At 36.1% G+C, this 72,089-nt stretch overlaps 1 protein-coding gene and 1 long non-coding RNA gene across 2 annotated transcripts; one reads left to right on the top strand and one right to left on the bottom strand.

The window, feature by feature from the left end:
• Window positions 1–14,194: 14,194 nt before the first annotated feature.
• LOC114295876 (2-alkenal reductase (NADP(+)-dependent)) lies at window positions 14,195–31,839 on the bottom strand. The gene is made up of 6 exons (XM_082879397.1): window positions 30,358–31,839; window positions 30,026–30,206; window positions 29,735–29,901; window positions 17,119–17,201; window positions 15,135–15,261; window positions 14,195–14,950 (listed from the first exon to the last, which is right to left on the bottom strand). The coding sequence occupies exons 1-6, from the start codon at window positions 30,616–30,618 to the stop codon at window positions 14,690–14,692; spliced, it is 1,080 nt and encodes a 359-aa protein (XP_082735523.1). The 5' UTR covers window positions 30,619–31,839; the 3' UTR covers window positions 14,195–14,689.
• Window positions 31,840–32,763: 924 nt separating this feature from the next.
• Window positions 32,764–37,954, top strand: LOC114292751 (uncharacterized). Its single transcript, XR_014336105.1, has 2 exons — window positions 32,764–32,881; window positions 35,475–37,954. It is a non-coding gene; the product is annotated as an uncharacterized LOC114292751 (long non-coding RNA).
• The last annotated feature ends 34,135 nt before the right edge of the window (window positions 37,955–72,089 follow it).

The raw sequence follows: 72,089 nt of genomic DNA, 5'->3' as shown, positions 1-72,089 counted from the left end.
CCCGAACCGAGGCACACGGCCTGACGGCTCCGAAAACCGGGAACCGGGCCCCGAAATGGGCAAAATGGCCTACAGCCACAAAACGTAGCCTACGGCCACTGAGAGATGGTCTATGGGACCTCTCCCTCCCCTCAGGAATAGAAACAGAGAAAACCGAGTCTGGTTAGAAAATCGAGTCTGGTTCGCAAACCGAGGCAAGGCATAGAAGAGGGTTCGGAAATCCGGAGGTAGGGCTCACGGCCGCGACTCTGAGACTTCTAAACGAGCATAATATGTAGTATCACCGAGCGCTCAACTGGCGACGTCTGAGTCTTAAGGTCGGTCAAAAATGGGGTGTCTACAACTACCGGCCAACAACAAGAGGGTGCCGACCACTGGTGTGCTGTGACACCAAGCTGCAGCAGAGCACAAAATAAAAAAAATAGAGGGTCTCCCAAGGATATGTATGCACTATGCCACTCCATATCACCTCAAAACATCAAGGGAGAGGTATAATCGGATCCAAGACCATCAATCACACATCTCGATGCATGATGGCCAAAGATCCAACATGTGCAAATTCAGTGTAAAATGAATGCACAAATAAACATATAAAGCCTAAACTCTATCATGCGTCATCAAGAGCGTCGGCGACCGAGAATTGAGGCACATTTCATCACTTGAAATATGAAACGCCCCTCGTTTCTCGTGCTCGAATTAATACTTAATCCAAAAAATAATGCAACACAAGCATAGCAAACATGCAATATGACTTAAGCATGCAAACATGCAATACAACTTAAGCATGCAAACAACATGGCATACTCAATGCTATGACCTTCATGGCATGCACAATGCGATGTAATCTAAGCATACACAATGTAAAGTATAAGGCATACGCAATGCGATGAACATGGCATGCACAATGTTATGAACTTCATGGCATGCACAATGCGATGTAACCTAAGCATACACAATAGAAAGTATAAGGCATACACAATGCGATGAACATGGCATGCACAATGCACAATGGACTTAAACCAAAATGGATAGACCTTGGTCATGCCCAAAATAGAGGCCATAGTGATGAAACCAAGGCACAAAAGGCAAGGTATGCATGCACAATGCATTGGCCATCCAACTAGGCCCAAGAGAACAACCCTCAAGAAGGCTCGAAGAGTGACAAATGTGCAAGTATAGCAACACTAAGTGCACTGAAATTAAGTAAGAAATGATGCCAAATCATTCAAACAAAGCAAGTAAGGCATGCAAGAGTCCTTAAAACACAAAGCTAGCAAGGTCAACTGTACTACAGCTATACAAAGCATGAAGCATATGGCAAAGGCAACCCAAAATAGTCCTAGAACATGTCAAAATGAATCCAAAACATGCATGAAAGTAAGCCAAAACATGCTAACGTGAAAGGCATAAGACATGATGCATACAAGGCAAATAAGGTGGATTACACTACACCTACTAAGACCAAGCATGGGGTGACTTAACTAATGAAAACTAGAGTTATATCATGGCATAATAACCCCAAAAACACATTGAAATGATAGCTCGCGAGCTTAGGCATGAAGGCATACACAATGATCCATGTTAAGGCATAAAAACACAAACTATCCAAAGCATGGAATAGGTGATAAATGCAAGTGTGTGACCATGAAACATGGACTGAAATCACATTTCACATGATGCCAAATCATGAAAATGCTTCAAGTAATGCATGCTAATGGACTCAATGCACAAAGCCTACAAGCTAGATTAAACCAAGGTTATACAAAGCAAGTCATGCATGACCAAGACAACATAAATCAGACCTTAAACATGTTAAAACATGAACAAAGTCCTCTCAGAGCTAAGCCAAAAGCATGCTAGAATGACATGTTAAAGCATGAGACACACTAAGCTAATTCATAGAATTACACTACAAGTGTATGGAGCATGCAAAGGGCCATCAAACCCACCCAAAACAGAGTCATGGCATGCTAAAACAACATGAAAAACCTACTGAAATGGAGACAAAACAAGCTAGAATGACAGGTTACTTTGTGAAGCATACAAGACTAGTTTGTGTGATTTACACTACAATTGTATTATGCATGCATGGAGTGACAAAACCAAGCAAAAACAGTGGTATGCCACAGCAAAATAACCATAAATATAAGCTAAGATATGGCCAACATAAGCTTAACAAACATACTCACACATGAGGCATTCAAAGCAAGTAAACACAACACAAGGAGAGGGCCTCTCCTTATTGGAACCTCAAAACACCCTTTCCACCACTGAAATTCCTCTAAGTTTCAGTGGTGAGAAGGCCAAAACAAGGTGGTCCCAAAGGGTCACAAAGAAGGCACAAAAGTAAGGCCAAACAAGGCCTAAGAGGGGGTAAACAACCCTAAATAAAAAAATTAAAAAAAAGGGCTTAAACAAACTTTTTAAGCATGCAAAAACAGAACTTTTTTCAGTAGAAATCTAAGCTTCAAACAGCATGCAAGAAGGGCTAAAAGCTTAAGCAAAAATTAGGGATTTAAGGGTTAAAAACTCACCCTTGAAGACCACCTTCACAACTACAACTCCAGCAAGCTTTTCGAGCTCAAATCAACCCAAGAACACCAAAAACAACTTCAAGAAGCCTCAACAACACACGCAAGGTGTTTGAGTGTGTGTTTGTGTGTTAAACTAAGACAAAACTACACTTTGAAAGCACAAAACAAGAACAAAAGAGAGGTATAGATACAAAACTATATGTATAACTCAAATCTCCATTTTATGAACCTCTGGAAAGGAGGAGGTGCCTCTCCTTATATAGAAGAGAGGCAAAGCAAAGCTTGTTAAACAAGCTTGAAAAGAGGTTCATCCCTCTATACATGTATATGGAGGAGAGATGAGTGGAAACCAGCTGGCTCAAAAGATCTGGCGTGAAATCTGCTGAGACAAAGGGTTCTGCCGGCCATCAGTTGTGGCCGGCAGTGCCTCACTGATGGCCGGCAGGCATCATCAGTAGCAGGCAGGGAAGAATCCATGGCCAGCAGTGACAAAGCATGGCCGGCAGTTCACCAAGAGGAGCATGATGAAAGGACCAACATATGGTCCAAAAATGGTGCAGAAAGGATACAGGGTTTGGAAAAATCAAACTTGTGACGTTCCGCCGCGAAAGTCGAGTACCCGACAAGCAATCGAACTTGTGGCTGGATGTACCTGCAAGCACAACCAAGTCTTGAGAACGGTCAAAAATGGGGTGTCTACATTAACTATGATACTTAGTGCACTCCCCCGCTTTGTTGATGTAATTTATGTATGTTTTGTGCTTTATATCAATAAAGTTTTTTGTTGATAAAAAAAAATAAATTAATCTATCATACTCATAAATCCATCAAACCTAATCTGATAAACAAATATCAACTATATTCAATTGGATGTGGGGCAGGTAACACCAATTCGCTCCTTATCTGATTATTACAAAAATATTATTAATATTTTTCAATTTGTATTTTCATCAATGTATGATTGTATAAAATAGTCTTCACAATTTTAGTGCTAGCAAAAGATAGAATGGGTTTTTAGTGTCAACCTAGTTGGGATGATTTAGCCCATTGTGATACTTCTGCACTTCCCTTTTTCTCTATCAATGTATTTCGTTTTGTACTTTATTCTTGATTTTTACATCAATATAGTTTTTTTTTGCCAATCAAAATATATATATATATATATATATATATATATAAAATAGTCTCTACAATTTTATTATATTATATTATATGTCTTTATATAATGCACATCTTTTCTCTCCTCTTTTATTTTGGAACTCAATGCAGGGCAATTCGGATTACGTTTTTGTATTTTTAAGCCTTATAAGTTATTTGTCATCTTGGGTTGTAAAACAAATTTTTTAAGATTCAATAATAAAACTATAGGCGAATTGCACTAAAGTAGGGTAAGCGATTATTGGCTAGCACAAGGATTTCCATACGTGTCCCATTATCATTCCTATTTCGATAGATGTGTGAACCCCAGAAATATTGTATTATCTTCCTTGCTTACAAAGGTTACATGAATTTTCATTATCATTATTTATTATTATGTAATTCTACCCATGTGGAGAAGGCATATCAATATTATATAAGAGCTTTCAGGGGGGCACAAACATTGCATGAGTTAAAAAAGAGTGGTAGAGGTGTATGTCCATGCACTTCATGCACATTCACCACACCACCCCAATTTATGCCATTGAATTCTCTTCCCCACCAACCTTGTGTTCCCTTCCTAGCTCATCTACTCTCCATCTCACACTTCCAGATTCCTTGGTCATCCAATTTAGGATCTGTAAGTCTAATAACATATAATTAAATTAAATACAAAATTTGACCACAAAAGAAAACACATTTTTTTTGTAAATTGCTAGATGTATTTACAATACAGAAAATTATAATTAAAAAATTATAATCTAACATAAATAAGCCCAACAATCAACTCAACAAAGGGCTTATAATGGAGAAGAAACCACCAACCAACTAATAAACTTATGCAAGAGCCTCCTAAAGGAGAAGAAATAAACAATACAACAAACTAATAAGGGTGAATTATATTAATGGTCCCCGTAATATAGAACTTGTGTCACTTTGACCTTTAACCATTCAATTGTGATATATTTGATCCTAAATTTTGAATCTCATTTCAAATAAGGACAATTAAAGACAATGTTTTCTTTGCAAACAAAAAATACTCAATTTTAAGGACAATGTCGTCAATTTGATAAAATATAAACTAGTTTGACAAAAATAAATGTCAAAAAGTTATTTTTGAATTTTTAAAAATTATTTCTACCCACTAAAGATAAAATTATATAAAAATAATAAATCTTTTATATTTTTATTTTTTTTACCAAATAAAGTTTTAGTATACGTTTGGATGATGATCATGTAATAGATGATTTTTTTTTTTTTTGATATTTTTTTATGGTTATCATGTAATAGATACATTTTCGTTGTTAACAACTTTTTTTTTTTTTTACGATTATCATATAATAAATGTTTATTAGGCTTTTAATGTATAATTGATATATTTAATATATGAAATAATTTTAGTTTTGGATTTTTGATTTAATAGATTGGTTTAATAATGACATCAAAGTTGTAATCATGTTTGACTTTTGAAAAAATAAAAACTAATTTAAGGAAAATAAATATGAAAAAAAATTATCTTAAAAAAATTATTTTTACCCTCCCAAAAGATAGAATTATATATAAATGGTTTGTTTTTAATTTTTTTCACTAATTTAATTTTTAATTTCTTAAAAAAGATTTCTGAAAATAGATTCTAAAAATCAAACCAAACATAAGCTAAGAAAGTGCTAGCATTTTTTATTAAAAAGAAATAGTCATACATTTCAAACAATATACAAGTTAACTAGCACGAAATAGGTTATATGAAAACTTTACCCTTAAAATAGACTGTTTGCAAAGGAAACATCTTTCAAAATTTAGAATCAAATATATCACAATTAAAAAATTAGAGATCAAAATAATATAAATATTAAACTATAAAAACTATTAGTGTAATTCTCTCAGCTAATAAATTTAGCAAAGAGCCTCGTAAAGAAGAACAAATAGACAGTACAATAAAGCCTTATAATAAGGGAGAAATTATCGATCTTAGCATTTAGTAAGGATTGACTCCCTAAGGCCCCGTTTGTTTTGGGTTATAGCAAGGAAATTAGGATTACTAGTACCTTGGGATTAGTATATTGGAGTGTTTGTTTTGAGAGATAGCCTAGGGACTATTAATACCTTGGGACTAACTAATACCTTGGTATTACTAATACCTTGTTTGTTTTGAGAGATAGGAAGGGTACTACTAATACCTTGGTATTACTAATACCCTTGGGGAGGGGATTCATAGTGAGGAGGTAGAGATGGTATTAGAAAAATAGTGAGGGGATTAGAAATTTTTTTATTTTTTTTATTTTTTATATATTGGAAATTTTTTTTAAAATATAATTTTTAATTTTTTATATTTTTTTATTTGTTTTATTATTTTATATAAAAATAATTTAACAATTCCTCACTACTAATCCCCTCACTATCAATCCCCTCACTACTAATCCCCTCACTATCAATCCCCTCACTAACAATCCCCTCATTATTAATCCCCTCACTATCAATCCCCTTCATTTTATCTCTGAAAACAAACGACCCTCACTAACAATCCCCTCACTATTAATCCCCTCACTATCAATCCCTTCCATTTCATCTCTGGAAACAAACGGGGCCTAATATTCTACATAGAATGTATAGAGGTAACCAACCAAGTTAGTCCAATTGATTAAAACACATAATTTATTTGTAGGGCCCACTTTAAGGCACCGTTTGGGAAGTAATTTTTTAAGTTTTTTTGGCTATTTTAGCCACAAAAGACAAAATAGATTATTTTAGCCATAACAAACAAAACATCACATCCAACCCATAATTATTACACTATTCTCTCACAAAAAAAAGTCAAAAAGTCCTTCCCAAACTAAGTTTTTTAGCCCAAGCTAAAATAACCAAAAAAACTAAAAAGCCAAAAAAATCAACCCACTTCCCAAACCAACTCTAAGGTCATGTTTGATTCACAAGACTAATAGTGAAGTATTAATAATCCTATTAAATTAGTGTAGTATTCATTATCCAATTGGATTAATATCCATTGGATTAATAATCTCATCCCTACCCTATTATTAATAATCCTACAAATTTGTTGGATTAATTATCCATTGGATTAATAATCCTAAACCAAAATGTTAAAACAAACATAGGATAATTTGACCCATAAATTAATAATCTCAATCCCATGTTCTAATCCATCCAATCAAACATACCATTATGTGTATTCTGTCCATCCGTAAATTTTGGATTAAGTTCATTTTTATCTCTTAAAGTATCATCATTTTTTTGAATTTCATTTTTTTTTTTTTTTTTTGAATCGGCAAAAAATAAAATTTATTAATTGGAAGAAAGGTTACAAAGATAAAGCTGAGGGGTGGTGCGTCAAGGCTTGGAAGATGAATCCTAGCTAGATTGGCCAAAAAAAAAAAAGTCAAAAACATTGAAAGAAAGCTAGAAGTTAATTAAAATAAAATAAGACACTAAATCTATCAATCCCTTTCATTCTATCTCTGAAAATAAACGAGGTCTAAATCTTGAGACCTCTAGTTCCCTTCAACTATTAATTTTATCTATTAGTTTTTAAATTTTTTTATTTTTTTATTTTAGCTAGTGTGGCCTAATTGAAAACAATTGTTTAAATTAGTAATGTTAAATCCTCATTTAATTGTAAAACTTCATTTCAAAAATTTGAATAACTTAGTTAAATTATATAGTCAATCACTAATTATTTTTATTCACTGTTTTAAATGAGTGGTGGAAAAGAAGATGAATGTTTGATGTAAGGTGTAAGTTATCTAATGTAGTAGGAGTTAAGACATACCTATTTAGTTGTAAGCAAATTATTTTCAATTGGACCATAAGAATAAAAATTAAATATTATAAGAACTAAATAAATAAAATTGATAGTTTAAGAAAGAATAAATAAGAATAAGTTAGAGGTAAAAATAAATTTAATCCATATATTGTCTATCTTATGTGTTATTGATTTGGGATCATCTTGCTCCATCATCTAACTTATTCTTTCTCTCTTTATGGCCGAGTGAATTAAGGGTAAGTCACACCGTTAGTTTTTTTAGTTTGAGTGAAGTTTTATTGTTATTTTTATTTTTATAATTTTAATTTTAATAATTTTAATTTTACATTTTAATTTTGTTGTAATATAGTCTTTCTATCAGTTAGTATTAAAATTTTTAATTGAAAAACATTACATGCAAAACTGAAATAATTAAAGTAAAATTTGAAATAGACTATGAGGACTATTAGTATAATTTGAAACAATAAGAACTATTGGTGTAATAAATAAATTACACCAATAGTTCTTATAATTTTTTTTAAAGTGCACTTTGATCTCTCTACTTTTATGCATAATTCTTTTATGTTCAAAATATTAATAGCACATAATGACGGATAACAATGCAAAAAAAAAAAATTCAAAATATAGAATTCATATTGCTTAAATTAAAATTAGAAAGATTGAAGTGGCATTTCACTTAAATTATAAAGACTAATAATATAATTTACATAAAATATTATAAATTTTATATTTTTAAAAAATGTAAATAATAAAAAAGAATGTGCTAATATCCTCCTCCTGCGTCTCAGCCGTCACCCCCTCATTAACTTGCACTGTAACGCACAAGCTTTCAAATTTGTCAAACCCCTTAAAATGTGACACACAAAAACATACATATATGATGTCATATAACTTTTGATTTTTTTGTCACCTTCTTAGTTTAGTCGTATCTATTCTAAATATAGTATACAGTTTTTTTTAGCATTATTCTCAAGTTGTTTTTTTTCGCTAAAACAAAGTTGTAATGTTGACAAAAAGTGATGCCATAAATAATAGAGCATTTATTGCTCATAGAAAAAAAATAATAATAATAAATAAATAAAAAGTCATACAAATCACCGAGACAACTGCCACACTTAAGTAACTCTTTTGAATATTATTTTTTATTTTATTTATTTTCATTTTTTTAAGTAGTGAACAGAGAGGGGATGAGAGAAGGGATTCGGGGATTCGATTATGGACTGGTGAGCATTGCTTGATAGGTAATGTTTTTTTGCTCGATAACCCAAAAAAAAAATAACAAATAACATAAAATAAAATAAAATAAAAGAGGAAAGCGGTGTTTTGGAAATTTGACTTTTAGTCATTTTTTTAAGTTTGTAACAAAAGTTAAAAGTTAATTTTTTTTATGTTTAAAGACATTTGGAAAATTAGTTTTAGCCACTAGTGAATTATAATTCTATCCCTCATAGGTCAAAATGTATCGTATGTGTGAAGTTGCAAATATTTTAAATTGAATAGAAATAGTTTGGTCATTTTATTGTGATTTAACATCATAAACAAATATTAATTAAAAAAAAAACCTAAAAATAACTTTTTACTAACTTCCTAAATTATTTATTCACCCAAAAACTTCCTAAATTATTTATCTAAAAAAGTCAAAAACTTAATTAAAAATTAAAAAATCACTTTTTACTATCTGTTCAAAATAGGCCTAAAAGAGTCTTTACTAGTAGTTGAGGAGTTGGACATTAAGGCCCCGTTTGTTTGGAAAGTTAGAGGGGGGATCGAGATTGGTAATGAGGTGAGACCCACTAATATTGTGTTTGTTTTGAGAGATGGGGAGGGAATTGATAGTGGGCTTCGCATTAGGATGGGCCTCCCTAAGGGGAATAGGATGGGCCTCCCTAAGGGGATTTGGATGAGCCTCCAGGATTTAGTATTAGAAAAATAGTCTGACGGATTATAAATTTTTTTTTTATTATTTTATTTTTTATATGTCGGACCATTTTTTTAAATAGTAATGTTTAATTTTTTGTATTTTTTGTTAAGTAAAAATCATTATTTTATTTGTTTTATTTTTTTCTAGTAATTTTTTATTTTATTTTTATTTTTTTAAAATTTTTTACATGTTCGGCATTTTTTTTAAAACATTAATGTTTAATGCTTTTATATTTTTTTATTTGTTTTTTTATTTTATATATAAAAATAATTTGGCAATCCCTATATTGACAATTATCATCAAAATAAATATAATTTTATTCAATTCTCTCACTATTAATCTTCTTACTAATAATTCCCTCACTATAAATACCTTTCATCCTACCTCTTAAAATGAACGAGACTGAGGATTTAAATGAACCTACCAAACAAGTGATACCTACTGCATATAGGGATATGCACGCACTTCCTTGAAATTGTTTTGAGCCACATCTTAACCCCAATCCCACGAAAATCTTAGTGAAAAAGGTGGATAGAAATTACGTCTTATTTGGTTTAATTTTGAGAGAAAATTTATTTTAAAAAATTAAAAATTTTGTTTTATTTTGTTTAGTTTAGTGATTTTAGAAAAAAAAAAAAAAATTCAAAATCACTTTTTGTATCTCCTATAAATCAATTATTCACTTCTTTTTTTTCTCATTTCTCCTTCTCAATCACTTTTTCTCTCACATACATCTACTCAATTATAACAAAATATTAAATCATTTCAAATTCTCATAATCCAAAACTATTTTCAAAATATACAACCAAACAAATTAAAAAATTTCTAAACTTTTTTTTCAAATTTTTTTTAAAAATTTTACCTTTTAAAATCAAAGCAAACAAAGTTCACGTCTCCTCATAGAGACTCGAATCCATGGCCACTTGCTGTTGCTCATTAAATTCAATGGGAACGAGCTCCCACCCGCTTCGTAACAAAGATAAAATATAAAAATATTGTTTATTTGAGTTTCTAAAATTTATTTTTTGAAAAATTTTCAAAAAATAATTTAGTGGAAAAAAAATGATAATAATAATAAATAATAATGTTGGTCTACAATGTCACTATGTATGATTGCTCTAAAATAGAATCGTGTGGCGAGATGTCAAATATCATAAAAGATATAAATGAAACTCTTCTTATCACCAATTGATTTAATGAAAAATGGCGGGAGTTTGACAAATAAAAACATATTCAGCTTATTTGATTTCGTTTTTCTGAAAACAGTTTTCAAAAAATTCTACTTTCTTATTTTTCGTATTTTTTGTTTTTACTGATTTTTTTTAATATTTTGATGTAGGACAAAATTTTAAGAATTTTTATATTTTTAGTTTTAATATTTTTGATATATTATTTTATTAAGATTCTTGTAATTTAGTACAAATATTTTACAATTATTAGGTTTCTTAATTTTATTATTTTGGAATTAGATTTTGACTAGGATTTTAAATAGTTTAGAATTTTAGTTTCCTATTTTCTTAAGTTTCCTAATTTGTGTTGATTTAAGTTTCCTAATTTATTTTAGTTTATTATAAATAGGTATGTAAGCCCCATGGCAAATTCAACTTTTATTCAATCAATGATGTTAAGATATTTTCTCTTTCTTGTGGATTCAAGATCCTATTTTTCTAGTAGATTCGAGAGTCCATTTCGTTTACTAGAACAATATCTAGTCCCTGTATATTCCACTGCATCAAGTGAAATCAAAGCATAGATTCGCCTAGCTCGATGACACAAGACAATGGAGAACACGCAATCCCTATTGACGTTGATCATATGGTGGAAGTCATATGGGATGCGATTGAGGAACATCGACTAGATGTGCATGAACTTCGCAATGAGATTTATAATCTACTTGTCGATTTGGGACTAATCGTTAACCAGAGGCAACCAATAGTTGATAGCAATTGCATTGAAGGATTCACCCGAGGCTAACCTATTAGCTTATGCTATTTTGCAAAAAATTCATATTGTAATGGTTCAAGTAAGTTTCAAAAAGAAGATTTTCTTGATTGGTTGCTTGATCTTGAAAATTTCTTTAAATTCATGAAGATTCCTCATGAAAAGAAGATTATATTTGCATCCTACAAACTTGATAAAATTGCATTGAAGTGGTGGAATGAATTACAAGATTATCGAGTTTGCAAAGGTAAAAACAAATTTCATTCATCGCTAACAATGAAAAAGTTTTTGGCAACAAAATTTTACTTTCATGATCATGAAGATATATTGTCATATACAAATCACGATGCTTTCATGGAGTTGGTAAAAATTTGCAATGAAATTGTAGTTGCAAAAGAAAAGAATTCGCATCTAAATATTATTTGTGGTGAGATTGTTTGTAAAACTAATGAAGAAGATACAAAGCCTTGTTTGAGTGTTGATAATGCATGAACACATGATAATTTGAATATTAGGGAAAAAGTTTTACAAACAAATCATAAAACTATTAAGGAAGGAGATCTGATTGAGCCGAGTAACAAAGAGAAAATAGAAAAAGAGATAATACAACCGCTGCATACAACAAAGAATTTGGTTGATACTAAACTTGATATTCCAAAGTTGATAATTGAAGGATCAATTGAATCTGGGATGGTGCAACATCAAGAGAGCATTCAAGTTCTACATGAAGTAAATTTGGTTGATTTTCTTGGTGTAGAGCAATTTAATTTAATTTTCAATACTTGTCAAATTGATCTTGTCAACCAGTTGAAACATATAGAGAATAACTTTTAGAAAGTAAACTTCTCTGCATATAATTTTTGAAAGACGAACAAACAACTGCAATATTCCAAGTATCTTTTTATTTGGTATGGACGATGGCAGACCTCTAATATAAACTCGATGGCGAGTTCTTTCAAAGAAGATGAGTCTGATGTAGGACAAGAATTTTTATATTTTTAGTTTTAATATTTTTGATATATTATTTTATTAAGATTCTTGTAATTTAGTACAAATATTTTAGAATTATTAGGTTTCTTAATTTTATTATTTTGGAATTAGATTTTGATTAGGATTTTAAATAGTTTAGACTTTTAGTTTCCTATTCTCTTAGGTTTCTTAATTTGCGTTGATTTAAGTTTCCTAATTTATTTTAGAATTACTTTTCCTACAAGTATTAGGTTTAGTTTATTATAAATAACTATATAAGCCTCATGGCAAAGTCAACTTTTATTCAATCAATAATATTAAGATATTTTCTCTTCCTTGTGGATTCAAGATCCTATTTTTCTCGTGGATTCGAGAGCTCCTTTCATTTACTAGAACGATATGTAGTCCCCGTGTATTCCGCTACGTCATATTTTAAGCCATTTTTTTAATTTTTAGACACACTTAACATAAATACGCATAAAAAGTATAATTTTTGTGAAAAAATCTTTTAAAAATTCAATAAATACCAAAAATATAAAAAAAATACGAAAATTTAGTATATTTTTCGTATTTTATATATTTTTTAATTTTTTAAAATATTTTTTCACAAATTTTTATTTTTTAGATACATCTAAGTAAGGTGCGTCTAAAAAAGTAAAAAAAAAATGCTTAAAATTTTAAAAAATTTCACTAAAAACAAAAAACACATAAAAAAAAAAACTCAATTTTCAAAAAACTTAATCCAGAAAACTCAAACCAAACACACTAATTATGTTTTATTAGATTTTCTCTTTTCCGGTGAATATAATTTAAAAAAATCTAAATGCCTTTTAATATTTATTTTGGCAAAACTAATTTTTAATTTTAAAAAAATAAGTTTTCAAAACAACCAAATCGAGTCTTGTTATGCAATTTGGAGGCTAGTGATTTCTTTTCCTAAAACTTGTCCATAATGCATTCTCAGTTATATTACGTAATGAAAATTCTAAAATATGAAAATCTCCAAAAACCAAACGAGAATTAAATTGGGGAAAGGGAAAAGAATTCTGAAGAGGGTGGATCCGTGCCCAATTTGAAGGCCTAAGAATCAAGAAGCTTGGTCCACTAAGCCAGGCTTTGTATCATTAAACTGGGCCTAGAGATAATTAAATAAAAACAAACTCTTTATTGTTGCATATTTTAAAGGCACAGTTACGAGCTGTAGATTGAATTTATTTATCCAAAAAAAAAAAAAAAATTCTGATTTTCAGTGATAAATTTATTACTATAAAAAATATAATTAATAATAAAAAATACAATTCACTTACACTTCTCACATTATATTTCAATACAAACAAACACAAATGAACTAAAAATTAATCAAAACTTACAAACAAAAGTTGCACATCTAATTTTTATCATATCATAATCTAGAATGGTGACAGTCTGTGCTTACTATATTATCAATCTAGCTTGTCTCCACTTTTACAGTCCATTACGGGCATGTTTGTTTGGGTGGATATGAGTTTGGGATTGGACTAATAGTCCAATAAAATTATTAATCTGATATTTGGTTAAGCAATTAAAGTACGGATTAATTATTTTAAACTTGACTATTAGTTAAGATAGGATACATAATCCAATGAATTCGTAGTCCTAGGACTATTAGTCATAGGAATGCTAATCCAGTCCGTCCAAACAAACATGGCCTACTAGTCCTATTTTTATCACGAATTAGATTGTTAAAATGTGAATCCATGTAGCTTACAAAAGTTATGTTTGTTTTGAATAATTGCATTGTAAATAAGAGTCTCATATGATTATAAAACCCTCAAAGAGAGGATTAGTAATCCCATGGGGTTTGGGCTGCTAATCCAATCTCATGCGATTGAAATTAAAAAGACTTTATTACCTCTTTTACAAAAACAACAAAGGCACTTTTTATATAATGAGTGATTTTATAAATTTAATTCTAACAAACTAATATTACAACCACAATGCATAAAAAATACAATTTATCTTATATCTCCAACTTAATTACACCACACTAATAATTCTCTCACTCAAATACTAGTACATGAACTTACATTATTGTAAAGGCAAACAAAGTACCAAAACATAAAACATTAAATTGGTTAAAAAGGCCGCACCCAATTTAAGAAAAAAACACACAAGTAGGCTTCTCATTATTCCATCAAGTAAATAGAGGTTTCATAGAAGCCCATTATTACCTCAAAATCCTGAAATATAAGATTGGACACGCTTCAATTTGGTACAAATCTTTTGTTCCAAAATTCTCTTTTTCCCTCCTAATACAATCTCAGCTATAGGTTCATGTTATGAGATTCCGATATCTTTAGATTTTCACAACATGCTTCTAACATTGAGAATGTATTAAGACAAAGAAATTTGGAGACAAAAATCCGTTATCTGTCAATTTTGCGGCCTAACTTGGATGACGACTTTTCCAATATTGGAGCTAGAGAAGATGGATGCAAAACTCTCCAAGAAGCTCTCAATCCCATTGTAAATTTTGTATTTGGAATTAATCTTTCCTTCTTTAAGGTAACCTTCCATCTCCTTCATAAAGTCCCCAAATCGATCCAAGTATGAACCCACCAAAAAGCCTTCCATCCTCACTTCTTTGCCGACCATGTTGAGTAGATTCCTCACCCCTTCTCTCTCTGTCCATATCTGCATAAAAAGGACAAATTTCACAGTTAGGAAACGAGTCCCACATGCTCATTGACATAATAAATATGATCATGTACAGCATGTATTATTTGTATACATATGCATGAACAAGAACAACTGTATTCGTGTACGTAAGTTAGGAACTTTGGTGACGACAATGGTGGTGAGGTGGCGATTTACGTACCTTGTTGTATTGAGAGATCATGCCACAGAGTGGAATTCGAGCACCCTTGTTAACATGGTTGAGGACGGCCTCTAGCATCTTACCACCAACATTTTCAAAGTAAATATCGATTCCATTTGGGAAATACCTGAAACATTAATTTTATAATTAAGTAGGGTTCAACAATCATTGACATAGAGTTGCAATCCCAGTTAATGTTGTTGGTGAATTAAAATCAAGCCTAAACATGTAAAATGCCTCCCAAATAAGGTAGTAAAATTGAAAGTGGCGAGTGTTGGAATGTAAAGAATTTTGGGCTAATTGCACTTTTGGTCATTAAATAATGTATTTTGTATCATTTTAGTTTGTAAATTATGTACTTTGTGTCATTTTGGTCTTCAACATTAAAATTGTGTGAACTTTATCCTTGAAGTATTAAATGTGTGTTAAATTGGTTCCAGGGCCGGCCCTGAGGCGAGGCCACTAAGGCTGTCGCCTCAGGCCCCAATTTTGAACAAAATTTAAGGCCCCCAATTAGAGGAGTGTATCATGTCGTATTATTTCATAATTACTTTAATATTAGTTTAATTCATTTATTTTTATGTTGTTGTATAGTGTTATTTTGATTCGTATCCGATTGATATTTAATGTGAAAATTTTTATTTTTAGTTAAAAATAACTTAACAAGTGTATGAAGAGATTAAAATTTTTCCCATAAGTTGAATTTTATAAAATTTATTTCTACTAAATGAAATTATTCATAGAATGTTTGATTTTAATTCAACTGCATTTTTCTAATTAAAAAAATTGTACCTTATTACTATATACTTTTTATTAGATTGACTCTAAAATAGGTAACCAAAAAATACATATCTTAAATGAAAAAAAGAGGTTAGCCTTAATTATTATTTTACATAATTTTTTATTCAGTTAGATGGAGTTAAATAAAAGATTAAAAAAATGTCATGACATCCCTTCGTGGATATTAAAATATATAACTAATAATTCATATTATTGAGTTGTGTCATACTTAGATTCATATTGAAAAATAGTCAACCCTAATTTACTAATTTTATATATTACTTGAGTTATGTCGAAAATTCTCATCCTTACCCCCAATTAATTTTAGTTCTTATAGCATTGGTAAGCTAAAAAATAAAGATTCTATTCAACTAATTGAAGTTCAACTATTTTATATATATATATATATATATATATTTGTAATCTAAATTTTGTTAAATTGTAATGCAATAGAAATAAATTTTTATCATTTTTGTTTTATCCAAACAATTTTTTTTTTAAGATAATGATACATGAAAGGCCCAATTTAAAAAATTCGCCTTAAGCTGATAATAACTCTGGGCCGGCCCTGATTGGTTCAATGACTAACACCATAAATATTCGTAGTTAGAATTAGGGGAATTTTGAATAAAAAATTACAAGTTACCCCAAATAAATAAATAAATAAATTCAACCCTTTGAAAACTGACATATTGAAATTAAAGACCAAAATATCACAAAACACATGTTTTTTGGACCAAAAATGTAATTAAAAAATTGATAAAATTGAAATGTTTAGGTCCAAAATGTCACAAAAACCAAAAATGTAATTGTTTTTTATTTATTTACTTATGCTGAGGTATAACTTTTTTTGTTCTCAAGACACTCCTAAGCTGACGATGAATAGTAATTGTGTCAACTATGAGAAACACTTCAGATTAATTGCATTTGTTGTACTCGATTTTCATATCGAGTTTCTCTAAAATTATTTCCAATTATTTCTTAATTAACTTTCGTAGTTACAAATTATTTGAAGCTAAATAATCAATTATTTCAGTGTCACTATGGCCACTAATCACTTTAAATAGAACTATGTCTTAATTGAACTTAGAATGATGGTTTCACTTAACCACAACATCTTCTTTTTTTCTTTTTCTTTTTCTTTTTCTTTGTCTTTTTCTTTTAATTTGTAAAGAAAAACCATGCTTAAAAATAAATAAATTACTTGCTTAAAGCAGCATCAAAATCAGTCTCTTTATTATAGTTGAATGCATCATCGTATCCGAATTCCTCCTTCAACAGCTTCACCTACATAGTGGACGAAAATGAAATGCAAAAATATTTAGAAGCTGAAATTAAAAAATAAAATAAAATAATCACAGCGAAACTATTGGTTGAAAGGTGAAGGGATGACCTTAAAAACCTCAGTGAATAGAGGTCAGGGGTTAAAAAAAATCATATCAAAATTTTTATAGTTTTTCATGTTTGGTACAAAAGATGTCACAAATCTCGAAATGCTATATTACTGATGTCACCTTTTTATTGAAAAAAATATATTGGAGTATTCCTAAAATGCATTGAACCTCAGTTTCATAATGTCATTGATGCAAAACAACCAATTGTATATAAATATTTTGTATTCAAAAAATTTAATGCTTAGAATTTGAATTTGTTGTGTATGTAAGATAAATTGATAGAGAGAGAAGGAGAGAATAAATTGTATTGATGTATATTGTATATTGATATGATTTACAACACTCTCATTTATAGAGAGGAAAGGTGATACACATAGGATACTAATTAACACACACCGAAAGCAGAAACATTATCATTAGTGGGACAGTTGGACAGCTAGATATTGCACACTAATATTACACTAGATATTGCACACTAATATTACACTAACAGCCCCCCTCAAACTCAAGGAGGATAGGTACTGACCAACTTGAGTTTGGAAAGAGTAACAAAACAGGAAAATAAAATAGGATAGGAGACACTGTATGATCGTGTCGAACCGTTGGTGAAGACACTGTATGGTCGTGTCAGACCGTTGTAGGAGCTAACCAGAATCAATGTCGGGACAGTTTACGGGGTCATACCGGACCGATTGTAGAAGCTGACCGGAATCAATGTCGGGACAGTTTACGGGGTCATGCCGGACCGATGTAGAAGCTGACCGGAATCAATGTCGGGACAGTTTACGGAGTCTTGCCGAACCGATGTAAAAGATTGTTGTGGTGCACCAAGGGGGCGACTTAGGGAGTGCGCCATGTGGTGGCTTGGGTGGTTCCCATGGTGTATAACCATGCTCACCAGCTTGAGTGGTTCCCATGGTGTGTAACCATACTCACCATGATATATGTAGAACCCCCCCCCTCAAACTCAAATAGGTGTGAAGATAGAAACCTATTTGAGGTTGAAACAAAGGGATGGATAAAGTGGAGTAAATCAGCTCAACACAGAGTAGAGATGTTAAAAAAAAAAACGTAAAACAAAATGAAGGTAAGATGTTTTTTTTTTTTTTTTTTTTTGGTGTTAAGAATAATAAAAATAATAATAATAATAATAATAAAATGTATTAATGGAGAAAGCATGTGCGCTGGTGGGTGGAATAAATTAAGGCAAATGATAGATATGATTAAAGTGGGTCTGGTGGAGTGAAAAAGGGACCAGAGAGAGAAGGAGTGGGTTGATTAAAAAAGAATGTTTTCATCATAAAGTGCATCTGGGAGACCACGGGAAGTGAAAGAGAGAGAGAGAGCTTCGAAAAATGTGAGTAGTGTGGGTCTGTGTCGTGCTGTCTGTATGGGGGTGTGAATGTATGGTGTGTGGGTTGGTTCTGTGTGATAGCACCGAGAGAGAGAGGTGGCAGTGTGTGTGTGTTTTGTGTAGCAGTGAGAGAGAGATGTAGAGAGAGTGTGTAGGTATGTGTGGTGTCAAGCTTTGTGGGCGTATGAAGCTTTTGTGTATCGTGTCTAAGGTGAAGCTCAGTGGGTTGATGCCGAGAGTGAGAAAGCTGGGTTTGGTGTAATGCTCTCTCTCTAAAACCGTGTGTGTGTGAATCTCTGTCGTGTGTTGTGTGTTTGCTGGGTGTGTTAGAGTATATGTGTGTGGGTCTCTTTGTGCCGTGTGTCGCCCCAGATTTAGAGCTGCAAAGGGGTGATCTTCCATGCGAAAGAGAGAGAAGAGAGGGATGGGTTTTGTGTCTTCATGCCCATGTGTGCTGCTGTGTAATGATGTCAATGGTGATGTGTCTGTGTGTGAACTACTACTGTTTGTGAAATGTTCTTGAGAGTGTACCCAGTAAAGGGTAGTAGAGAGGGATGATTGTGAAGAGGACGCTTTCGAAGCTACCGTTGCCGACTTGGACGACGCCGATGGAGGTGGTGATGATATTATAGCGAAAGTGACTTTCGACATGAATGAAGTGCCTACAAGGGTTCCACCAGATAGCCCTTTGGCACCTCAATGGTATAGACTAGAGCATCGGAAAGGTGAGACCAAGGTGAAAGGAGAGGAGGTATGTGTTGAGGTCCGGCGGGCGGCCAAGGCGAGGCTGCTGCCCGCCGGTGAAGCAGAATGACTAGGTTGTTAACCTAGCTCTGATACCATGTAAGATAAATTGATAGAGAGAGAAGGAGAGAATAAATTGTATTGATGTATATTGTATATTGATATGATTTACAACACTCTCATTTATAGAGAGGAAAGGTGATACACATAGGATACTAATTAACACACACCGAAAGCAGAAACATTATCATTAGTGGGACAGTTGGACAGCTAAATATTGCACACTAATATTACACTAGATATTGCACACTAATATTACACTAACAGTGTAGATTTTAATTTATTGTTGTTTTAGCTACCCCTAAAATAAATTTGATCCACATATTTCTAATTTTAGATACCTTTTGTGTATTTTCTTTGAAATAATCTTTTCCTAAAATAAAAATATCATAATACCCTTATTTTCTTCAATCCAAACTCTAATTCTAAGCACTATAAACTATTCTCCATCACCCGTGCTACCTCTCTCCTCTACCATCCTCTCCTTCCTCCTCTACCTACAACAACCTTCTGTCATGAATTATACACCCCCACAAACCCCACCACGAGACACTCATTTTCGAAGTTGACTTTGGTGATCTAGGATAGAAGGGAATAATTTGGGAGTGGCAGTGGTGGTGGCGATGGATGGTTGTGAGTGGCGATAATGGCGGTGAAAAAGGAGTAGGTAGATTGAAGAAAAATTAGAATTTTGAAATTAAAGATAAGAATATTATTAGAATAAAAATATGTGTACTGAGAATTTTTATTTGTTTTTTGATGTGTATTAAGAAGATATTCATTAAGTGTGTGCTCAAAAAGGAATTAGTATGTCAAAATAGAATTACCCAATGAAATTGCAAACTTCGAACCATCTTTAACCTTTTTTCCTTTTCTTTATTTTGGCAATCACTATTTTGTCCTTGAATTTCTTATGATTGTTTTAATGAATTTGAGTAAAAATTTAAAAAGAAAAAGAAAAAGAAAAAATGGGTAAAATATTAATAAAATTTAGTTATATTTCACTCACTTTTTTCGTTTCTCTTTTCAAATCTTTATCTAAATTTATGATTCAAACACAGTCTAAACGAAAGAGAAGGAAAATGAATTTCTCTTTTCAAATCTTTATCTAAATTTATGATTCAAATACAGTCTAAATGAAAGAGAAGGAAAATGAAAAGAATAGAAAAATATAGCTATAATATGGCTCTATCTATTTTTATTATTTTATTTTCAAGAATAGCAAAATACTTTTCAAAAAGAAATGAAACCAAACGTGTCCTTCCTTACTTTATTTGTTTGTGCGAGAAAATTATTAGAAAATTTGACGTCACCTAAATAAGTACACTTCTTTAGATAAGTGTACTTATTTGGATCATATTATTTTTATATTTTTCTATATATTTTTTTTATAAAAAAATCAAAAAATACACTTATTTGATTAACCCAAACAAAGGATTTCATGCCACCTCTACATTGAACCTAGACCCAGGTCCAATCAAGTGACCACTTAAAATTAGGCCTCAAAATAACTATTGGGCATGTATTCCAGTCCATTTTCTTTTTAATGGTATAGGCTTGATGATGTGAGAAAACTACAAATCGACCGAAAATAGGTGGTTCACTACACCCGCCCATTCAATATTTTATTAGTCTTATAGTAAGAGCATTTGACTTGTCTTCTTAAAAAAATAAAACAAACAAATATTTTTCCAGTCCAATGTTCACACATTTTAATTGTGTGAACAAAAACCCAACTTTTCATTAGTTTATAACTGTAGGTGACTTAATAGAAAGTTGTGTTTGATTCACACATTTAAAAATTTTATTTTTATTTTTTTGAGACACATTATAATATATTACAGAAGGCAAACTACCAATAGGTCCTAATAGTTAGACTTAATTTCCATCAAGTCCTATTGAAAATAAGTATTGGTAAAATTGTCTCTAAAAATAATTTTTTTGTGACAATTTTTATATATGTTGCTAAAACTTACAATTAGTGACTTTTTTTTACGACAAATTTTGTTCATAAGACTTAGTAGACAATAAATCTATTTATTAAGATCTACACGTAAGTATCCCTCATACAAATAAAATTACACATGTACGTAGGAAATCCAACTCTTAATATTTGCAGATTATAAAAGAGCAATAGTGGAACCAATGTCTGCCAATTTCTCTAGACATGATTATCAGAGTTCCTACAGGTTAGGAGCTAGACATGAGAGATATAGATGGCTTTTATAAGAGGTACCACAATACGGGTGATCACAAGTAGGCTCGAGTTTTAGGCCAAGTTTGAGAAGACTAAATAAGTGTATTTTTTGATTTTTTATGAAATATGGGTTGGATTTGAGTTGGGTTTGAAGTGATGTGTTAGAGAGGTGATGTGACTTAAATAAAATGATGTGATTTAAATAGGATAGTGACTTTTTGACTTTTTAAATTTTTTAAGAATTGTCAACCTTGACCTTAGTTTAATTTGACCCCAACTCCACGAAAAGTAAAATGGCAATGAGTCAAAGTCGGCCTTAAGAATAAGCCGAAAAAGCAACTTCATTGGGTTCCCAGATTTGAGCCCAAAAAATAGGGCCCCATATAGAAGTAATGCTTATATTAAAGTTTATCATAATTCTACCTCAATTAAATGGACAACAATTATATTAACTCCAGCTCTCAACACCAAACTCAAAAATAAAATTGTTTTAATGTAAGATCATAATTATTTTGAAATTACAAAAATCCAACTACGTCAAGGGCTTAATACCAAACGTTTTTATTAGTGGAGAACTCAAACTAACTGATTTCACTTTACCAAACTTTTCCTAACCCAATGCACCATTTTAAGATTGACCTTTTTTAAATTCTCTTTAGATTTTTATATCATTTCAGTTTCTACTTCAATTGTTTGTTAATTTTACTTCAAAACTGAAATCTCTAAAATTTGAATTGATTGTTGCTTGTTAGATTGTGGATTAGATTGTTTATTTAATCAAACTTCCTTCAAAATAGGGTTGTTAAATGAATCAAACTATTCAAACTTGACTCGTTAAAAACTCATTTGAGATCAGCTCGTTACGTAAACAAGTCAAAACTTGAATATAATTTTAAACTCTTTAAGTTCTCAAGTCAAATTTGAACAATCTATTATTCGACTAGATAAACTTATATGCACTATAAAAAATCAAATTATTTAAACTCGACTCATATTTGACTCGTTAAAAATTCGTTTGAGAGTTGCTTGTTATGTAAACAAATAAAGCAACATATATTGAAACTCGTAGCCAAACTTAAACAACTTATTATTCGACTCAACTCAACTCATTTACAGTCCTACTGCAAAATAATTATCTATATACCAAAAAGAAGAAGTAGAAGTAATTCAATTTAAAGAATGAGTTATTGGTTCACTTTTATAACTAGAAATATGGGAAACTACAATGCAAAGCAATAAAAATAGATTTTACATTCTAAAATTTTTCTAATAATTTTTTTAATTGATTCTATCATTTTGATAATTTGTAGAAATTTAAAATTTTCATAATTAAAAATTCACTTGAAGCCCTTAAAAACTCAAGACCAACCTTAAAATGAGTTAGTGACCCAACCCTAAGCATCTCCTGAAAACTCAAACTCATGTTCTCCTTCCTCATCACAAAACCACATAAAAGTAAGCCTTGCCACCGAAATTATTTAAAATTATCATTTTGTGATTTAGATTCATTCTATACACAAATTTCACACTATTCAAATTTAATCTCTACAACACAACATACTATCCAGAAAAATCTAAATAGTTATGTCTCATAGAGTAGCTTTTCTCAAGGAATAAATGGCTCCAACTTTTTTTCTTTTTTTTTTTTTTGAGGGTGTTTAGAACTTTACACCAAATAATTTTTCAGCATATATAAGTTTTGGTGTTTAGGACTTTATACCAAATAATTTCTCAGCATATGTAGGTTTTGGTCTCATATATATCAAGTAATTACTTATTAATATTTTAAACAGCGATGGTAAGACCACAAATAGAATCAGAAAATTATTGACAAAAATGTAACTGATGATTAAAATTAAACCCAATTAGATAGGGTCCACGTTCAAAATAAAGGGTCATCACTAGACAATGGTCTTTAGGAAAGTAATTACCAATTTATGGGTACTTTTTGAAATTACATTACAAGTGAAAAGCTAAATATTTACATATTAGTGGAATTTAAAAATATTTTCACCATTTTTCCTTTCAAGTGAATAGTAATTACCATTTTTTTTCCTTTCTTTTATTCGTACGATTTGTCAAGGACACACCTCACGTCACCTCCCCACTCTCTTTCATACCAATAAAAGAAGGAAATACTGTGATACACACCTTTTAAAAATGTGTAATATATACACCTTATAATTAAAAAAATAATAATAACACTTAAATTTTTTAAGTTATAACTAAAAAAAATGTCGTAACTAAACACAATATGATGCATAATTAAAAAATTCATACACCATAACTAAAAAAAAAATGATCATAACTAAAGAATAAAAATCTCAGAAGTAGGTATACATTTAACTAAGGATGCATCTCGTACACCCTTTTTAAAGGATGTATCTTAGAATTTTCCATAAAAGAAATAAATTTTATGTTATTTATTTTCTTTTGTTAAAATGTATATAACTTTTAATATAGGGAAAATTACATTAAAAAAAAAAAAACTAGTGTTCGATTTTGTAACAAAATAAATTCCGAATTTTTAATTTTGTCAATTTAAACCCTAATCTTTTGATTTATTTTCAATTTTAACCATTTGCCTACTTTTGTTAAGTAAAACTTACAGAAAAATAATATTTTAGTTATTAAACTCAATAAAATAAATATAAAATGTCAAAAATACTTTTTTTTATTGAATTTAATGATTAAAATATCATTTGTCGATTTTTTTAATGAAAATAGGCTAATAGTTTAAATTGAAAAAAATTAAAAATTTTGGGTTTAACTTGACAAAATTTAAAATTTAAGGTTTGATTTGTTACAAAGGTCAAACCCTAGGATTTTTTTTTTTTTTGTAATTTTCCGTTTAATATATAATTTTAATTTTTTATAAAATTAATACTATCTAAAAGATATCAATGATACTTTTAAAATGAGATTAATAATAAAAACTAATTAAATAAAAAATAAATAAAAATTACAATATTTTTCCAAAATATTAAACATTTTTAATAGACTTAATTTTAAAAAATTAATACCATTGAAAAATATTAATGATATCATTAAAATGAAATGAATTTTAATTATATTTGATAAAAAAAATTTAAAATAAAAAAAAAAACAATCATTTTGTTTGAATACGTTTTCAAAATATATTTTTCTAAGTTAGATACTAAAAATTATATTAAAAAGTTACTATAAATTAGAAACAAAGTCGCAAAATATTTTAGCATAAGAAAATTAGATATATTTAACATTAGTTTCATTTTAAGAGTATGGTGTGTATCTTTTCAATAGTACTAAGTTTTAAACATAAAATTTATTAAATGTATTTAATTTTTTTAAATATATTGTAATTTTTATTTATTTATCTTGTTAATTATATTTATTATTAGTCTTTTCAATAATACTTTTTTTAGAATTTTAAAAGCCACTTAGCAAATGTCAAGTAATAAATGGTGTGGAGCATTGTTCCTAAACTACCAAATAATCTCTAATGTCTGAGGGAGATGAAGTTTGCGTGTCATTAATGGAAAATTATTTGGTACTCCTAGGACAAGTTCATATAGTGCTCCAATTTAATATTTATTAGTTAAAATTGTGAGATTCAATACTGTTAGATAGGTTTTGAAAGACAACTTAATAAGTGTAATGTGAAACATTATTTTAAGACCACCAAATAATTTCTCATTGACAATTGCACTATAGAAGAGAGTATTGATATTGAAGGGGTTGGTTTCATGGCTAAGACCTGGGGCTCGGAGGCATGTTTCATCCAGTCTCATATTCGAAACCTCCTAAGCATAAATAATCTCTTGTAGCTAAGTTCATACAGCGTGAAACTCTTGTTTTAATCGGGATCGCCGCAAGTAAATGGTGGAATTATTTCCCAAAATATTGTTAATGTTGAAAAAATATATAAATGGTTTACTAGTATTGGTCCCTTGGAATATTGTTAATCACTTCTAGAGTTTACTAATATGTAAATATTTTATGACTTTTCACTTGTAGTGTAATTTAAAAAGGAAAATGTAAAAATAGTCTTCAAGAACATTGTTAATGTTGAAAAAGTGTATAAAATATGTATTAAAATGTATAAAAATATTTTAAAATATATATTAAAATTATAAATATTTTGATATTTTGTAATATTTGATAGCCTCTATAGAATCCTTTCAAAAAAAAAAAAGTTTCCGAGCAATTGTAATATGTTTTATAAAGACCACTGTTGTTTTCAAATAAATCACAACCATATATTTTTAGTAAGGAGAATAATATGTCAATGTATATATTGAAAAACAATTTTAGATTAATGATAAACTTTACAATTTTTAATTATTAAGAGCATCTCCAACGGTGTACCAAATGTTTCACCAAATCTGAGTCGAAAATGGGTCATTTCCTTAATTTGATATTTCGCGCTCCAACGGTTCAACATCAAATCCGTTTCATCAAATTTGCGCTGGGCAACCGGTTGGTTGACCGGCCGGTCAACCGGTAACGGCAAATTTTTTTTTTTTTTTTTTTTTTTTTTTTTTTACCTGTTTAAACCTTTTTTTTTTGAATTTTTTGAACTTTTGGTGGTCGACCGGGTGGTCAACTGGCCGGTCGACCGGGTGGTCGACCACCTAGGCAAAATTTTTTTTTTTTTTTTTTTTTGGACTGGTTTGAACCTTTTTGTGAACGGTCTGAACTTTCTCCGGGGCGACCGGTTGGTTAACCGGTTGGTCAACCGGATGGTCGACCCGTTCGTCTCATCCCAACGGTTAGGAACAGTGCTTTGGTGAAATGCTTCGCCTGCACTCAGTTTGGTACCATTTTTGCTGAATTCTGGATTTGATATCGATTTGGTGAAACCGTTGGAGCTTAAAAAAGTGACTTTTTCACCAAATTTTAAATTTGATGCCAGATTTGGTTCACCGTTAGAGATGGTCTAAGAATATAAATTTTTCCATGTCTATCTAATTATTTTTTAAAATCATCGGAGTTGAAATTAACAATTTGGTGGGGCCTCATGCTGCACCACGCAAGCTAATGCCATTGATTGAGGAGATTCCATTCTTGTCAATGGGCAAAGGATCATTTTTTTATTTCGAAAGTAGGTGGAGGTAGGCAAAGTATCACAAATGTTTCCAAAGTGGGTGGAGGTGGGGCTTGGGGTCTGGCTTTTAGGTTCGTCCTTACTGTTTGGATGCAAGGAAAATTGCAACAAGTGAGGCAAATCCACAAATATTCGTAGGCCCTGTTTGGGGATTGGAATTTTAACTTTTTTTAGATTAAAATTTATAAAAAGATAAAATATATTAAAATAATTAATAAAATAGAATGTCATATCAAATTCATAATCATTTCACTTTTTTTCTTATGAATATAACATCTAACTACAAAAAAAATTTAATCATCTTTTCAAATATAAAAATTTTAACATACTAAAATAGTCAAAAATTAAAATAATCAATTCAAATAGTAACTTTTCAAACAGCGACGTAATATATTGAGATGCCCTTGCCTTGGAGTCAAGATGGTGCTTGGTATAAAAAGATGAAAAATAAGGAAGTAATGATGGATTTCGGGGCGGTCGCATCCTGAAAAAATTTTAAAATATCATATATTCTATTAAAAATTTTAAAATAATTTAAAATTATAGAAGTTTGTGTTTCTAAATTTTGTTTAAATAATTTTAAAATTATATAGAATAGCCTCTCAATTTTTTAAACAATAGAGTAGCTTCTTAAAGTCATAATTCCGTCTTGGGGGAGGAAGTGAGGTTTTGGCATTTGGTTTGGTTGAGTGAAAGGGAAATGAAAGATTTTATTTTCACACATTAATTTTTATTTTATTTTTTTATTTTTTTGTGAAATCATCACTTAGGCCTTGTTTGGCAAGTGTTTCTTTTAGTTAAAAGGTTAAAAAGTTACTAAAAAAATTAAAAAGTCAACAACCCATACCAAAAAACAAAAGATTTCATTTTCTTTCTATTTTTTGCACTTTTTTTGTAAAAAGTCAAAAAATTATCCCAAACATACTAATTTTTCTTACATCACATTTTAGTCAAAAAATTAAAAAATTACTAAAAAAATATATTCCCAAACGAGGCCTTAAGACATATACATAATAAATTTAAAATATACTAGTTTAGCAAGTGATTTTTTTAATACATGCCTCAGGTCTCGTTTGGCAAGTGATTTTTTTAGTCAAAAAGGCATCAAAAAAATTAAAAAGCCAACAATCTATACCAAAAAGTTAAAATTCCTTTTTCTTTTTTACTTTTTACACATCTTTTCGTAAAAAATCAAAAATTCATCTTAAACATAATAATTTTTTTTTACATCATGTTTTACCCAAAAAGATTAAAAAAATTATTAAAAAAATATATTCTCAAAAGAGATCTCCGTGTACCTAAAATACATTCTTCGGCCTCATTCAATCCCTAATCACTAATCCTAACTAGCCATCAACCAAAGCCACCACCTCTGCGGCTAGTGTCCGCACCAAAACCACCACCTCCCCTCCCAGTAGCCACTTTCCCAGCCGATCGACACATCTATTGCAACCTCAACCCCTCCCTCAATATATCTCTTTCTCTGTTACATGGAGATTGGGTTGTGCAATTGCGTGGAGAAGGGAGCTATTGGGGTGGGTATCGCGATAGTAAGGACTAGTAGAGATGGGGAAGCTTCATGGAAGGTGAGGGAAATGGTTGGAGTGTTCAGGGAGATGGGTTTTGGATGGAGAATTTAGGGATGTAAATGGAAAAGATGAGGGTAGTTTCGGTATTTTTATTTAAGACAATAATATAACATAAAAAAAAATCATTAAGCCTTCGTTTGACATCTCAATCTTTGATTAAAATAATCACAAAATGACAAAATAGACTAAAAAGTCAATAAGATAAAATGTCATATTCAAACCATAATCATTTCATTTTTTCGCTCACAAAAATTAACAAATTCAAAAAATCTATCCCAAACCATACTTTTTAACTTAGACTAAAATAGTAAAAATGTTAAAAAATCAAAAAATCAACCTACATCTCAAACGAATCCTAAATATGTGGGCTAAGAAATTTATTGTGTGCAAATAGAAACTCGAAGAAAATCAAGATGGAAGAGAAAGTTTAATGTTTTTGACAAGTATGCCCTTGATGATATTAGCAACTATACACAACAATACATTCAAAGATGGAATATTTTCAAATTATATGTAGTATCAGTATAAAATATTTTCAAATTATATAAAAAGTTTATCCTCTTCTAAATTTTTGTTGAAAAATTAATACCCAAACCTCTAATTGTTTGAAAAATATAAGTAATATTTTAGGTTTTAGTATATCAATATTTTAGTTATATATACATAATTAATGACAACTAGGAGAGTACGGGTCGTCCCACTCTACCCCACTCAAACTCATAAATGTAACCCTCACCCTTAACTCTACCCTTAACTCTACCCGATCTGAAACACAATAAAAAATTTAATAATAACATTAAAACTCAATAATTAAAATTAGAAAATAATATTTATAATTAAAAAATATATATTATATATTGTACATATATTAAAATTATATTGTATATATAAACTCAATATCATTGTATAGATATTATATATTCTATAAAAATTGAACAATATATTATGCATTATACACATATTAATATTAAAAATCATTTATAATATTTATAAATTGGGTAGGGTTCGGATAAAAAAATACTCTTCTCCACCCTCCACCCAAACCCAATTGAATTGTTCAAAGGTTTCTCAAATCTAACCTTACCTTATTCAACCATATCTAAACTCATCCCATTAGAGTGTAGGAGAGAGCCAGGAACCTCACGGATCGGGATATTTTGCCATTCCTCTCTTGATATTAGAATCTTGCAACTGTCTTGGATTCATTATGTTGTTATTTTGGTATATTTTTTCATTTATTTTAAAACCTTTGTTGGGCAAGATTTTATTTTTTTTTAATTTATTTTTTACATTTATCTTCTGAAGTTTTGCCAAGAGTCAAATTTACTAACTTAAACAATCATATATGGAATAACAATTAAAAAAAATATATCATTTAAATTATGGCTAAATATACCTTTTCATCTGATCCAGTGCTTCCGATGACTCGACACCCTTTAAGCTTTGCCAACTGTCCGGCGAAAATTCCGACACCTCCGGCTGCCGCAGATATAAACACATTTGATCCTGGCCTAGGGTTCCCAAGAACCCCTATTCCCACCCATGCAGTAAACCCAGGCACTCCTATATATTATACACGTTACATGCACAAAATATCATATCAATCATATGGTATTGACACAAAATAGTAAATTAGTAATTTGCAATGTACAATGTAGTAATTCACATAATAACAAAATAGCATTACCAAGAGAACCAAGATAATCTGGCAGCGCAATCCCAGCCGTTGGATCAGCCTTTCGAAGGAAAGCAGATGGCATCACACAATACTCGGCAACCGGAGAAAAAGGGTTAATTACAATATCACCCTCAGTGAAATTACTGTCCTTGGATCGAATTACCCTCCCTATCCCAAATTCAGTTATTACCTGCGTTGGTTTATTTAGAACGATCTAAATAAGTAACCTTTTAATTTTTATGAAAAGATGTGTAAAAAAATAAAAAAGTGTTATGAAAAAAATAAATAAATAAATAAATAAATAATGTATTTTTTTAGTACACCCAAACCATTATGCAAACCTGATTGAGGTTAAACTGGGGAAAATATAGCCCATCGTCATGACCGGTCATTCTGGACCGTATATATGGATCTATAGAGATCCACAGGAGCTCAATCGCCACATGTTGATCAGGGATTGAATCAACGTCTACTGATAAGCTTACTGTACGGAGTTTGATATGATCAGACGTTGGAACACCTTCTGGTACATAGGAAGATAAATACCACTCTCTGCTCTCCACCACCGCCATCTCCTCCTTAGCTCCACCACCGCCACCCATCTCTATCTCCCTCAAATGGCTTTACCTGTGGCCTGTGGAGAGATGATGAGCAATCTCTATATGGATCACTATGGATTTTTTTTGTGATCCACATTTGCTTGGGTGACAGGCTTTATTATACTGGTTTGGTGATTAATGGGGTCCGTCACCAACGTGGGCTAACCGGACAAGATGATGTTGGTGACAGGTTAGGTATGAATAATCAAATATTAATTGCAAATCACTTTTTGATTTTGAATTGTTAATTCGTAGTTTTTAGTTTTAGTATTTTTTTATTACATAGGAAGATAAATACCACTCTCTGCTCTCCACCACCGCCATCTCCTCCTTAGCTCCACCACCGCCACCCATCTCTATCTCTCTCAAATGGCTTTACCTGTGGAGAGATGATGAGCAATCTCTATATGGATCACTATGGATTTTTTTGTGATCCACATTTGTTTGGGTGACAGGCTTTATTGTACTGGTTTGGTGATTAATGGGATCCGTCACCAACGTGGGCCAACCGGACAAAAGCTTATTTTGGGTGGTGATAAAAAGTGATTTTTTGACTTTTAATTAAGTTTTTGGTTTTTTTAGACAAATGATTTAGAAAGTTGATAAAAAGTGACTTTTGACTTTTTTTATTAATATTTGTTTATAATGTCAAATCATAATGAAATGACCAAAGTATCCCTAACCAATTGAAAAATTACACAATTTTACCCTTTTATTTTTCATCTATGGAGGGTAATTTCGTAATTTTTTTTTTTACTTATAACCAAACTCCCAAATCAATTTATGGCCAAAAAAAAATTACTTTTTGCGTTTTGGCAAAAAGTCAAAACGCCACTTACCAACTTTCTTTTCAAATTGAGCCAAAATGATGTTGGTGACTGGTTAGGTATGAATAATCAAATATTAATTACAAATCACCTTTTGATTTTGAATTTTTTAAAATAATTTTTGAATTGTTAATTCGTAGTTTTTAGTTTTAGTAATTTTTTTATTACATTATAATCGTTTTTTATTTTTTAAATACATATCATTTAAATGTGCTTAGAAAATAAAAAAAAAAATGATAGATACAAAAAAATACGAAAATATACTGAATTTTTTAATTTTTAGTACTTAATAATTTTTTATTTTATTTTATTTTTACAAATTTTATACTTTTAAATGTATCCCGTTTATTTGATATAAAAAGTTTTAAAAAAATTAAAATATTAACAAAATCACTAAAAAAAATCTGAATTGAAAATTTATTTTTGATGACTCCTAAACCAAATCATCATGACATGTAGCAAAGCAATACAGATTGGGCAAACTTTATTTTGTTAATATTTTATTAACAAAATTGGAAAGACATACTTTCTTGGTTTTGAATTCCCATATATCTATATAATAAGATAGAAAGGTTTTTGAAAATGTGTAAAATGTATCAGAGATACATTTCGTTTCAACGGCTAAGATGAATCTTACATTTATATTAACGGTTTAGATCAATTATAGTCCCGCCCAAACATTTCTCCTGAGCTTTCCACCAACCCACGTCTCCCCACCTTCCCTCTCTGTCTCTCTCTCCCTCTCTGCTCTCATGTCTCCCTATTCCCTTTTTATCTCTCTCTCCCCTTCGAAATCGGACCCTTGGCTGAAGAATGTTTGAGTTCATCTATGGTGTGTGAAACAGCGAGCACAACCTCTGAACTGTGAATCGCAACGCCGTTGACAATTACGACGCTGTTCGCCGATCGAATAACCACCTTCTTCTAAGGAGATAGTGTCTCCAATCGTCCCGGCACAACGTGGTGAAGGAAATCAAACCGAAATCCATTAGATTCGGAGAACCGATCGAATAACCACCTTCTTCTGAGGAGATAGTGTCTCCAATCGTCCCGGCACAACGTGGCGAAGGAAATCGGAGAACAAACTCGAATCTGATGGAGAATAAACTCGAATCTGATGGAGCGAATCATTCACGTAGAGATCGGCTAGCGTAGATTGTTTTCTTGGATCCGGAGATGGTGAGATCGCCGTTGAAGCCCTTGGAGACGAAGAGGTAGCGATTGGTTTTCCAGCTACGGCTTCATGGGTTTTGTCTATTATCATTAATTGTTTTGTTTTTGGTTCTTTTGTTGATGAATTTTCAGTGTGTGTTGCAATTTTAGGCAAAAATAGAAGAATTGAAGCTGGAATTTTAGAAGACCCAATTCAATTCAATTGATTTATTTTTCTTTCTACAATCTTTGTTGGAGCTGAGTATGAGAAGATTTGGCAATATCAGGTATTTATCAGGTTACGGCTTCATGAGTTTTGCCTATTATCATTAATTGTTTTGTTTTTGGTTCTTTTGTTGATGAATTTTCAGTGTGTTGAAATTTTAGGCAAAAAAATAAGAATTGAAATTTTAGGCAAAAAAATAAGAATTGAAGCTGAAATTTGAGAAGACCCAAATTTGAGGAAAAGTAACTGAAATTTGGGTCAACATGAAAAGCAATTTCATACACCATTTATCAGATCATATGTGTGCTTCAACATGAAAACTAAATCCAGATAATTTGACACCCAAACACCACATTAGACGTTACAAGGGAAAAACAAAAACATGTACTTAAAAGTGAATGAGACTTGGGCACCTAAGGGGAAATGATCTAGATGTAGAAAAAGAAAAACAAAATGACAATATAAGCTGGACGACATACGAAACAAATGGGGTCAGTTTATGACTCATGATCTGCATTATGCTCTGAAAGATTTTTCTTTGATCTGTCTAATTAACACATAGTTTTGGCAGAAACAGAAGGTAATACTATATTTATATTTCTTTGTCAATTAATGTGTTCTCTATTATATCAATGCAAGAGCCAACGGACTTTCCCAAAGCCATGGCTTTTGCTACTCTGGATCGAGCTTTCTGATGACAAACTAATATTAAGAGAGTATTTATAGCAGCCCATTTTACTTGAAAATCAGCTTCATTCTTTGTGAAACCCGACTTTACTCTCTCTTTGATCTCTCTCTTTACCTTTCTCTCTCATCTGTGGTGCGATAAACAGGTATGGTTTAATCATGGCAATGTCCGGTACTCATTTGTTTCAAATTGGGATAGTTCATGTGTTTAATTAAAAAAAGACTGCTATTTGAGAAATAAATAAAAGAAATAATTTATAATGAAAAATGCCAAACCCACCAAAATAATGATAACATATTAACTCATTTGTTTCAAATTGGGATAGGTACGAAATTAGATGCGTTCTTTATTTGTTTATTTATTTTCAAATAATTTTAAAATTAAATTATGTGATGTACAATGGTTTTTCTCTTTTTGGTTTTTCTTTTTAAAAATTTATTGTGGCTTTATGGGTAATTGAATTGCATTAGTAATCTGCTAGGTTTCTTGACTTCTCAATATGGAGCAAGTTTTAAACTATGACTAGAAGGCTTTGAAAGATTTTTCTTTGATCTGTCCAACTAACACATAGTTTTGGCAAAAACAAAAGGTAATAATATATCTATATTTCTTTGTCAATTAATGTGTTCTCCATTATATCAATGCAAGAGCCAACGGACTTTCCCAAAGCCATGGCTTCTGCTATTCTGCATCGAGCTTCCTGATGACGAACTAATATTAAGAGAGTATTCCCATTTTACTTGAGAATCAGCTTCATTCTTTGTGAAACCCAACCATTTAAGTATTCTGTTCAACTGTTTCATAATTGATAAACTGCCAATTAATAATCCTATTCAATTCAAGGAAAGTGAATATTTTATAGAAAACACGTGCTGAGTCTCCTAATATTACGCATAAAAACTTATTCAAAGTCTGGAATAAAAAACAATATAAACAAACCCATATCAACATATAGTGAAAATAAAATAGAGAAACCATTTTCTAACAAACAACGATATTAGGATTCATATGGTAAAATCCTGCAAGCACTGAGATGATAATTGATTCTCAGTGTAATTAGAGTCCTACAAAACATGTCTCACTTGACAATACCCCAAACTCAGAAAAACCTGGACCCCTGCATCTATGTTCTGTCTTAACCTGTAACTGGCATATATGTAGTTCTTGAAGGTCATAAGTTGGTTATAGATCCTCAAGTTCAAATGTGAAATTTGGATCACTAGCCCAGTTAACCTCTGCATGGAAAATGTGTAAGACCAAAACATAAGAGTGCCCAAGTTTCTGGACGACAAGACAAGTTGAAAAAAAATATATATATTTTTTAAAAATAAATATTTAAAAATAGTTAACGTTTTTTATTAGAGGAAAAAAATAGTGAACGTTTTAAAGTTTATTTTAACTTTTTAAATTTTAGAATTAAAAAAAAAAATTATCTTTTAAGAGGGACCGATAAAGTAAAACATTATGATGTTTGTTAATCATCTTAATCGCACTTCAGCATCAAAACGACTTGAGAGGAGTCTATGACTATAGATGAATATAAACAATAGTGTTATTAAGCTACCAACAATATCTTAAATTAAAATTAGATTTGAGTTCCATCTGTATCTGAAAAACTCACCAAGAAATGGGTGAGTAAGCATTTTTGACAATACTAGCCCCAACATTTGGTTGCTGGGAAAGCAAAGAAAAATGAAAGAAAACAAAATAATTTTTAAGGTATATTTTTTTTCCCTTTTCAATTTTTTTTTTTTTTTTTTTTTTGGCTCTGGATTTTTAAGGAGTTTAAAAACAAACTTCTAGTGTTTCTGATTTTGCATTTGTGAGTCGACTGCAATCAAATTTGTATGTGTATATATGTTAATTTTGTTTATAACATTCAATTGTCATGCAAGGTTATAACATTCAATTGCCAAATTTCGGTTACTATTTTTTAAATTGTTGTGCTATTTGGTATGGTGTGCAGAAAATTCAAGTTTGCATGTATTTAGCTTCCTGGCCAATTCATCCAAAAGGGAAAACCAGGGGCCTTTTCTCTTGGAAGACCTACAGCATTCTTGAAAAATTACAAATCAAGCCTACATTTCTTTGGTCATTTAGAAGGTAAATTCTTTTAATTTTTTATTTGAACTCTTTTGGATTTAATTTTTTCCTTTTCAATAGAGGTGACTGCTGGATTTTTAAACCTTAATTATCCCCTATGTAAACAGAACCTGTATCCATCATGACTTCATTTTTTCCTGCATCTTTCGTGTGCAATGGTTGATTCACACGGGCAGATTTTTGGCTGATTGTAGAGGTGTTTGTTCAGGAGGAGTTGTTACCCATTAGAATTTTAAGTCCTTTTTCTAATTTATGTATTTTTTTACTGCTAGCTTTCTATTGTCACTCTCCTAACATGAGAATTAGATGAGAGCTATGAAATTGGATCTAAAGTTTGCTCAACATCAAAAGTGGGTGATGTCATTGAATCTAGATTTATTGAATTTGTAATCACAACTGTCTTGATTTATTTGAATTAATTATATGTTATATTTGATTTATATTGTGATTACATTAATTAAAATAAACTTATAATGCTAAGGGCATATTCCTCAAGCATTTAGAAGTCAATTTAGACTTACACAGTCAATCAATTTCTGAGGAAGGTAATTTTCCTACGTAAGGATCACTTCTTCACCCATGAAGAACTTAGGTCGAGTCTTAATATCCTATTTCATCTAATATGTGAGGCTATCAAGTAGTAACATATATATCCAGTTTGCCTAATGTTCCTTAATCATAAATTGTTTTCATTTCAATTTTGATTTAGTTTATTGTGTATGATCTTTCCATTTTAATTTTTGTTTGAACCCTTTACTAATTTTACCTAATTTATATATTTGCAATTTGTTCTTCAAGACTCAATCTTTTGTTTGTAATGGTTTTATCTAATCGGAATTTGGATTTGAATTCATCTGCAATCTATGATTTTGTCGGTGAAAGTGGCATTCTTGAATTTATTTATTTATTTAATTTTGTTGTTTTGATTATCCATTTGATTTACTTTATAGTTTCTTACATTGGTTTGACATCGATTACTGATTCACACAATTAGGGTTTTGCTACCTTTGTTGTGATATGTTCTTCCATTTTTTTTTTAATAGGGAATTGATTTTTGAAGATTTTGTATCTGCTTAGTTTTAGTTAAAATTGAATTGGGATTTCTGAGATGAAAAGTAATTGTGGATTTGTTGAATAATGTGATATGGGTATTGAAATGATATATTTATTGTAAGATCTTTTGCTTATATGCATTCATCTTCGCCCTGCAGTCGAGATTTTTTGCAGCTATAGGTTCAAACAGGGGCCTCCGATTCCTCTAGACAATCACAAACCTTTGCCAGTTTTAAAGAGTTGCAACCTCTCTTTGGGTCATTTAGAAGGTAGATTTTTTTTTCCCTTCTATCTATAGTAGCATCCATTCTATCCAGCAATGTACTCAGGCTCTAAATCTTTTAGTGTTGTGATGTATTTCTATACAAGAACATGAAATGCTCACCTTTTTAGAGCTACTTCCAAGTCCTCTTTATAGTTAAAAGCTTCATCAAACCCAAATTTGTTCTTCAACAAATCAACCTTGGTTGAAAAATAGTAAAAGAAATAAACAGAAGAAGAAGAAAAAAAAAAAAAAAAAAAAAAGAAGAAGAAGAAGAGAGTTAGTGACTATACCTTTTCATTTTTTTTTTTATTGGCTCTGGATTTTTAAGGTAGTTTAAAAACAAACTTCTGGTGTTTCTGAATTTGCATTTCCGGGAGTACATAACATAGTTTTTGTGCAATCAAATTTGTATGTGCATAAATTCGACTACGGAGGTGGTCATGTGTAGTCATGTTGATCCTAACAAAGCCATAAATCCCGGTCTCATATACGACATGAAAGTCACAGACTATGTCAAATTTCATTGCTCCATGGGCTATAATGACACTGCCATCAGCTCAATAACCAGGGATAGCAGCCCATGCCAAAGAACACCGAACTTCCTTTTAAACCTTAATCTGCTATCTATCTCTATTCCAGAGCTGAAGCATACTGTGACAATGTCAATAACAGTCACAAACGTTGGTCCGATATTATCTTTCTATGTTGCTCGCGTTGAAGCTCCCCCGGGCATAAATGTGACAGTTGAGCCCTCGATTTTGTTTTTCAATTTTACAACAAAAATGCTCAAGTTCAAGGTAACATTTTGCTCCCAACTGAGAGTTCTAGGAAGATATACATTTGGAAATTTGTATTGGGAAGATGGTTTACATGTAGTAAGGATACCATTGATAGTTCGACCTGTCATTGAATATTTTTATTCTGAAACATGATCACAGACTATATCATCTTTTTTTTTTCTTTTTTTCTTCTTTTTCCTTTTTCATATTATTTAGTTTTTTATAAGAAAAATAACATTGATTTGAGTTCATTTTGCAAAGCAATAAAATGCTATAATTGCTAAGTAGAAGATGGAAAAGCCGATGATGCCATGACCGGGAATTACCAGATTGTTTGTCATAGTTTCTACTGTAAAAAATGTGATTTATGTGTGTGCGCACGCGTGCACGTTTGAGATGTTCCTATCTATTCAAAGAATCTTTGTATGTTGGAATTAGGTTGCAGTTTTTATCATGTTCCAGGTTATAAATTTCTTTTTACCTTTTCACATAGTGGTAATCGTCTCTTTACTTATAGGCTTTTATTTTTATTTTTTTTCTTTTTTTATTTCTATTTTTATTTTTTATTTTTTATATTAAAAAAAATGGGATTCGTGCATTTTAATCTTAATATTATTTAAAGTTTGGTAGGCTTATATGCCACCAAACTGGGTTCTATTTTTTTTTAAAAAAAATTTGGTGGGTTTGGATCCGGATCTACATTCTTGATTTGTTTATAGATTTTTAAATTGAATGTTTAAATTTAGGGAATCACTATCCTCAATTGGGATAGTAATCCCATTAAATATGTTATCATACACTTGAGCCACACCAAATCACAGAAATATCCATGAATCCCATTTTGATTTATGGGTGGAAAATTGGTGGGTTTGGCGTTTTCCACCCATAAATCACAATACCGGCCCGAAATGGAGTACTTGGGTTATGTGTAGAATTGTGGATACTTTTCTCTAGGTTTCAATTATTTTTCTGAGTATCACTGTAATTTTCCCAACATGAGAGTTAGGCTACACTACACTACCCAAAAAAATAAAATTGAATAATTTGAGATGTTCTAATTTGTTCAAACACGCGTCTATTGTTGTGGAACTTTTCTCCAACATGTAACCTTCTGATGAAAACAATTTTGTTGAATGATAGAATTTGTGTGTGCGCGTTGTATTTTTTGTAATCAATTTCTTAGTCCCTACCATTTTTACATTCAAAAATTCTCTCTTTTTTTGTTTCTCTAAAAAATAAAAAATTAAATGATGAGCTTATTTGAGATTCTACTACTCTCTCTCTCTTACCCAATTCGAAAACAACCTGTCCAGAACAGAATGATTATGTAGTTTTCTCTGTATGGTATATTTCTATTTGGTATTTTTCCATTTTTTTTTTCTCCTATTAAATTTTTTTTGTCCTATTAAATAGTGTTGGGATTAAATATATTTTTATAACTGCATTTTAATCTTAATATTATTTACACCCCTTTAGGCACGGGCATACGCTAGTACTTTATAAATTTTTAAATTTTTTTCACCAAAAATAAAAAACAAAATTACTGCAAAAAATATTAAGAGACTAATTTATATCATCATTAAAAGGCAGTTCCAAAAAGTTTTAAAAAATGACCTTCCGTGATAAAATTTTAAAAACTTCGTCAAAAAATACATTTTTGGGACAATAATTTTGTACCAAAAATATTTACTTTTTAGCACAAAAATTTTAGTTTCAAAACATGGTAATTCATCACTAAATGTCTAATTGCATTGCTAAAACTATGACAATGACATTTTTAATTACTAAATTATTTTGTCTCTAAAGCGATTTCGCCCCTAAAATTTTGTCTATAAAATCTTAATTTTTTTTTACTAACAAAATAAATAAATAAAAAGTTACCCAAACCCAAATGAATGTATTAGGACGAATATTGGAGATTGAATTAGGATCTTTGACTTAGTTGTTGTGTATTACTATTTTATACTGCGAGATCTTGGATTTAACTCCAATTAAGGGGAGTTTGATACCCTTTATAGTAGTGTGTATTTCTCTCCCATTATGTAGCTAGCCTGGTAGGTAGCAATAGTTGTTGGGTTTGAGCTTGAGTTTAGTGATGGTTGACTCTCTAACTAGGTTAATGATCTATTTAATATATTATTTTTATATTTATAATTACTTTTTTATGGATTAATAAAATAAAAATAAAAATAAGATTTTTTAGACGGTAAAATAAAAATATGTTGGAGATTGTGAATGTTGGTAAATTTCTTTTCAACAATGTTACGTCTCCTAATTTATCAGTCATAAATGATCCCTAATGTTGTGGCATTAAGGTTAAACTCTAAATGATGGGATGTTTTACAAATTAAAATCGACAATGCTACGTAGCTCAAATTTTGTGACTCAAAAGTGGCTCAAATGGCCAAAACGACGTCGTTTTGAGTACAGAACAACATAAAAATGGCCAAAACGACGTTGTTTTGACCGTTTGAGCCACTTTTGAGCCACAAAATTTGAGTTACGAGACATTTTTCAATTAAAATTTGACACTTGTCAGACACATCATTAGAGGTGATTTTTAAGGATGATAAATTAGGTATCTCAAGCATTTTTCATTGTTTCCCACTTTTTCGGACCACTTAGCTTTCTTATTTTCAAAAATAGAAAAAAATCAAAATTTATATGGACCATACAGTTTTTGAAAGCACTTCATTTACAAGTAAATGTTTTAAATTGTAATGAATTCCCAAAAATTGTTTTCATGCTGAAAAAACAAAGGTAGCGTTTGGTAGAGTTTTGTAAATGTGATTTGAGAGTATGAGTTGTATTTGAGTTTGTGTGTTGTGGAATTATGATTTGAGTGTAGAAAATTTGTTTGGTAAAGAGTTTTGAAAATAGTTTTGATTTGAATGGAGAATTGTTGATGTGACAATTGATATGTAATACAAAAATTTACAACTCATAACTAAACATATAACTCAAAATTATTTTAAAGTACATGAAAAATTTTAAAAATTTTAGAAAATGTTTTTTTCGATTATATAAATAAAAAAAAATCACTATTTCGGTCAACCGGCCGGACTACCGCAGGTGTTCTGTACAGAGTTTTAAAATCATCGTTTGAAAACACTAACCAAATACCTTACTTGAATTAAGATGTGAAATCATGATTTAAATTCACAACCAAATAGAGTCAAAATGAAGACGATATTGCTCTCAAACTTTTTATTATTTTTATTTTTAAAAAAACAAAAACTGAAAATGATGGTAAACAATTTTACGTTTGAACCAACGGAGAAAAATAAGGGGTTTGAATGTGATTAGACGCATTCAGCAACTTCTGATATGAGTGCGATTAGATACATTCAACAACCTCTGACTTTTGGGTGGATAAAAATTTTTTTGCGTGGATCAACAACGTCTGACTTGCTTAAGCTGAAGCATGAAGGTGGAAAAAGGTCAACGGGAAGTTATTAGTGGTCCTGGTAATGCTTCAGGTATGGTGTGGTTGGTAGAATGACTAAATTTTACGATTCCATATCAGATGATTAGAAAATATAAAGGTGTGATAGTTAATGATTGGTCAAAGACATATTCAGCTAATGCCCTTTATCAAGAAATAATTTTTCAATAATGATTTATATCACTAATAAAGAGGTCAGTAAATAGCACTAATATATTAAAAATGTCATTGAAAAAAAAAAAATAAAAGGCAAAGGCAAAGGCAGTGGATAGGATCAACTGCCACATCATTAGTGGTGTTATTAGAACACTATTTTTAGTGGTCTCAACTATTTTTCATAATTTTTCTTCCCTCTAAGCCATGTCCCAAGAACAAATGTACTAAGGGCATGCTTATTTTGAAGGATCAGAGAGTGGGGATTGGACAATTAGTCTCATCGGACTAATAGTTCATTGTTTGTTTGTAAAATTTTGCTCCGGACTATTAGTCCCACAAATATTGGAATATCCTATCCCATGGGGGGTGTGAAATAGAAACCATGAGATTGGTATCCCATGAGATTATTTTAAGAAATGTCCATTTTACCCTTTATGCTATTACTTAGTAAACAATTAGAAAATAATAAAATAGTCTTTTGAACATTTATAATTATTTTTTTAGTGTTGTTAGTTTAAAATCATATATTAAATATAAATTATAAATTATAAATTATAAATAATAAATTAAAAATTATGGCCTTATAAATTAAATTTTTTTAGTGTTGTTAAAAAATTAAATTTACATATTAAATTAAATTATTTTTTTGGTGTTGTTAATTTAAAATTATATATTAAATAAAAAATATAAATTATAAATTAAATTTATTTCAAAATAATAAATTATAAATTATGGCCTTATAAATTAAATTTTTTTTATTGTTGTTGAAAATTTAATTTATATATTAAATAAAATTATATATTATATATTAAATAAAAATTATAAATTATAAATTATAAATTTAATTTAATTGAAAATAATAAATTAAAAATTATGGCCTTATAAATTAAATTTTTTTAGTGTTGTTAAATTATAAGTTATAAATTATAGATTACAAATTTAAAATTATATATTAAATAAAAATTATAAACTACAAGGGTAAAATAGCCTTTTGAACATTTATCCTTATTCAGTCCGTTTAACCAAACATTGGGTTTACTAAAAATAGTCTAATCCAAACATCTAATTCCATGACTAAACAAACATAGGTTACAAATCCAATCCGACCAAATAGTCCGGGGACAATGTATCCCGGGACTAACAGACCGATGGATTACAAACCCCTTATCCAGTCCGTCTAAACAAACGCACCCTAAGAGAATTATTATTATTATTATTATCAGCTTGCTTGGTTAGGTTTTTCAAAAAAATTCTACTTTCTTGTTTTTCGTGTTTTTTTATTTTTACTGAATATTTTTAATATTTTAAGCAATTTTTTTTTTTTTACTTTTTAGATATACCTAACATAAATATACCTAAAAAGTAAAAAATTTGTGAAAAATATCTTTTAAAAATACACTAAATACCAAAAATACAAAAAAAAAAATATGAGAATTCAGTACATATTTTGTATTTTTATGTATTTATTAATTTTTTAAAATATTTTTTCACAATTTTTTTACGTTTTAGATACATCTAAGTAAGGTGCATCTAAAAAGTAAAAAAAAATGTTTAAAATTTTAAAAATATTCACTAAAAACAAAAAAAAAATACAAAAATCAAAAAATTCAATTTTTAAAAAACTTAATCCAAAAAACTCAAACCAAACACACTGATTATTTTTCATATTTTGTTGAGTTATACAAACAATCTCATATAGTAGCTAGTGCTTGATAATCCAATTAGGTACTTAAAATTGAAGGTACAAAATGAGAACCAATTAAGTTTGTTTGATAATTATAATTTGTATTATTTGAAATTTTAAATTACTCTTAAAACATAGACTTTAAAAATTTAAAAAAAATTAAATAACAATATTTTTAATTAAATGTTGACTGAATTTATAACAATTTATTCATAATCATAAGCGTGCATCATTACGATCTTAATATATGTCACTATCATCATCATCACTATTACCACTGCGACTATCGTCATCTCTATTATGATTGTCATAGTTATTATAAATACCAGAGTCATTTCACTACTACCACCACAATCGGTGCTGCCACTATCAATGTCTTTCCATCGCTACCTCTCTACCACCACTACCCATTTTCCTTTACTACACCACCACAATCACTTTCCCAACACCTCACCAACCATCGCCACAACCATTGTGTAACAGCGCCCGCGAGGGACCTCATGCTACAGTTCGGACTCGATTTGTGTCACGGTTCTTAATCTGAACCAAAGAGTCCAAATCTGGCAAATCGTTTGAGAAAACAGATTTTTTGAAAAAAGTAGTGCCAAACATGGACTGCTTTGCCAGATACAGAGTCGCCACCTAAATATTTTTAAAATGGAGAAATTTAGGAAACCCTGACTCGGTGCTGAAGGCCACATGTCCGTCATCACCGGAGTTTGTCTCGGCTCGGGAGCTTGGGTACGATCGGGGAAGGTCAGCTATGAGCACCCCCTTTCGCCCGGTCCGAAGACCGGCCTCTACTAACCGTGATATCCGATTTTGAAAACGTTTATGTGTTCTTATTCCAATTATTAGCCTAGAATTACTATGTTATGCGCGCAGCAAACAAGTATAGACTAGATTGCCTAATTTGGAAATAAACATTGCATATCCGTTCGGTTTGAAAATGCTTTGGAATTTGCTACTCGCAAGTAGGTTAAAATGCGGATTTCAACGAGTTTTTCCAACTCAAACAATCCAACCTTCACCCACAGGCATTCAAAACATTTTAACACATAAGCATCTAGCCTCATGGCAAGCATACTGTCATGGTAGCATTCATACACATGCGACATGCTAAAGCATTAAAATACTTACATAGTACTCCATGCCAAAACAAAGAACTTGTTAGCAAACATGCATGATCCAAGTCCATGTTAAGTGCCTGATGCATCGCATACAAAATGTTGCTAAGATAGGCTCGGCTAACCTAGACATGTCATGTGAAAATGCACAATTATCACATATTCAGTTTGGAATTTGAAAATACGTATGCAGTTAGCATGATGTACTGAGCTTAATGCATGTAATACAAATGCATGGATGCACGCATGCATAGCATAAGGTATGCTAATTTAAACGTGTCCTAATACTAACCATTAAAGCAGGTAAGTAAAAGGGAAGAAAGAAGTGAGGTTGGAAGACATACACACCACCCATACACACTTATTACAGATTTGCCCTCACTCGGAGGGACCGAATAAATATTACAAATTAATTAACTACGCAAGCTAATTAAAATTACAAATTAATTAATTAACAAATTAACTAATCTAGGAAAACAGTAAAACGCCTCGAGAAGCGCGCCGCCATGCGCAAGCTGCCTCTGTTTTCCTTCTTTCACTCCTCTGGAGGCTGTCAAAACCTCAGGGTTGCATCCCTAGGCACTGGGGAGTACCACCGGCTAAGTGGAATCACCACCGGCACTGGTGTGTATCCATCGGCACAAAATTGAATCTGTCGGCAGAGAAAAGATTGCCGGCCGGCACCTTACACTGCCGGTTGGCAAAGAAAGCCTGCAGAACCTGCAACTCACAGTAACAGAGGGCAAAACAAGGCATGGTAGCACAATTCAAGGCATGTATGCACCAACCATGTCTCTTATCATTGTAATGACTCAAAGGGACATGTGCCTCGGTTCTCGGACCACCAATCACGCATTTCCATGCATGATGGCCCAAAGAACCAAGTATGCAACTTTGATTTCAAATGCATGCAAACCAATCAAACAAACTAGGCCCAATTCCTATCACCAATTCAAGGAACAAGGCATGCATGCAAGATGCAACGCAACCTAGGCATACAAGCTAGGAATGCAACATGGCATGGTAATGAACTTATGCAATCATGCAAGCATGCCTGAGACAATGCAAATGGATGGCAAGATGGTCTTATACATGAATTAGGCAGCTCTAATAAGGCCTAAAACAGTGGCCATTAATGCCCAAAATGGATGCTACGCACACGTGCACACACACACATGTTAAGACCCAATACTTAGGCACAAAGCAAGCAACGTTCAAGCACACTTGAAAGAGACATTCATGGACTAAAAGCAATGCAACATAAGCTCTGAAAATCATGCTAATACATGGTGTCAAACCAAGCAACAAATCAAGCTAAACATGCAACAAATAGTCTAAGTGTTCAAAGCAAATCCAAGGAGCATTGAAATACACTTACAAAACTGAACATGGTATGAGCTTATCAACCAAAACAGAGTTTTGGGGCGTCAATACAAGGCTTAAGGACCACTTAGATGGCATCTAAGTGACTCAAAATCAAAGGCATGCATAAACACCAAAACATGGAGCATTGCAACACAAGCTTCCAAGGCATTAAAGAGGCATGCAAGGCAATCAAACAAGCATGGAAATGGGACTGAAATGGCATATAGGATGATCCCAAATCACCAAAACAATGCAAAGATGGCGTGCTACACATGCACATGCTCAAGGCCAACAAGCCTAAATACAAAGGAGCTATATCAAGCATGCCAAAATCAACCCAAACACTTATGGACAGACCTAAAACATGGCAAAATACGCACATAATCTTCACAAGACTAAGCCTAAAACATGCTCCAACAAAGGCTAACAACCTAAGGCATATTAAGGCATAAATAAGGCATTACATGGCAACTATGCTAAGCATGCATGGAGTTCCAAAACCAACTTAAAATCATGTTATATTATGGATATATAAGCATGAAAAGCAAACCAAACATGCTCAACACACACTCAAGCATAGGCTTCCTTAAGAGGCCAAAACATGCCCTTTTCAAGGACAACAAGGAGAGGGGGTGGCCCTCTCCTTCTTGGGACTTCAAAGCATCATCTTCACCACTGAAATCCCTCAAGATTTCAGTGGTGAAGAGACCTCAACACCAAAATCCCGGAGCTAGCACAAAATGGCTCAAAATGAGGCCTTTCAAGGCCTAAGGGTGGTCAACTACCCTCAAACAACAAAACACTCTTAATAAACAATAAAGAGGGCCTAAAAACAGAACTTTTTTATGTTATACAATAAGCACAAAAATAGATCTAAGATAGGTATAAAATCAATGCAAAAATGGGGAAAAATGGGACTAGATTCTCACCCTTGAAGCCTTCTTCACAAATGATGCTCCAATGGCCTCCTTTGGCTCCAAACCAGTCAAGAAACTCAAGAACAAGCCCTTAGAACCCTAGTTTCAAGAGAAAGGTGAAACACTAGGTGTTTGTGTGCAATAGTAAGACACAAAGCACCTAGTGAACAAAAGAGAGGGAAAGAGAGATAGAGTGTGTATCTAACTCTAACCCTAGAACTCAAACCCTAACAATGGCTGTTCTTGCTCTCAAAAAAATCCTAAGTCTCTAACCAAAACCTTTTTTTTTGGCCTTAGAGAGAGCCCCTCCCTATATTGTCTTGTAAAGCTTACAAGACAAGCTTTACAAGAGGGAGATCCCTCCATACACGTGTATGGAGAGATGCAAAAGCAAGACAGCTGTCTAAAAATATCTGCAAAAGCAGATGAACAGCAATCGGCCGGCCAAAAATGCCATCTTGGCCAAAAAGAGTGCCGGCCGGCACTAAAAAGTGCTGACCGGCAACAAAAAGTGCCGGCCGGCAATAAACATTGCCGGTGGCAGCAAACACCAGCCGGTGGCCTCTAGCCACTGCCGGTGATGGGTGGGGATGGTCTACAAGCCCCACCCTGCCTCTCAAGGGCAAGATGCAAGTGTTTGGTGCAAAACCAGACACTAAACGGTCGAGTTCGGGGATCCCGAGGCAAGGCACGCGAGCCGAGACCTCCGGGAACTCCAAACGAACACAAACATGGATAATCACCGAGTGTTCAAACGGTGACGTCCAAGTCTTGAGGACGGTCAAAAATGGGGTGTCTACAGTTGCCCCTCTTTGACAGAACTCGAAAGTCATAACAATGACGGGAGTGAATGTCAAAGCCCAGAGACGACCCATTTTTGACAAGGCCGAAGACTTAGACAAACATGCAAGACAATCAAGATATGCGCCCGAAGGCAGGGGCAAAATGCAAGACAATGCACGAAGCCGAGCATAACTTATGATCATGCAAATAAAGCTGTAATGAAGCAAACATGCGACAGTTTTAAGCTAGCATACCAAACTACACTACAATGCAGAAAGGATGTAAGAGAATTATGGAATTCTCAATACGTCTCACTCGGGAGATACAATACCTGTGCGGCTCGTCTGGTTGCACCAGCTTCAAATGAACCGTACATACAATATCGTGCCTGAAAAGAAAACAAACTTAACAGGTACAATATTGTTAGCAACATGCATGACAATGCAAAAATAGTGGTGTACTTGAAATGCGTGACAGCGCAAAGCAAGTGGGGAGCATAACAATGCTGTGAAGATACAAACATGTAAGTGGGGCATGCGGTCTACGCAGGCAACGGGATTGATCATAAGCATGCGGTCTACGCAGGTAACGAAATTAACGAGAATGCGGTCTACGCAATCAAAGCACGCGGTCTACGCAGGTAATGAAATTAAAATATTCATGCGGTCTACGCAATCAAAACATGCGGTCTACGCAGGTAATGAAATTAATAAAGATGCGGTCTACGCAAGCAAAACATGCGGTCTACGCAAGTATTGAAGTTGAGAAAGATGCGGTCTACGCAAGCAAAACATGCGGTCTACGCAGGTAATAAAATTGAATATGATGCGGTCTACGCGATCAAAGCATGCGGTCTACGCAATCAAAACATGCGGTCTACGCAGGTGATGAAACTAAACATGCGGTCTACGCAATCAAAATATGCGGTCTACGCAAGTAATGTAATTAACATGCGGTCTACGCAAGTAATGAAATTGAACAACGATGCGGTCTACGCGATCAAAGCATGCGGTCTACGCAATCAAAACATGCGGTCTACGCAGGTGATGAAACTAAACATGCGGTCTACGCAATCAAAACATGCGGTCTACGCAAGTAATGTAATTAACATGCGGTCTACGCAAGTATTGAATGAACATGCGGTCTACGCAGGTAAAGAATGATTACAAACATGCGGTCTACGCAGGTAATGTGATTAGCATGCGGTCTACGCAAGTAAAGAAATGATTACAAACATGCGGTCTACGCAGGTAATGTAATGAACATGCGGTCTACGCAAGTAAAGAAATGATTACAAACATGCGGTCTACGCAGGTAATGTAATGAACATGCGGTCTACGCAAGTAAAGAATGAACATGCGGTCTACGCAGGTAAAGAAATGATATGCGCAAAGCCGCGCAACGAAATGCAATGCGCAAAACAGCGCGATGGTTTGAAATGCACAAAACAGTGCGCAGGTTTGGAATGCACAAAACAGTGCGATGCGCAAAACAGCGCGATAATTTGAAATGCACAAAAAAAAAGACTTAAATGCGCAACAACGCACGTGTTCCGGAATGCATGACAATGCATGGAATGGAAATGCAATGATGATGCATGAGAAACGTGCACGACAATGCAAAGGGGTGCGTGTTGCAATGCATGTAACACGTGCAACAATGCAAATGTGTGGCGCATGACAGTGCGATGTAATGCACCGAAGTAGTGTGATGAACTCGTGCAACACACATGGGGCAACTTTTGAATTTAAAAGGATACAAAAAGGATACACCTTGCACGAATTCGAGTGCCACGCACTGGAGACACGGCCTGAAGTCAAAACGGAGGCCGGTTGAACGTCGGAGATGCACTTTCTTGCACTTTCTTGAGCTATGAAGACCCAAAACAACTCAAATGGCCTAAACAAGGCTGTGGGAACATCACCGGCCGAAAAGGGAGGCCACCGGCTGGCCACCGGCATCAAGATAAGTTCATCGGCACAAAAAAGTACCGGCCGGCACAAAACATTGCCGACCGGCAGACAGTTGCTGGTGCGGGGCAGTTTTGACTTTTCACCTTGGGTGTTTTTAAAATAGGGTTTCAAAACCCTATTCCTCACTTTCCTACCGCCGAAAACTCTTGCCCTCTCTCTCTAGAGTGTTTCTCTCTCATTTTTCGCCCGTTTCTTCGCGTTCTACGCTCATTTCGTCGTCGGATTCGCGATTCTCTTCGCGTTTCGAACATTTTCCACCGATCACATTTTCGTTTCGGTGCCTCGTTTGGCGTTCTAGCCTTTTCGGGGTTTGTTCCCCTCACTTTCCTCTTCATTTCTGTGCCTTTTCACATTCCAGCCTTCCCGGCCATTTTCGACTCTCTCGGGAGTTGACTTTTTGGTTGACTCTTCGTATTCCGACCCGGTTTTCCTTTTCTGACCATTTTCACACCATTCTCTACATGGCGGACGACATTCCACGTGGTGGGACTCCCCCGGACCACGAGATGGATCCCGGGGTCGAGCTCTTACCACTGAGCGAGCGCCCGTTCGACCCGGCGACCTACCGGCCGGCGATCCATGTTCTACCCCCAGACGGCCTGCGTCAGTTCCGGAGCTTCGAGAGGCATGTGGCGCCTGAGCTACTGCTGCGTGAGCCTACCTCCCACCTTTCATTCGGCACTTCCGAGGTAACTCTCTTTCTTCGGCTTTACTTTCCGAAATGTAGGATACAAAACTGCCATAGTTAGTTGTACTCTTTAACTGCTGAAAACTGATATGCCGTAGACCGTAGTTGACTGTAAACATACATACAACTGATATCTGTTTGAGACTGACACATGCACACACACTGCACTAGCCCTGAATCACCCAAACACACGGCGCACACTATATTTCACTGCACACACACTGGCACCCAGTATTTGTCTGAATCTGTTAGATTTGCACACATGCTATATCTGCTTTGAAACATCCAAACACGCTGACACAACACACGTATTCCACTGTAAGCACACCGGCACCCGGTATTTGCCTGCAACTGACAAACTTGCATACATGCTATATCTGTCCTTTCAAAACTGCATTTTGAATGTTGTCTTGCCACCGTTATTTTCTGTTTACAGGAGGGTTCCCATACCATTCGCGGGTATGGGAATACTGGTGCACGGGAGTGGTATGATGAGCTCCCTGATGCGGTCCGACGCATCGTGGACCGAGCGGGCTTCGGCACCTTCTGCCGAGGGCTCTCCAGGTTGTCCACATGCAGGCCTCTCCTCGCCGCTCTGGCGGAGAGATGGTGGGACACCACCGATTCTTTTCATTTTTCTGCTGCGGGGGATATGACGATGACCCCTCATGACTTCTCGATGCTCACAGGCATCGGGGTAGGGGGGGATCCGATCCCTTTTGACACAGACATGGATGAGTGGACCGCCGCTGAGGTCCATCTACTGGGGGAGGCGCCACCCCTAGCTCGCCCAGGTTTCGTCCGATACTCCTGGTTCGAGGTCCAGTTTCGGGTCCAGCCCGTGTTGGAGGAGGAGGCGCAGATGACCCCGGAGGACGAGGAGAGGTATGCTCACGGCTTTCTCATGTTCCTGTTCGGGACTACCATTTTCGCCGATCGGGCGAACACCGTGCCTCTCTGCCTTCTCAACGCACTGGTGGACGTCCGGGATATTCTGCACTACGATTAGGGCGGCGCTGCTCTGGCCACCCTCTATGGATACATGAGCTCGGCTTCTCGCGGCAGCGGCCAGCTACTCGGAGGCTACTGGCGGGCTTGGGAGGTACACTTTTTCTCCGCTTTTCATTTCTGTCTCGTACTTTCTGTACTCTGTACACTGCACACACTGTAGTCTACTCTATACTTGCTGTATACTGTACACACGGCACACACATACATTTTGCTTTACACTGACTGTACAATGCTTACACTGTACACTGCACACAATACACTGCACAACACACGGCTCTGCCATTTCTGCCTTATCTTGTCGGTCATACTGACATCTGTTTTGCAGCTGTGGGTTTACGCCTACTTTCCTAGGCTTGCCCCCGTGCCAGTTGCGGAGACTCCCCTAGCCGTTCCCTTCTCGAGTCACTTCGACGGGAGATGCACCCGGCGACCACGGGAGACATTCGGCTTCTTCCGCCGATATTTCGACACCATCACCCCCGCGGAGGTATGCTTTACTTTCAGTTCATTTAAGCTTCGCTTTTCAACTGTATATTCCAATAACAGTAGATAACAAACTGTCTGTCATTTTCAGATCACATGGCGGCCGTGGGCTCCTATGCCGGCGGCGATGCGGGGTCGGTTCCCTGGTGCGGAGGAGACCTCGCGTTTCCGGATTCTGCTTGAGGGCCCGGTCTGTCGGGCTTGGTACCTGGGGGAGCGTTTCCTACGCCAGACCCTAGGATTACCTGAGCAGATAGTCCCGGTTCCCCCTCCTGCAGACATGAGGGAGACCGAGGGGCTCACCACTGAGCAGCTAGATGATTATTCCATCGGCTGGGAGGAGGCCGGTTTCCGAGGCACCGGCGACTATCAGGAGTACGTGCGGACGTACCTGATGCCTGATGCGCCCCCTGAGCGGCCGTCGAGCAGAGGGGGCCAGGCATGTGGCATCGGCGGCTGGGGCCGGAGCGGGAGCAGGGGCTGGATCTTCGAGGAGGGCCCAGGTCCGTGGCAGGGGCGGAGTGCAGGGAGGACGGGGAGTTGGCTGGCCTACCCTGCCCGCTGTACTGACTTTCCAGGGGCAGGGTGGGTCGACCTATCAGATCCCCTTCGCCCCTCCACCGGCTGGTCATGAGTTCATCGACGTCCCCGACTTACCACCGGTACGTATCACCGCACTTCGTACAGTTATTCATCTCAGTTTACTTGATATTCCACAGAATATTGATGCATCTGATACTTTTGCAGGCTTCTTCTGGGTACACCCGTCAGTCGTTGGCGATGAATGCCTCGATGATGGGGATGCTCCAGCGGACTTTTGATCTCCTAGCCGTCTACAGCATACCGGTATGTTCTTCTGACATTGGCCTCAAACCATTCATACACCACTTTACATGATCTGATGCACGGCACAACACCTGATACACTGATCTCACAGCATCTGACACACTGCATACACTGCATTCTACACTGTTAGACTGCTCACGGCATTCATACACTGTACTCACACACTGCATTCTGCACTGATAGACTGCTCACGGCATTCATACACTGTACTCATATACTGCATTCTGCACTGATAAACTGCTCACGGCATTCATACACTGTACTCATATACTGCATTCTGCACTGTTAAACTGCTCACGGCATACTGATGCATTTCCCTTTCGTGTACTTTTTTCAGCCTCTTTTCCAGATTCCCATGGCAGGAGGTGCTCCAGCTAGGCCTTCTGTCCCTGCTCGGGGGAGAGATGAGGGGGGCAGGATTTTTCTCCGTACCAGAGGAGGGTGTACTCGCGTCGGGAGTAGCTCGCGAGCTCCGGTCCCGGATGATGACGACGACGAGGAGTCAGAGGCGGAGGCAGAGGCGGAGTCCGAGTCATCGGAGGAGGAGACCGGAGACGGTTCTAGCTCGGGCTCTGACGACGATGCTGATGATGCTCCTGGACCCTCGTCCAGGAAGAGGACTAGGACGGACTGACGGCCCCCCGGAGCGCTCGACATGGATGCAGATTTTTGCTATATTCTTCTTTTTTCTTGTACTTTTCTCTTTGTTGGTAAATAGATTACCTTGTACTGCCGCAGGCAGATTTTTGTTTCCAAAACTTGTACATTTGAAAAGATAATGAAATGAAACGGACTTTTTATCTGAAAAAGTGTTTACATTTACACATTTCATGCATTGCATCGCATCTCATCATGTTACACCTCAATGTAAATGGAACTGATTGGTTGTCTGAAAATTGAACACTTGCACTGTAATAATCAGATAACTAAAACAGCCAACAGCAAAATAACCCAAGCAGCCCACTGCCTGATTCTGGACACACAGCCCTTGTTCTACTGGGGATTAATCTGTATACAGCCCTTAGCACAGCATTCGGTTCATTCTGCACACAGCAAATTCTAAACAAACGGCCCAATCTAACAAGACGGACCTCAAAGATGGAACCGGTTGGAGTCGAAACACGTTCAAATGTAGAGAATGGCACAACATCCTTGAGCATAAATGATTTTTGAAATTGAATGGGGTTTTTCAAACCGGGATATCGAGCCTACCACTGAACACAGCAGGGAGGACTCAAATAAAAAGGTACACGACCTAAACACAACGAGACACGCTCGGGAAAGACTACAAACAAAAGACGAGGCCGTCAAGTGAAAGAGACACGACACACAGACGCGTTGACGAAGAGAGAGGACCTCGGACCACGAGGAGCCAGTTCAATCTGGGTATTGTTTCCCGCCCTCTTCTCATTTATGATTCTCACATCACTCTGGCACTCAAGCTTGGATTTTCTCTCAAAACCCTTTTCCTCACTTTTCTTTCAACTTACACCTCTCTATTCTTCATTCTCTCATTTTTCATCCCTCCCCGGGGTGATTGATGGATAAATAGAAAGGTGTGGGTTCATGCTCAATACCGTTAGCTCACGGCCATTTCTTCCGAAGGATAAAGCGCTCTTCTGGCAAGTACGTCGATGACGGGGGAGAGACAGAACGCCTGGCTCAACTGTGCCCCTAGTTCATCATTTTAACCATTCTTTGTTTTTGCTTTCTACTAAAACAGTTTTGATCAAAATGAGAGTTGGATTAACGTACTTGTTCGATTTTTGATTTGAAAAACATGCAAGTCAGGCCGCAAGCACTGAAAATTTTCCTTTTTTGGGTCCAAGACAATGGTCCAGTTTTGGAAAATGGAATAGTTTTCGAGAAAATAATCAACCTCAGTAAAAATTTTCAAAAACTATTTTTCAAACAGTCAATGCTCAACGAGCATGGAATTTACTCTTCAAGATGCGCAACCTCGGATCGGAGGCAATGGAAAATTGCCCCTGGTTTGAAGGGGGGTGGGAGGCAACGGAAAGTTGCCCCTAGTTTGGGTGGCGGCTCACGGCGGCTCGCAGCAACGGAAAGTTGCCCCTTGTTTGGGATGGTGCCGCAGCAATCTGTAAACAGTCTTCATTGGCAATGGTCGAACTCTCAGACACAGAGATGACGAAGACGGTCACAACACATATATGGACACAATCACCTTGAAGGGTGTTGGCCACTGGACTTTGGGATGAAATCGAAACCATTGCATGGACTAAGACGCTATGAAAGCGTTGGGGGCTGGACTTCATGATGAAGTTGCCTACGTATCCCAAACATGGGAATCAAGCCTCACGTAGTTCCGGTTAAGGTACACTCGGGTATTAACCTTCACTTTTTTTTTCTTTTTTTAGGCTCTCACTTTTGCCAAGGCGCCCAATGCAGGTTTTCGACCTTGCGAGCTTCTCTTCATTTTCTATTTTTTTTTCAATCTTTTTTGCTTTTTCTTTTCTTTTCCTTTTTTGTCTTTTTTGTATTTTTTCTTTCTTTTTGTATTTTTCTCTTGCTCTAACTTTTGCCTGGACCGCCCTTCCGGGTTTTCGACCCAGCGAGCCTCTCAAAGGGCAAAAGTGTAGCAAGTCCATGCCAAATGGTTTTTGAAATTGAAGCCTCTCTGTGTCTAGGAGAACGGCTGTTGCACTGATTTGCGGAGAATCCATCCCGGCTGCTCCACGAGCTTCCTCCAGCGAGATCTGCTCCTTCCGATTTGGTTTTTTTTGGTGCCTCTTGTTCGAGGGCTACTTCAAAACTGGCCACACGGGCCTTTCATGGCGTTTGTCCGTTGAACTTTCTGAACGTTCTGAACGGGTTCAAAGTCGGAAAACAAATAGGTTGAATCTTGAGGCTGAGAGCGATCCTAGGCTGCGCAATCTCAAGAGCGATTCCACACAGGTCTTCGCAGGGCCGCGTAAAACATTTATTTTTGAAAGTTTTTAAGAAAGCGACGAATCGCTCGCGCCGAAGATAGTGTGGAACCAATCTGGATCAAGCCAGGATCCTTCTCAGTACTCACGCCGACAAGCATGATTTCATTCATAAAAAGGCTTGGCACGCCTCTCTTTCTCTCAAAATGATCAAAATTTTGCAAAACCCGAGGAATTCCTTCCTCTTCGTTTTTATCACCGCGGTGTTGAAAAAGGTTATTTTTCTGGAAAACTTAGGTTAATGCAATAAGTTTGGGCACACAGGAGAGCAGGCGAGATGTACTGTCAGCCCAATCAAATTCTCTGGTCCTTACGCTAAAAGCAAGCATGAAGTTGAGATAGCAACAGCTGTTTCAATCGGCTCTGTTGGTGCAACTGGCTCCTCGGCAGAAACAGACTCAAAACAAAAACAGATAATAATTACAAAACAAAATGGTGTTCGGGACAACAACCCCAGAATCACCTGGTATTATATACAACGGGGACTGACTCGATACAACCAGACAGGCCCTTAAGCAAAAAAGACTGACTCAAGACAAAGAGACAAGCTCAAAAACAAAAGACTGACTCGACATCCAAGCCAGGATTTACAAAACTCGGTCTCACTGATGCTCAAAAATGCGTGCCAGACGCTTCACCCAAAATATACCAAATGTCGCCCGCAGGCGGTCCACTTCACATACTCGCAGTATCTGAGCCCTCGAAATCCAACAACTGAGTGGTGACGGGCTTGCCTGAGGTGGGTGGTAGGATAACCTTGTTATCAATCAAATCCTGCACTTCATGACGAAGGCGGGAACATCCATCGGTACTGTGACCGGACTGTTGATGGTACGCGCAGTACAAGGTAGCATCATGGGTGGCGGGGAGATTCTTCGGGAGTGGCCGGGGCTCCAAAGGCTTAAGATGCCCATTCTTCGCCAGTATTAGCAATGCCCTAGACAAAGGCATGTGGAGGTCGTGAAAGACCCTGCGTCCTCGGGGCAGGTACTTTGCAGTTTGAGGATTCTTGCCAGATGCGCTGGCGAAAGGATCGGCTGGCGCTGCCTTGGCTTTTTGAACTTTTCCCGGTGCAGGGTTGGGAATTACAGGAACTGTCTGGGCATGACGGGGCCCATCCCGGTTTTCTGTCTGGCTTGAACTACCTTTGATCGGAGCGGGGAAAGCATCATCTACAGCTTTGGTCACTATTGCAGATGTTTGTTGCTTGTTCATCCCTCTGACTTTCAGAGCCTCGACTGCCCACAGCAGTTGTTCAATAAGGTTGGCGTCTACCTTTGCCTTGTCCTTTCCTTTGGCCTCAGCCTGATCAAGGGTCGGGGTTGGTGCTGGCATGCCATGGCTATAGCCGGAAGCCACCTCTGGCTGGCTGAGCTCTATCACAATCCGCCCCAGTAACGGGGGCTCCTGTGGCATGAAATTCCCGGCATATGGCGCCGCTGGCGGTGAAGCCGACATTCCATAGGCCAGATCGGCCACGGTCCTCTGGAGGTCCCCTATCATTCCCATCAATTCGAAGGTGGTGGGCTCTCGAGCCTGATATAACTGGAGAGCCCAAACCGGGTGCACAACGGGTGACCTGGGCGGGTATGACATACTGATGCCGGTTTCACTCTGCAGAGCAGTTCCCTGCTCCAATGCAGCCGTCATAACCACAACTTCTTCTGAATTTTGTGCCGCCATAAATCCTGCCTCAGCAAGGGGGAGACACTGACTATTCTGTATCAACTCTGCGACTCTCTGAACTGAAATGAGAAACAAACAGCATTTCAGCCTCAAACTGATCGGATACGGGCGTAGTCAAACAACTGTACCCTACTGCTGATCACTGTTCCCAGATTTCTGTTCCCAAAAACTGAACCCGATACCCGCAGATAACTGATTCTCAGAACTGATGCTGATACTGGTATTCTCGGGTCTGATACTCAAACTTGCAAATTGATACGTACTTCCCTGTAGAAATACATTCTAGAAGCACATAGCAAGTAAAGAGGACAAAACACCCCTATGTTGGGGTAGGGTTTCCCTGTCCTATTTCGTCAGGAGCTAGGGTTTCACTATGCACACAGCGGTTCTCAAACAACTTAGCATCGGGTAAGCAACCTGTCCTAGCTTGGAATGGTCACTATGGATCCGAATATGCACTAGGTCGAATGGTCAAAAGGGTGCCCCGGTAAAAACCGGGGTTTGTGTTCCCATGTTGTCAGAGCCCATAGCCGGTCAGCCTTATGGACATGCCTTGACAAGACAAGCCTCTGGCAAACCGTTCAGGAATGGCAGACGGCAAACACTGTGTTCCTAGGCGCACCAATGCACATGTAATGCAAAGAAACACATAAGCGAAATCAAAACAGGATATCATGAGTTCGAGTCAAGCTCTCTAAAACTCCCCAGCAGAGTCGCCAGAAACTGTAACAGCGCCCGCGAGGGACCTCATGCTACAGTTCGAACTCGATTTGTGTCACGGTTCTTAATCTGAACCAAAGAGTCCAAATCTGGCAAATCGTTTGAGAAAACAGATTTTTTGAAAAAAGTAGTGCCAAACATGGACTGCTTTGCCAGATACAGAGTCGCCACCTAAATATTTTTAAAATGGGGAAATTTAGGAAACCCTGACTCGGTGCCGAAGGCCACATGTCCGTCATCACCGGAGTTTGTCTCGGCTCGGGAGCTTGGGTACGATCGGGGAAGGTCAGCTATGAGCACCCCCTTTCGCCCGGTCCGAAGACCGGCCTCTACTAACCGTGATATCCGATTTTGAAAATGTTTATGTGTTCTTATTCCAATTATTAGCCTAGAATTACTATGTTATGCGCGCAGCAAACAAGTATAGATTAGATTGCCTAATTTGGAAATAAACATTGCATATCCGTTCGGTTTGAAAATGCTTTGGAATTTGCTACTCGCAAGTAGGCTAAAATGCGGATTTCAACGAGTTTTTCCAACTCAAACAATCCAACCTTCACCCACAGGCATTCAAAACATTTTAACACATAAGCATCTAGCCTCATGGCAAGCATACTGTCATGGTAGCATTCATACACATGCGACATGCTAAAGCATTAAAATACTTACATAGTACTTCATGCCAAAACAAAGAACTTGTTAGCAAACATGCATGATCCAAGTCCATGTTAAGTGCCTGATGCATCGCATACAAAATGTTGCTAAGATAGGCTCGGCTAACCTAGACATGTCATGTGAAAATGCACAATTATCACATATTCAGTTTGGAATTTGAAAATACGTATGCAGTTAGCATGATGTACCGAGCTTAATGCATGTAACACAAATGCATGGATGCACGCATGCATAGCATAAGGTATTCTAATTTAAACGTGTCCTAATACTAACCATTAAAGCAGGTAAGTAAAAGGGAAGAAAGAAGTGAGGTTGGAAGACATACACACCACCCACACACACTTATTACAGATTTGCCCTCACTCGGAGGGACCGAATAAATATTACAAATTAATTAACTACGCAAGCTAATTAAAATTACAAATTAATTAATTAACAAATTAACTAATCTAGGAAAACAGCAAAACGCCTCGAGAAGCGCGCCGCCATGCGCAAGCTGCCTCTGTTTTCCTTCTTTCACTCCTCTGGAGGCTGTCAAAACCTCAAGGTTGCATCCCTAGGCACTGGGGAGTACCACCGGCTAAGTGGAATCACCACCGGCACTGGTGTGTATCCATCGGCACAAAATTGAATCTGTCGGCAGAGAAAAGATTGCCGGCCGGCACCTTACACTGCCGGTCGACAAAGAAAGCCTGCAGAACCTGCAACTCACAGCAACAGAGGGCAAAACAAGGCATGGCAGCACAATTCAAGGCATGTATGCACCAACCATGTCTCTTATCATTGTAATGACTCAAAGGGACATGTGCCTCGGTTCTCGGACCACCAATCACGCATTTCCATGCATGATGGCCCAAAGAACCAAGTATGCAACTTTGATTTCAAATGCATGCAAACCAATCAAACAAACTAGGCCCAATTCCTATCACCAATTCAAGGAACAAGGCATGCATGCAAGATGCAACGCAACCTAGGCATACAAGCTAGGAATGCAACATGGCATGGTAATGAACTTATGCAATCATGCAAGCATGCCTGAGACAATGCAAATGGATGGCAAGATGGTCTTATACATGAATTAGGCAGCTCTAATAAGGCCTAAAACAGTGGCCATTAATGCCCAAAATGGATGCTACGCACACGTGCACACACACACATGTTAAGACCCAATACTTAGGCACAAAGCAAGCAACGTTCAAGCACACTTGAAAGAGACATTCATGGACTAAAAGCAATGCAACATAAGCTCTGAAAATCATGCTAATACATGGTGTCAAACCAAGCAACAAATCAAGCTAAACATGCAACAAATAGTCTAAGTGTTCAAAGCAAATCCAAGGAGCATTGAAATACACTTACAAAACTAAACATGGTATGAGCTTATCAACCAAAACAGAGTTTTGGGGCGTCAATACAAGGCTTAAGGACCACTTAGATGGCATCTAAGTGACTCAAAATCAAAGGCATGCATAAACACCAAAACATGGAGCATTGCAACACAAGCTTCCAAGGCATTAAAGAGGCATGCAAGGCAATCAAACAAGCATGGAAATGGGACTGAAATGGCATATAGGATGATCCCAAATCACCAAAACAATGCAAAGATGGCATGCTACACATGCACATGCTCAAGGCCAACAAGCCTAAATACAAAGGAGCTATATCAAGCATGCCAAAATCAACCCAAACACTTATGGACAGACCTAAAATATGGCAAAATATGCACATAATCTTCACAAGACTAAGCCTAAAACATGCTCCAACAAAGGCTAACAACCTAAGGCATATTAAGGCATAAACAAGGCATTACATGGCAACTATGCTAAGCATGCATGGAGTTCCAAAACCAACTTAAAATCATGTTATATTATGGATATATAAGCATGAAAAGAAAACCAAACATGCTCAACACACACTCAAGCATAGGCTTCCTTAAGAGGCCAAAACATGCCCTTTTCAAGGACAACAAGGAGAGGGGGTGGCCCTCTCCTTCTTGGGACTTCAAAGCATCATCTTCACCACTGAAATCCCTCAAGATTTTAGTGGTGAAGAGACCTCAACACCAAAATCCCGGAGCTAGCACAAAATGGCTCAAAATGAGGCCTTTCAAGGCCTAAGGGTGGTCAACTACCCTCAAACAACAAAACACTCTTAATAAACAATAAAGAGGGCCTAAAAACAAAACTTTTTTATGTTATACAATAAGCACAAAAACAGCTCTAAGATAGGTATAAAATCAATGCAAAAATGGGGGAAAATGGGACTAGATTCTCACCCTTGAAGCCTTCTTCACAAATGATGCTCCAATGGCCTCCTTTGGCTCCAAACCAAACAAGCCCTTAGAACCCTAGTTTCAAGAGAAAGGTAAAACACTAGGTGTTTGTGTGCAATAGTAAGACACAAAGCACCTAGTGAACAAAAGAGAGGGAAAGAGAGATAGAGTGTGTATCTAACTCTAACCCTAGAACTCAAACCCTAACAATGGCTGTTCTTGCTCTCAAAAAAATCCTAAGTCTCTAACCAAAACCTTTTTTTTTTGCCTTAGAGAGGGCCCCTCCCTATATTGTCTTGTAAAGCTTACAAGACAAGCTTTACAAGAGGGAGATCCCTCCATACACGTGTATGGAGGGATGCAAAAGCAAGACAGCTGTCTAAAAATATCTGCAAAAGCAGATGAACAGCAATCGGCCGGCCAAAAATGCCATCTTGGCCAAAAAGAGTGCCGGCCGGCACTAAAAAGTGCTGACCGGCAACAAAAAGTGCCGACCGGCAATAAACATTGCCGGTGGCAGCAAACACCAGCCGGTGGCCTCTAGCCACTGCCGGTGATGGGTGGGGATGGTCTACAAGCCCCACCCTGCCTCTCAAGGGCAAGATGCAAGTGTTTGGTGCAAAACCAGACACTAAACGGTCGAGTTCGGGGATCCCGAGACAAGGCGCGCGAGCCGAGACCTCCGGGAACTCCAAACGAACACAAACATGGATAATCACCGAGTGTTCAAACGGTGACGTCCAAGTCTTGAGGACGGTTAAAAATGGGGTGTCTACACATTGCTATCAATGTCGCTATCACTTCCTCACCTCCATCACCACTACCGCCCTACCACCACAACCACCATACCACTACACAATCGTCGACAATGTTGCCACCACTAGTACTTGACCCCCACCACCACGAGTAACAAATTAATTAATTTTAAATTTTAGCTTCTTTTGTGTATTAAATCATTAAATTTCAATAAATACCAAACAAAATTTTCAATTAAAAAAATTTAACATTTAATTTTCAATACTTAATTCTTAGATTTTAGTTTTATCAAACACTACCTTAATATATTTCTCATGCTTAAACTTAGAAGTATGAACCAGGCATTTGGTCTAGTAGTTTAGTAACACCATTTGTAATGTGAAGTCTTTGTTTCAACTTAGGACTTGTATGCACGTAGTAGTCTGGTTGATGACCTAATATTCCTCATGGAGAATGTTATATCATATGTACTTTATGCAAAAAGACATAATTTTTCTTATAAAAAGTATAACTTTAATTATACATGACTTTAGGTGCACATCATAACTAATTCATATATTTCGTCACATGAAATGTATAACTTCCTTCACAAAAAGTATAACTTGTTCTACAATGTGCAAGTACACATTGTAACCTCTCCCATTTCTCATACTTGTAATTAAGTTATGGTGTTTGATAACTTAGTTCAACATTTAAAAATGAATGTATTAATTGAAAATAAATCTCTTAAAATGTAGGTTAATCTAATATCTTAAAATGTAGGTTAAAAATCAAGAAAATTTTAAGTGATAGAAAATTTAGTTAATTTTGATTGAATTTATAGATACTTATACATAATTGTTAATACACACTGTTATAACCTCACAACCCTTTCACCACCATAACAACCACCATTATGATTTCACCGCCGCCACCACTACCATAATTTTCTCTTATTTAGGTTTGTTTTGCAATTGATATGAAAATATATAATCTCAATTATATATTTATTTTGCATTATTAGTGACATGGGTAGGCCCATAAAGGCTACAGCGCACTATGAATAACCCAAACCCACCACTTAGGGCCCAATACATAATCTAATTAATGAAGCCCAGCACTGCTGAAGCCCCACATAGCAATAAGAACCAATGGCATCAAGACACATGGCAAGAGAAGGGCAAGCCACATCAGCAGACAAAGATCTGCAAAGTTATTACCACTGCACATCGCCATTAATGAAGCCCCTTACAGCATTTATTGTGACAAGCCCTCTCCGTCGGGACAACACGCCCTCACGCTATGCAAGATAAGCTACAGCATAGACTTTCGGCCCAGGTGACAGGTTGGAAGGGACAACGAAATGATTACCAGAGGATATAAGCAGACGTTGAAGATAGGAAGAAGGTTAAGTTTTCTATCTCTAATCTATCTATATACTCCACTTCTCTCTCTAACTTGCTCGTCGGAAGGTTCACTGGGGGACTCCCCGTTTCCCGTTGAACTCTTGTGCAGGTTCATTAGTGGGCTTGACCATTCAAATACCGGTTGGAGAAGCGTGGACCAATCCGACCCATTCCATCTGGAACCTGTTATATTATAACTGCATCATCAGTTGGCGCCGTCTGTGGGAATGCTTTGCTCCGCGCGCTAGTTGTGCTCATTGTCGCCGGAAACCCTGTTCCAATAACCCTTTCCTATTACCCATCAAAATGTATGGTCACGACTAGATCCATGGCTTCTCACCAAAATGCTGCCGACCACTAAGCCGACCCCCCCAATCCAAACAACCCACCACAGTATTTCATCGAGCTTACCAACAGCATTAACCGCATGGCCGAGCAAAACCAAGCCCTGATAAATTCCCTACTCCAAAGAAACCTTCCTATGCTTCCTCCACCACCTCTAGATATTCCACCCAACCAAGAATGAGCCCCCGAGCCATACTATCCCGCAGCCCTATCCACCCAACTTGGAAGGCTTGCAACCTCTGCCTCCTAATATAAATCCACCACCCCGACCTTTGTATCCATCGGTCCTGGCACCAACCCCTGAACGGGAAGCCAGTAGCGTCCAATCCCTGCTGCCTTCTGGTGGTGATAACATCCCTTTCTGGGATGCAGAACTCCGAGCTATGAAGCTTCAACTCCAAGGGGTCATGTAGAACATCCAGCATAAACCCTCTACCACAGCAAACTCACCATTTGTTGCATCCATCTGGGACAAACCTCTACCCCCCAAGTTCAAAATTCCCACCATCGACTCTTTTGACTGTACGATGGACCCAGTCGACCATCTGGAGACCTACAGAACCTTCATGATCCCCCATACATTCCCCGACGAAATCATGTATCGGGCTTTCCCCATAACACTTAAGGGGTCGGCTCGACTTTGGTTTAGTCAACTCCTAGCAGACTCCGTCTCCACTTTCCAGCACCTCAACGACTCCTTCCTTAGCCATTTCATAGGGCCTAGCGCCAGCGACGCCCAGCAACCCAACTCCTCAATATTCGTCAGACCAATGGGGAGTCGCTGCGCAGTTTCGTTACCCGCTTCAACACCGAAGCCTTGCAAGTAGCGAAAAATGATGACAAGGTCATCCTTGCGGCTTTCATGGCCGGCCTACGGTTGTCTGATTTCCTTTTCTCCCTTTCAAAAAACCCCCCGACCTCCATGGTAGCCCTACTCTCCAAAGCCCAAAAATACATGAACGCAGAAGATTCCCTAGCCGCTCGCCAAGACCCTACAACAAAAAACCCGACCTCCCGAGAAAAGTGAAAAGACTCAGAAGCCAGAAACACCCAGTACAATAACCAAACACCGCATTATACCGACCGACCCCCCCGAACCGACCGGTCAGCACCAGCCCGACCGCCCGGCCGGTTCAAGCGGTACACACCCCTTAATTCCACTATGGAACAAGTCCTCAATCAGATCCAGCGAGATTACCCCCTCAAATGGCCCCAACCATCACGAACCCCCTCTAATCGGAAAGACCAATCCAAATATTGCCGTTTTCACCAAGACCACAGCCATAATACCGATGACTGTGTCAACCTCAAAGATCAGGTCGAGACCTTAATACGTCAAGGACGTCTTGGTCGGTTCACGGATACCCGTCCTCAGCAGAGGCAAAGGACTGAGCCCGTCAGAAACAATCGCTGGCGCACCCCTTCCCGGCACCCAGCCTAACCTAACCAAGGCCATGATCGCCCTCCACAACAACCTCGGGCACAAGGTAATCCCGCCCCACCTGTTGGAGAAATCAGAGTTATTTTCGGCGGGCTTGCGTGTGGAGGACCATCCCGCTCGGCTTAGCGGGCAGAACTAAGGAAAATAAGGCAAGGATTAGACAAAGAAGTTGCCACATTGGATCGACCCTCCAAACACCCCAGGCAGTAGACCGAGCCTATCACCTTTACGGACGCCGACTGCACAGGCATCCGTTATCCTCATGATGACCCTCTCGTCATTTCTGCCCTCCTCTCCAATTACAAGGTCAGACAGGTTCTCGTCGACAACGGCAGTTCTTCTGACATCATCTTCCTCAACTGCTTCCGCCAGCTCAAGATTGGGGAAGAAAATCTGTCTCCCCTCCAAACCCCTTTGGTCAGTTTCACTGGCGACTGTAGACACCCCATTTTTGACCGTCCTCAAGACTTGGACGTCACCGTTTGAACACTCGGTGATCATCCATGTTCGTGTTCGTTTTGAGTTCCTGGAGGTCTCGACTACGCGCCTTGCCTCAAGATCTCTCAACTCGGTTGTCTTGTGCTTGGTTGGACCAAACACTTGTTGGTTTTTGCTTTGGGAGGTAGAGAACGGCTTGTTGGCCATCCCCACGCCTCACCGGCCATGTCTTGAGGCCACCAGCCGTGTCTTCTTGCCACCGGCCATTGGTGATCGCCGGTCGGCACTTTGTGAGGTCGGCCGACTATTTATTTGGCCGATGGACTCATTTTCTGGCCGGTACCACCTTTTTGCCTTTTTCAGGCATTGTGCATGCCAGCTTGTAACAACCCTCGTCACTGTTTACCGAATAACCACTGATTACCGTTAAACTGAAACTGATTATGACTGATAAGTGAACTGAATAAACTACTGAACTGACTGACTGAAATTGAAACTGAATTGACTGAGTATACCTGTTCAATTGTATGTCTATCTGTTTAATTGTTTGATTATCTGTTTGTGTTTTATGTTCAAATTTGCGAATTGAAGGCCTTGTCGGCGGCCGAACTGGAAACCGATTAGTGTTTTATCATCATCGTGATTAATGTGATTTTATGGTATAATTACCTGAAAACTGATTAGGTATGATTAAATTAGATTAAAATGAGCTAAATTGCATAGTTGGCCTTATTTACCATTTTGCCACATGAGTGGCCTACACCATGATCAATATTTGAGCCTTAGTATACACCTAGGCACACTTTTGCTCAGCTCATTCCTTGCCTTTGCCGACTAGAGAGAGGGAGATAAGGGAGAGAGTTGGATTTCATCTCACTTTAGCTTGGAATTGTAGAAAAGGTTGCATATTTGAGCTCCCTTCTTGGACTACAAGACCTAAGGTAGATCATTGACCTTCTTTATTGTGTATTTGAGTTTATTCTTGCATGATTAATGGGTCTTTAGTGATTTAAGGCATGAATTGGTTTAATAGTGTTGAATTGAAGCTTAATCTTTGCATGCATGGCTTACTCTTGCATTTTTTAGGTTGTTCTTCATGGATTTTTGCATGCATGTCCATGTTAATGCTTAAGACCATGTTTTCATCTTGTTTTTGGAACAATTGGCTCCTTAAAGCATTAAATTGAAGCTCTGAAATGATTTTAATCTATGCATGTTTGCATGTTCTCCATATTCATGAAATTGGTTTCAAATTGAGTTTGTTTGAAACACCCTTGGGCTTTGATTTTACAAATTGAGCTTTGAATCATGTTAAAGTATGAGTTTTGATGTGTTTTCTGGAAAATTAGCCCAAGAGGATCGAAATTTATGGTTTAAAACTTGGTTTTGAGCTTGAGGTTCAAATCTGGAATTTCCAGAATTTGGACTCACGCTCGAGCGGGGTGACTAGCGCTCGAGCATGGAAATCGTGCTCCCAGCATTTTGTTCTGTTTTGCAGTCCGCTCGAGCGGAATAATTGACGCTCGAGCGGGACATTGTGTCTCATGCTCAAGCGGGTGTCGAGCGCCCAATCGAGCATGATTTTCACCTATCCAGCACTTTTGACTGTTTTGCAGAACGCTCGAGCGGGTAAGTCTACGCTCGAGCAGAAACCTTTGTTTGCATGTCCGCTCGAGCGGATTAACCTACGCTCGAGCGTGACCCCTATTTTCTGAAAAGTCTGGAAATGCTTTTTCACGTGCATCTTTGCATCCTCATCTCATCCTAGGCATTCTTAGGCCTAGTTTAAGGCATCTTAATGAGGATATAGATGTAGAACACACCGAGGCAATTAGGGATTAAGTTATTATTCTTCCAAACTGTGTAGCTTAGTGTGTGTTCAATCTGTAACTGTGTAGGGTTGGCTTTCCGAGGAGACGCTCTAGCCTTACTGTAGCCCAGAACTCTGTGAGTAACAACTGTGTAAAGATATGTTCAAAATAATTATCTTCTGAACAATTGAACTGTACTGCTTCTTGAACTGATACTGTTAATTGAATGAATGTATGTCCTATATTCTGAACTGTATTGTGGCATCCTTAGCACCTACTGTTTACTGTTACTGTTACAGAGATCTCTGTCGGTTCCCTCGTTGGAACCACTACTGTTACTGACTGATGGCCATCATTTACTGCTTGGTCTTTTAAGACCTACTGTTTACTGTACTGTTATGCTAATGGATGTACCACATATGACTGTATCGACTGAACGACTGAAATACTGGTTTAATGAACTGTTTTCATTACTGTAAGGACATTCATTCTTAACCCCTTTACGCATTGTGTTATTCACTGGGCTTTAGCTCACTGTTCATAAATATATGTAGGTGTGCAGGCACCAGACTGCAGCTAGAAGCGTCGGGGTAAACTCCAGTTTTGTCAAGCCAACCTATGTGCCTCAATGCGAGGTTTCGAGCCTGTCAAGCTACGGCTTAGGGGTGTTTTTAAATTCCCCGTCTGTCTCTGTATCTGTCCTATTCGACTGTTACTGTACTGTTTGATAGGGATTAGGTCCCTGAACTGAATGATTGTATATATGTACATACTGTTTTGTCTGACTGTATATATTTGAATGAAAAGCCTTTTTGGCATACAGCCTGTCACAGCTCATTGGACATTGTTTATTTACTATATTGGCTTCCGCCAGCCCTTGTACTCTGTATTACTGTATTACTATTAAGCAGGCCTTCGGTAATCTCGGATTATTGGCCGGTTACGGTGCTAAACCCATAGGGGCGGGTTTGGGTCGTGACAGAGTGGTATTAGAGCGATACTTACCATGAGTTATACAGCACACACGTGTCCAAATGAGCTATAGGATGTCCTCGAAAAGCGATTAGGGCATCACATGAACATGTTAAAGTGTGTGCTTATGACATGTTTTGAATATATGCTAATATGTTAATCTGTTTAAACAAATGACTGCCCATGTTGATAACTGTCATAACTGCTTATAGTGAAATGGATAATACGGGAACTGTAAATGAAACTGAATCCTTATCCTCTGAGGCCAGAATGGCCAGACTGGAACAGATGATGGAACTGATAACTGAAAGACTGGACCAACAACAGAATCAACAGCCCCTACCTCCTCCTCCGGCTGTACCGGAACAGAATACTAACGTTAATGATGGGGACATAATTGCTCTCACCCACAAGTTTAGCAAAATGAAACCGCCATCCTTTCAGGGAGGCCTTAAACCGTTAAAGGCTGAAGCATGGGTTCTTGAGACAGAGAAATTGTTTGAGGTTTTTCCGTGCTCTGAAGCACATAAAGTGCTATTGGCCATCTTTACTCTGCAGGAAGAAGCTAGAAGGTGTTGGATGCTTATCCGTAATGAAAATACTGTTATGACTTGGGCTCAATTCAAAGGAGCCTTCTTCGAGAAGTATTTCCCTCAGTGTGTTAGGGATAGAAAAGTAACTTAATTTGAACAGCTGAAATAGGGCACAATGTCCGTTGCTGAATATAAAAAAAAATTCACCGAACTTGCTAGATATACACCGCATATGGTGGACACTGATTACAAGAAGGCCAGAAAGTTCGAAGGCAGCCTCAATGTTGTAATTCTTGACAGAATAAATGTTTTGAAGTTACCGAATTATGTAAATGTTCTTGACCGAGCCTTGATGGCCGAGTTGAACATCGAGGCACTGAAAACTGAAACGCCAGTGTCCGAATGGCGTGGTAAGAGGAAGGGTTTTAAATTCAAGAAAAGCAAGCATAACCCATTGAATAAGAAACAGAATACGGGGTCAACAACTAGCCCTAGCCAAGGGAGTGGTTTCATACCACCCTGTTCTGAGTGTGGCAAGAAGCACAAAGGGGTCTGTTATAAAATATCTGGAGCCTGTTACAAGTGTGGCAAGGTGGGCCACATGGTTAAAGACTGCCCCTCTGCTCCACAAGCCAGTAGTAAAGCTGCACCAAGCGTGGTATGTCACGCCCCAAACTCGCCCCTAGAAGTTTGGCAACGAGACCGGCCAGTAATCCTAGATTACCACAGGCCTTGCTATACAAAACATAAATAAAAGGGGCTCGCGGAAGCGAAAACAATAACCACTAATAGTCCAAAGAGCTGTGCATTTATATGAACATACATTACATGCCAAAAATGTTAATTTACCCACTACATTACATCACATATAATCAAAAGATCATATACAACACATAGGCAAAAGCCACAGACACAACAAGACAAAGCTCACAAAAACGGCCTTCCAGGCCTAGCCCCGGCTCGGAGCACACAAAACACTTGTTAGGCTTCAAAACAGCGGCTCGGCTCGAGAACCCGCCTAGGCTTGACTTCCAGAATGCTCACCTATAATACATAATTACAAACAATGAGCTAGAGCTCAGCAAGTAACATAATAGTAAAGAGGTTAGTGAACGAAGTCCGACATTTTCATAAATCCACAATAAATCAATCATAAACATATATCAGTCATCAGTCATCATAAGAACATACGTAATGGCATACTCCACAGAACCTTTCATAACAGTCTATCAGTCAACAGTCTACGAGATCTCGTAACTAGTCATGGGCTTGTCCTTCCATGCCGTTCCCCATGACTCATGACGCATGGGCCTGCATGTTCCCGCCCCCATGACCCAACTATCTATGGATGCCATACTAGATTCGCAAATCAGGACATTCATTCACGGAAAACATTCTCATTTCAAAGCATAGCATAACGTAATACATTTAAAACATAGTTCATAATAACATATCTTTACAGAAATGTTACTCACAGAGGGTTTCCGAAACCGAATGCACGGTCTTCAAATCTTGACCTGCAAATATCAACATATCACACATTTCTCAATACACGTTATCATTAAATCCTGTAATTCATGCACTTCATTCTTTCCTTTACTTCATTTCATGTTCATTCTAATCTTTCTTTACTTTGATTCATACTCATTTCATGTTCATAAGATGATAAATGATGCAATTAACATGTTAAAATCAAGTCTGCAACTTCCCCAAAATTTTCTTGAAAAAGGCCTTCCCGCTCGAGCGCCACTTTGGCCGCTCGAGCGTACTGTAAAAAGTCCCAAAACTGCTGGGAGGCTGTTTTCACCGCTCGAGCGGGCTTCCCTCCGCTCGAGCGTACAGAGCAAAAATCCGAATTTCTGGTTCTTCTTCCAAGCTTCATTCTCCTCTTTACAAAATCACTTTCCACATTTATGAAATCCAAGACCCAAAACACTTAAAACCCATCTTAAATCAACATCAAAACTTCAAATCAAAACCCATATGGAACAATAGAAGATCAAATCTTGGAGTAAAATAGAAAATCATAAACTTGAGCATAAAAGCTTCATTCTTAAATCCATGGAGGTTCTTCCTCAAAGTATGACAAATATAACCATAAATCATCTATTCATGTCATGCATGCTCAAATTAAACATATTTCCCCTTTCAATCCTCTTATTTAACACGAGATCATTGATGTATCAACCTTATTTCAGGAAATTAGAGAGGAATCCTTACCTTAATCACTTAATTGTAGAAGATTTAGCTTGACTCTCTCTTTCCTCCGCTTCTTCCCCTTTCTCACGAATTCTCTCTCTCTCTCTCCTTTCCAGATTTTTTTCTTCTCTTTTGTTTTTGAGTCAAAGAGTCAATAAAGGCCCTTATACTTATCTATATATCATTTATAAACAATTGTGCCAAACTTTGAGCCAAACATGGCCTAACGAATCAGACGAAATTCAGTTCTCAATTTATTTCCTTAAACGGTTCTAAAAATTCCCGGTATCACATAGGCGTGCTCAATTTCGTTTTCTGAACCCATTACGGTCATCAATTTCAGTCCCGAAGTCGTAATCTCAACAGGTATTTTCTAAGTTCAACAGATAATCTTCAATTAAATCATACTAAGATATAATTAATTACTGGTAATCATCGTATACGGTTCTGGGTCGTTACATGGTAGCATCAACTGTTGCACCAAAACCAAACCCCAAAGCTACCGGGAAAGAACCCATGAGGCAGGGCCGAGTGTTCGCCCTAGTGCCGGGAGACGTGCAGAATACCGAGATCGTTGTGTCAGGTATCCTTTCTATTTGTACTCAAAATGCTTATGTACTGATTGATTCGGGGTCTATGCATTCATATGTATCGCATGCTTTTTCGCGAAAACTGAATAAACCATTAGAACCCATGAATTATCTGTTAGCTGTATCATCACCCATTGGGGAATCTATGACATGTGCATATATGTACCCTGCTTGTGAAATTATCGTTGGAGATGCACATCTATTTATTGACTTACTGCCACTGAACATTGATCATTTTGACGTAATATTGGGGATGGACTGGTTAACGAAATATCATGCCACCATAGACTGTGTAACGAAACAAGTAGTTTTCCGTCCACCTGGTCTGCCTGAATTTGTGTTTAATGGGGTTGGAGTAGTACCTCCTCCATATTCGATTTCATCTGTAAAAGCTATTAAATTGCTTAGAAAGGGATGTAACGGATATCTGTGTTCTGTATTGACTGTATCTACTGATGATGATGCTAACGTGAACAGTATTCCTATAGTCAGAGAATTTCTAGATGTTTTCCCAGATAATCTGCCAGGGGACTTGACTAACAGAGAGATTGAATTCACCGTTGATGTGATTCCGAGAACGCAGCCAGTATCTAAAACTCCTTACCGAATGGCTCCAACTGAACTGAAGGAATTGAAAGTGCAATTGCAGGAACTGTTAGATAAGAAGTTCATCAGACCTAGCACTTCGCCTTGGGGTGCTCCTGTTTTATTTGTGAAGAAGAAAGACGGCTCACTGAGACTGTGCATTGACTACCGTGAACTGAACAAGGTAACTGTGAAAAATAAATACCCATTGCCACGTATTGATGACTTATTTGATCAGTTACAGGGTGCTCAAGTGTTTTCTAAGATCGATCTCGGATCCGGATACCATCAGTTGAAAGTTAAACCAGAAGACATTGATAAAAATGCTTTTCGAACGAGGTATGGACATTACGAATTTTTAGTTATGCCTTTTGGAGTTACCAATGCACCTGCTGCATTCATGGACCTCATGAACCGAATCTTTAAACCGTACCATGATGACTTTATTGTTGTATTCATTGATAACATCCTGATTTATTCTAAGACTAGAGAAGAACATGAACAACATCTGAGACTTGCCCTACAGAACCTAAGAGAACAGAAA

Source organism: Camellia sinensis, chromosome 7 (assembly GCF_055761805.1).
Source record: "Camellia sinensis isolate YWXY chromosome 7, ASM5576180v1, whole genome shotgun sequence".
Classification (NCBI taxonomy): domain Eukaryota; kingdom Viridiplantae; phylum Streptophyta; class Magnoliopsida; order Ericales; family Theaceae; genus Camellia; species Camellia sinensis.
Note: the sequence above shows the minus strand (reverse complement) of the source record. Positions and strands in the feature narration are given on the sequence as shown.

Excerpts from the sequence above, each read along its gene's own strand:
- LOC114295876 (XM_082879397.1), bottom strand. The coding sequence starts at position 30,618 with ATGGGTGGCGGTGGTGGAGCTAAGGAGGAGATGGCGGTGGTGGAGAGC. Across the intron at positions 15,262-17,118 it reads TTTGATGCTGCTTTAAGCAA|GTATTTCCCAAATGGAATCG; the intron begins GTAATTTATTTA and ends TTAATGTTTCAG. Across the intron at positions 14,951-15,134 it reads TGATCTCTCAATACAACAAG|ATATGGACAGAGAGAGAAGG; the intron begins GTACGTAAATCG and ends CTTTTTATGCAG.